We start from the raw sequence: 63,287 nt of genomic DNA, 5'->3' as shown, positions 1-63,287 counted from the left end.
TACCACAGCCTGGGCAGAATAGGGGATCAGTCCTTTGACAGGAGCTAAAGTCCTGTTTGATCTGGATTAGATGCTGATTTTGCTTACCAGACTAAAGACTGAGGGGGACTATGCAGCGCCTGTGTTTGCACAAACCTGCCTGGTTGCATTCCTCTTCCTCCACATGTCCAGTCATAAGGGTAAGCATGGGGCTGTGCACACAGCTTGAAATCCAAGCGGATAAACGGTCACTTTATCTGGAGACGTAAGAAAATGGAGGTGGGAGGACTGAGTCGGCAGCTCTGCGCTGTGCTGGAGAGCTGACTCAGGTTGCAGAACCACCCCACCCCCACCCACTGCCCCCCCGGGTGCAAGCAGGTCAGCACCCATCAGCTGAAATGGCCATGGGCATCCCTCAGTCTTCAGCAGACACCACATTCTCCTTGGAGGGCCCAGCTCAGCTTGCAGGCTGGAACTTACTTGTATATCCTGGGTCCCTAGTGAACTATCTCATGGTGGGACCAGGTAGGATGTGGGGACACCAAGACCTCCACCATGCCCTGCATCCAACAGATTGTGTTTTCTCCAAGGACTACCATCCCTGTTGTGTTCCTTCCCCATCCTCATCTCCTGACTCTTTTCCTGCCCTTTTCTCTCATCCCTCTGCCCAAAGGACAAGTGTTTTCTCTTCCCCTGTGCAGTCCTCAGCCCCTCTTGCATTGCCCTGCCCTACCTCCTTCCCCCAGCTCAGTCTCCTTCAAGCCCCCAGGAGCAACGCTGCATCCTCAACTGCCCTACAGCGCAGCACAGCCTGCCACACTCCTGCTTCTTCTGCAAGGTACCACAGCTGAACCAGGCTCCAGGAGAGATGGCAGGGGATACCAGCCAGCTCAGGCGCTTCGTGGACTGGAGCTGGGGGGAACAGCAATCCCCCATTACACATGCACATACTTGCAACGAAGCCAATTCATACCTCCCCCTGCAGCTGTGTTGGTGGACAAATGTCAGGACTCACCGCAAGGCAGTGAACCACGCTGCCAGTGGGAGCCCTCTAGGCCAGGCAGAGCAGGCAAGAGCTGGAGTTTGGTGTAAGCCCAGCACCTGCACCTCATGCCTTGCTGCAGGGAATGGGGAGAACACAAGCGGCCTCTGCCCCAGGCTGGCTTCACCCCACCTGCTCCAGGTTAAAAGCACCAGGAAAAACCTGGAGCAAAGTCTCTGGCTTTATTGGCCTTGCCTTTGCAGCAGGGCAAAGTGTGTCCCTTGCTTAGGCAGTCAGGCAGGGCACAGAGCCCTGCTGGGGAAGCATCTCCCACCAGGATGGTGTCCAGGTCACCCAGCAGTGGGACATCTGTCTACAATGGCAAGATGGAAGGATGTCAGTGGTGGTAATGTCACCATCACATGAACAGAAGCTTCCAGTTGGTCGCAGGGCACAGCAGAGAGGTGCCAAGCTGCCCAAGGACTGCTGCTTGATGCTGGGGTTCAGCAAAATCCAGCTCTGCAGGAGAGAGGTGCAGGACCTGTGAGGCCTTCGTGGGCGTTGATTTCCTGGCTAGTCCATTTAGGAAGCTGGAAAACTAAGTCTGCAGGAGGTGGGGAGGCTCACGGACATGCCACTGCTGGAGGTATCATTACCCAGAACCGATGGATCTTCAGAAAGAACAGGGTCAGCAAGTGAGATAAAATGCAGAAATTAATGACTGTAAAGGTCAAATGGGATGTACCCATCAAGGCCCCAGTCCTCGGCTCCTGGGGGTGAGCTTGGCTGACTTGCAGCCTGCCCATATCCACATCCCCCAAGTCAAGAGGGTGTCCCCACAGTGGCAAGGGTGGCTGAGGAGATGCAAAAACCCAGGGTCGCCTGGGGCTTTGCCAGGGCAAAATGATGCTGTGTTATGGCACGTGCAGGTAAGAGAGGGGGAGATTGTCCTGCTGTCTTGTTCTTGTCCATGGGGAACCCTCATGGCAGAAGGTGGCCTTGTGAAACACCCTGGCCACCATTCCTCTTCAACCAGGAGGATGAGAACAGGCAAGGCCAGAAAGCAGATGGCACCACTTGGCACATTGAGGAAAAGGAACTTAATAATTTGTCAGGTCTCATCCATACTTGCCCTGTTCTTGTACCCTTCCTGGGTTTAGTATAACTTGCTCTATGCACTTGTTGGTTCATGGGTTTTCCCACAATACACAGGCTAGCAGCTCCTCACCCCCACTAGGCCTGACCCAGGCTTGCTTGGGCTCAGGGAGAGCAGGCACAGGCTTGGGGCACAATGTCCATCCAGCCCGGCTGCAGAGGAAGCCAGCCCAAGGGTCTCAAAGGTTTAGGACACGGTGTCCAGCCAGGCCAGCTGCAAGAGAAGCTAGCCCAAGGGTCTCATAGGCAAGGTAGGAGAGGGCAGGGCATCCTTCCTGCCCCCTTAAGTGTCTCACCCTCCAGTCCTGGATCAGAGGCACAAGGCAAGGCTGTAGGACTGGCTGAGGGGGCAATAACAGGGCAGCCTGGTCTTGTGTTCCCGCTACCCATGGTATCATCTGGACACCTTCATGAGCACTACACCCACCTGCAGCATTTTGGTGGGGGGAGATATAACACCCTAGACTGATGCTTCACCAGGGCTGTCGGAACCAATGTCTGGCCAAGGGGGAGGCAGGTTCCAGGCTGTAAACCTCCCTAGCTTGGACTGGTACTTGTCACCTCTGCTAAGTTCCTGCCTAGCTGCTGTCATTCACCCATTGTCACCCATAGGATGAAGGCTAATGCCGTGCCAGCCACTCCCATCCCTGCCAGATAACACAGCGTCTTGCACTGAGTAGCCTCCTTCTGCTGTCACAGGCCAACATATTTCTCACAAATCCTGACTGCTCTGGCCTTAAAACATCTTGACGCAGTGCTGAAACCAGCCTTGGCACAGCAGCGAGTCCCTGTTTAAGTGGGAGCTACCGCAGCTTGGCATGGGCTTTGCAGCCAGGAGACACTGGCTGGAAGAGCAGAGTGGCCATAGCAGAGCTCATACTAGGGAACACCTACATGCTCATCCAGAATGATCAGGCATTTTTCTTGATTAAAAACAGGGAAACCACAGCTCAGCCAGGATAGACAGTCCTTGTTGCCCACAGCTCTGGGGTGCTGAAGATTGGGGTACTCTGCTGGGGCTGAAGGAGCTGGGGATGCAAGAGATGTCCTCCATGCAAGCAAAACCCCAAGCAGTCATTCACTCTACGAGGTGCAGGGATGCAAGCTGAGACCCCAGACCAAGATGGCATCCTCCAAGGAGGCAGCACCGCTGAGCTGCAAGCAGGGAGCCAGGTCCGGTGGCACACTGGTCCCCAGGGAAGGAGGACCTCGAGCAGTCTCTGTGCAGCCCCAGCTACAGAAACAACCTAGTGATGGCTGCAGCAAAGTCCCAAGCTTCCTGCAGAGCTGCAGCAGGGCTGCCAGCCAGGGCACTTGGCCAGATGAAGCCACAACTTTGCCTTGCTGGGGACCCAGCTCATCCCAGAATGGGCTGGCAGGATGCAGTAATGGGTGTCAGCTCCCACCTACAGGATCCTTTCCAAGGACGCTGCCGGGTAAACATTCTCCTGCCCTGGCTCAGGCACTGGGAGATCTCAGTGCATGGTGGTAGGTGAGGAAGTCTGCAAGTCCCAGAGGTGCAGTGATGTGGATGTCAAGCCTTTGGGTGATAAAGGATCTCCCATGGTTCCTCTTCCCTGAGAAAAGCCATTTTCAGACTTGCTCTGTATGGGCACAGCAGTGAGCACAGCATCCGAGAGTCATGTGGGACCCTTGTGCCCTGCCATCCCACACCTCAGCACAGGCAGTTTCTGGTGAAAGAAACCAACGCTCATTCCCAATGGAGAAGATACAAAGAGATGAGGGATCCTTAGCCTAAATTTTAAAACTGCAAAACTATTTGGAAGAAATTCAGTCAGGGATGAAAACTGGGCTGGAAAGCTCCCAAGAGGTATGTGACACAGGGAAGGTCACCTGGCCAGCTGCAGGGAGCTGAACTCAGGGAGTTTTATTTAGATTAATGCTCCCAAACGAGCTGGCCCAGCAGCCCCAGGCTCTAGCCTTGAAGATGGTCAGACAGCCTGAGCAAAGCCAGCTGTGTAGTGGTGAGCATCCCCCCTGGCTGCCCATGCCTGGGAAGGGACCACTACCCCTGGCATCAGTTGTGTCTGGCTGCAGTGAGGCTGCCAAACCCCCCCCAACCAAGCTGGCGTCAGCTCAGCACCAGGACATACTGTGGAGCATCCTTGGCCCACATGGCCCAGCCTTGCAGGAGTTGCTAGATGCCTCTAATGCCTGGCATGGGGGCTAGCCAGACCCTGTCTTAGCCCCACAGCCCCCCAGGCTGTGCAATGTCCCTACCAAGCAAGCCTGAGCAAATCCCAACCTACAACCACCCTCCTACCCTCAGGGTGAATCTCAGGGTCACCTAGAAGCAACCAGGACTTAATGCTCATGGCTGTTCTCATCCCACCACCCAGGATCTTGCAGCCCCCCCTCACCAAGACCTCAGTCCCTCGTTGTCCCACCAGTCCCCTCCCCGCTGCTCCAAGCCCCTGTGTGGACTGTGGCCGGCCCTGGCAGTGGGAGCAGGCTGCCAGCTGTGAGGTCACGCCTGGCCGGCGGCGCTCATGGGGAGCCCGCCATCCGGCTCAGCTGAAGCACATTTTGTTCAGCGCTTCCTGCATCCTGCCCCATCCCCGCGCCAGGGGGGTGGGTCAGCCCAGGGTCAGGCTGCTAATTGCAGCTGGGGGGACAGTGGGACGAGGGGGCCACCCGCCCAGCATGCCAGGCTGCAACCCAACACGGGAGAGGAGTGGGTTCTGCTGCAGAGAGGGATGGGTTACACCCCACAGCCGAGTCCGGCACCCCCCAAGGTGCTGGGATGCCCCTGCGGCAGGACAGGACATGTCTCTGGCACCAGCACAGAGGATGCAGCTCCTGCTGCCAGCTCTGCTGCAGCTCATCCTGGATTCAGGGCTGCAGATGCCATCATCTACCAGCCAGGCCAGCTCCACCATGCAAACCACTGCTGGCATTGCATCTGTGCCACTGCACCAGTCCCACACCAGGGTCCATCCTCTCCTGGCATTGCTTGCTGGCACCTTCCCATGCCACCAAGGCCAAGAGGGGATTCAAACACGTCTGTGCCCTCTGCAACAGCATGACCTAGGGCCAGAGGCAGGTTTTGTTGCCCTTCTGCTAACTCTGTTTAATGAGGATGTTAATTAAGAGTCACCCCAGGCCAGCCCTTGTGGTAGCACCCAAAGTGCTCCCTCAGTGCTGTGCCGAGCTCATTACCATCATCCTGTGCTCCCCATGCCACCCAGGTACTGGTGGCTGTCCTGGCATCCAGCCCTGGGGACAGCAGCCCTGGGTGCCACATCCTCACCAGTGGCTGAGCAGGCAGTGGGGACAGCCCAGCACAGGGGCAGTGCCTGATGGTGGCACTGCAGCTAAGCATGGTGGAGAGGATGGACTTCACCCTCAGGGGATGCCTGAGGTGCTGCCTGCCTGAGGTGCTGCCTGCCTGGGCAGGAGCTTGTTAGGCAAGGCTTGTTGGCGAGCACAGGGCCATCCAGCTACGCACACACCTGGAGGCGGGGATGCAGCCCACCATGGGGGTGAGCCAGAAGTGGAGCAGAGGGATCACTCCACAGCCCCAACACCCCATCTCCCACCTCCCCATCACCCCGCAACCCACCATCCCATCCCACTCATAGGCAGGGTTTGAATCCCACACTCTTTCTGGCCCTTTTCTTTCTCCCAAACATTTTCCCTCATCCTTCATGGAGAAGTCCCTGCTCTTCTCACACCCTGCTAATGCCCACATCCTCCCCACAAGCACCATGTGCCCTGCCGTTGCTCCCCTCCCTTGCCAGTGCCCACCTCCCCTGCTAACGCCCACAGCCCCTGCAAAAGCCCACAGTCCCTGCGAATGCCCATGGTGCCTGGCAGTGCCCACATGCCCTGCTGATGCCCTGGCCAGAGGAGCACACAGCTGCTGGCAGCACTGGGCTTGGCGTGGCAGTGAAGGCAGGGGCTCTGGCAGGACATTGCTCCTGGATCACCTGCCTGTACAGGCAGCAGCACCGTGCACAGCAGCTGCACCGTCCTCCTCCATGCTCCCTGCCCACAGGGGCTGGGTGCTGCCCCACGTCTTCTCTGCATTTGGGCTGCCACAATGCACCATGCTGGTGTGATGCCCATGGGGGTGATGGGGGACACATGCCCCGTGCCTTGTGGCTTCCTGGGGGGAAAGCAGAGTTGGGGACATTGCTGTCCCTGGGGGGAGCAAGCAGCAGAGAAGCAGCATGGCAAGCAGGGTCTGCAACTGCCCTGACAGCACTTCACCAAGCACCAGTTTGTGCCAACAGCAGGCCCCTGTGCTGCACACACAGCACCAGGCACAGCCCTGTTGTGGGTGACATGGCCAGACTGGGGGAAACAGCCCTGTGGGGCAGCCCCAGGAGACCCCAGCCCTGGCTGGTGGCAGGATGAAGGAGCAACCCCCCATGCAGTTCCCACAGGGCGTTGGGGCTGGAAAGCCCCAGGGAGGGGCTCTGTATACTGCTCCCCAGGATGCTCTCCCAGCATGGGGAGGCAGCTGGCTCCCCCCTCAGGTGCCAGGACTGTACATTCACAGAGCCACAGTCATTAGCCACAGTTGTAAAAAAACAGCCAGGCTCCTCTTTTCCCATAACACCCACCACCACCACATTCCTGCTAAATTATTTCGGCTGTTGCCCAAGCAGCATGAACCGGGAACCAGCTCCCCACAGCCCCTTGCCAATGCGACCCCAGCCAGTACATACGCTGAGCATGCCACGCACCAGAGCACTCCTGGGGCACAAGCAGGGTCCGTCTGTCCACACATGCCTTGAGTTTTGTCCCTTGCCATGCTGGCCCAGCTCCATCACTGTCACCATGAGCTCCAGTCGTTCCTGCACGCACGCCAGGGCTCGGCTGCTGGTGTGACTTGGGTGCCCAGCACTGGGCTCCAAACCCCAGGGAGCTGCTGTGGTGGCCGGGTGGAAGACTGCTGGAGAAGGCATTTGGGGTAGTTTTCCCCATGGACTTTCTGCTCAGTCCCAGCAAGTCATTGCCTGACAGGGATGGAGCCCACGCACTGCCCTCACCCCCCGCCTCATCCGGGCGCACATCTGGTCAACAGATGCTGGCCCAAAGGCTGGATGGAGCCAGGGACAAAGGCTCTGGCTACCTCCTCGTGGCAAGGCAGAGCCGGCACTGCCAGGTCCAGGAACATCTGCCTCTTCCCCCAGGCTGGGATGACCCTGCCTGCCTGGTCACGAGACCCTGCTGGGGGCTGGAAGGGGGCACGCAGCCCACCTGCCTGGTGCAATGCTGAGCACAGCACCCCAGGAACTGGCAGCAACCCCGCCAACCTGCCCACAGCAGAGCCCAGTCAATGCCCCCTCCATCCCGGACAGCTCCCACTGACCCAGTGCTGGCACGAGGCCAGCCTGGGAAAACCCTCCATTGGCTGCACCAGACACGCAGCCTTCTGAGCTTGCTCTCCTTTGGGAGCTCAATTTGGACTTGTCACGACAAAACAAGCTTCACCGTGGTTCTCCATTAATGACAATGTTTTACCAAAACAAACGGCATTGTGCTACCCAGTAAAACTCCAGGCAGGTCAAGCCAGGAAATATCCCCAGCAGGAGCTGGGGCTGGCTTAGCCCAGCCACTGCTGGGATTAACCGTGAGGATTTAGCAGCCGGGGCAACTCCAGCTCAACTCATTGCACCGTCCTGCCTGGGCCGGCCGCCGCTGCACTCCAGCATCGTCACCGGCGAGGTCCCCCCGGTAGCCAGCAGGACTGCATCTGGCAGCCGGCAGCAGCGGCAGGAACAGGGCACGTGGGCAGGCGAAGGCAGGGGGGGACCGGCTGCCATAGGCACTGCGGGGCCTGGACGGCTGGAAAGAGGGGTGGGAGAGAAATAACAAAGCTGTAAATCATGACACAAAACATGCATTCATTTTATTCACAAAAACAGCCTGGATCGCTAAAACATTACAAACAGCATTTCAATTTAATGATGTAGAGAGAGCTGGAGAGATGGGGATTTGAACAGAAGAGAAATATCACTTTTCGTAACTGCTTCAGCACAGGTCCTGCAATATTATTTTTATTTTGATTTTAACTTCAGTAAGTTTACAAAAATTACTTCTAGGAGTAAACCATTGCAATTAGGAGGTTTTTCTGTATGCAGTGTTTCTTGTTCTATATTAATAAACTAACAATTACTTTTTTTTTTTTCTTTTTCAAAGACCGCCAGTTGTGTAGCAATTGTTTTCTTCCACCTTTTATACCAAGCCTCTTGTGGGTTAAACTTACATAGGTGAATGGCTAGGAAAAGGGATACTACATCGCTTTAAACATATTCTCATTTATAAACATGAAGTTGAGGCATTCTAGAAACTATCCACTCTATTGTATGATGGGAAAGAATCAAATAAAAAGTATAAATGAGGGTGCAATTAAACAACTGTGCTAAATTACAGTAGTGCTTATTAGTAACTAGATTTTAAAAGGTTACTGTAAATTTACATTCCCTACACAAGTACTGCATCTTTCACACATAAACAACATCAACACCAAAACACAGAAAGAAACTGATTGTCCATACTCTGTCTATTAAGTCTTGGTACTTTACAGATCCATTGTTTTTTTCTTTTAATTATTTTTATTTGAAAAGCAGTTAAATGTCTGACTAGGACTCGAAGATGTTAAAATGAACTCAAAAAAAAAATTATAAAAACAGGAATGAGATTTGCGAGAAAATATTTTTGGTTCTAAAGAGACACAGGTGCATCCATTCATTTCAGCCAAAAATCCCTTGCCTGAGACAACACAAGCAAGCAGTGACATTGCACTTGGATGACAGAGCTTTGGGATTCCCGTTCCTACTGGAACCATCTGAACGCGGCTCCTGTAGGAAGCATCACCTTCTGGAAAGGAAGAGAGACAGGGAGAGGGGACAGAAGAAGAAGGAACAAGGTATTAGGTCGGGTCCAGCACAGCTGCACAGCACCAGGGTTGTGCGCCCACACCCCCCCGCCACCCCCATCCCCACATCCTGGTCACTGGCCTCAGTACGAATCCAGCCCAGGCTTGTCATCCCCTGGACGTGGGCACGCATCCCAAGGTTTCCAGCCCACTGGTAAATGCTGGGACGCCGGCTGGAGGGAGACAGGGGTCCCCCCGCTGCTGGCCCTCCCTCCCCGGCAGGGCACCTGGCACGGGACTTCAGCCATTGTTCCCCCGTCCCCACACCACTGCCGGCACAATGGCGTGGCCCCCGACTTCCCCTCCAGCCGATAGCGAGCACAATGGCCAGGCTGCGGTGAGCCGGCATGGCCCAGCACCCCCCTCGCTGCCAGCCCCCACCTCCCCTGCCACAGACGGATGAACACCCAGTAGACAGGAACCCAGCAAACTGATGGGTTTAGGAGGGCATTTCAGGGAAAACTGAGGCAGGGAGTACTGAGGCAGGGAGTGAGCTGGCCAGGCTTGGGGCCACCAGACCCAGGAGCTGCTTGGGACACAGGGGACATTACCCCACTGCCGCCTGGCCATGATGAGCAACCTTATCCCCAACAGAGCAGCCCCAGGCACCACCAGGGACCTCGCAGCATTTCCTGGGGAAGAGGGGTGAGTCCCACCTGGCTCAATCCCACACACAATAAAGCACCCAACAATGGATAAGACGTCTTTGAAGCCACCTCCAGGAAAGGTGGTGTGGGGCAATGGCCCCAGTGGCTCTGCGGTCCTCTGGAAGGAGAACCTGGCACATTTCCCAGATGGATGGGGTGGAAAGCCTATGCAACATTCATGAGACCATGGGCGGATTATGCAAGGGCCACAACTTCTCTCAATGTCAACAGCTACCAAGCAATGCCAAGCCATGCTAGCCAGCAGATAGGGCCACACAATCACTAAGAGGACATGCCTCAGAGGGCCCTTCAGTCCCTGCATCTCCAAACAAGCAAGGGACACCAATGGGAAACAAGCCACAGGCTGTGGTGATGAGGGCGGGACACAGACTGGGCTGCCATGGGGTGGGGGCAGGTACAGACAGCCCCAGCACCAGCTCATGGCATTAAGCCTGTGTGCAGGGCTAGGGCACCTCACGTGGTACCCAAGAGTCAAAAACATGCCACATTCAGGTTCTTATCCCTATCCAGGAGCCAGCTGGCTCTCATCGTGTCCTTCTCTTGGATCAAGACACCTGCCAAGCCTCAATGAGTAACCAGGGCAGCATCTCCCCCCACCCCTGAGAGAGGGACCCCGACGTGCTGATTTCCACGGGCAGTATGAGCCAAACATGGGGCTTGGGCAAGAGGAAAGGAGCGAAGGGCAAGAGACGGTGGTGCCCAGCTAGGCTGCTGACATTGCACCTTCTCCTGCTCCTGGCCTGTGTATGGTCCTCCGGGCAAACTGAGCTGGGGCAGTTAACGAGCAGAGAGCTGCAAGCATCACCACTTCCCCAGAGGTCTCTGCAATATGCAGTCAGGCATCTGGAGAAGACAAAAGTGCCTCTGGCCAGTGATGCACAGGGCTGTAGCACGGCACACCGTGATGCTGGATCCTGCCCAGTACAGGTGCCGGATGCGGAACCATTGGGGGCAAAGCATGGCGGACTCGCCAGCAAGGGCCACCTGGTCAGATACATCATCCCAGGAGAGAGGAATGAAGGAAGAGGGCACTCCTAATGGATCTGGAAGGAGATGTCTGATACAGGTCACCTTAAACACCTCTGCCCCTTCATTATTAAAGGAGGATGGACAACTAGTTCTAATGTGGATGCCCAAGATAGATCCCCCCTTGTCCCCATGATCATAGAATGCGGACAAGGTTTAGGTTTGGGTTTGGGTTGGAAGGGACCTTCACAGACCACCCAGTCCAACCTCCCTGCCATGTACAGGGAATTCTTCTACTAGATCAGGTTGCTCAAGCCCCATCCAACCTGATCTTGAACAATTCCAATGATGGGGCATCCACAACGACTCCAGATGACCTGTCCAGTTACTCCCCACCCTCATCATAAAACATCTCTTCCTTACGTCCAACCTAACCCTGCCCTCTTCCAGTTTAAAACCATTGCCCCTTGTCCTGTCACAACAGGCCTTGGTGAAAAGTCCCTCTCTATGCAACTCACATGAGGGTGGCAGTGACCCTTATACCAGCACTTACTAAGGCACCAAGGTACTTCACTAAGGCTTCTCCAGTAGAGGACAGGTCTGTTGAGTCAAATCCTGACTATTCATGGCCTTTGTGTGACAGCTCTGGAGACAAGCCCAGGGTGACCTGTCCAGAGTTGGCCACCAGCCCCCACAGCATTACCTGGGGTTGCTGGGGCTGGCAGAGCCTGGAGGAGCCTGGTCAGTGCAGGGACGAAGCTGCCTGCTTCGAGCATCCAACCTGCCTTGCCAGTCTTAGAGACTCAGCCAGTCATCACCACACTGGGACACCAGCAGCAACTGGTTATGCAGGTTCTGTAGGTGTGCAGATAAAGCTTAACAGTGGCAGAGGGATTTAGCCCATTTTTTAATGCTGCCATAAAGTTTAATTCTATTTTTTTTACTGCTTGATTTTAGATCAACGTTTAATCACAGCTGCGGCCCCTGTCCGGGCCCTCCAAGGATGCTCCTCTGGACACACAAGGCTGACAGACCAGAGTCACTGCGGCTGCTCTTCTCCTAGGCAATGGCACAGCTCTCCACAGGCAGGGACAATGCTTCACTAGGCCCTATTAATTTTTCAGCCCCATAAAGGGCCACTGAATGGCCCCTCCTGTCCCAGTATCAAGCACTACAGCGTGATGGCACCCCACCAGGACCAGAGGTCCGTGGAGCTGCCGAGCTGGCAGCAGCTCTGTATCCTGGCCACCACCACCTCCAGGTGGGTCTCCACCACAAGGCAGGTGCCTGTGGTTGCCCTAGGGTTGTCCCAGTGCAACACATTACCAACGCTGGTTGACGTAGGGTGAGATTTAACAAACCAGTTGTTGGTCCAGGTGACCTTTGGACATCAGCTGGGGTCCCAGCGTCCCTGCCCCAGCCACGTACAGCCACAATCTTGTTCAACCCTACCAAGGTCAACAAACGGTGCAAGTGGATATCCTGAGAGAGGGGAGGATCTGCTCTGAAAAAGGAATGGTGATGCCCTGGAACAACCCACATCTGCCCAGGCATCCACCCCACCAGCACAACAGTTCTTTTCACCCTCAACACACCTCTGGTCATGCCCAGGAGGGATGGGTACCTGTCTTTGGTGGGGCCCAACTCTATCACATGAAAAGCCCTATTTCAATGGCTCCGATTTCTCAGCCAGCCACATGGGGAAACCAGTCAAGGGTGTGAGCATTTCATGGGCTCCCAGTGCTATATATCATCCCTGGACCAGGCACAGCACTGGGAGAAGGGAGCAACTCCTCTGGCTGCTGCGAACTCTGAGTCTATTGACCCGCTTTAGGACTCTTTGGAAGAGATGAACTTTTTTTTTCCCTTTCTCCCTTTTTCCAGATCACTGACTCAGCAAATTAGAACACGAATATAATTTAGCAATACAGCGGTTTTTGAAAGACACAGTCCCCCTCTCCTCATCCTGACTGCCCAAATAGATTTTTTTTTCCCCTTCACTATTCATTCAGAGCTGATGCTAATTGAAAAACATAGAATGTGGCTAAGAAAATGGTGGGTTGTGTGTTTGGGATGACCAGAGGATGGGCAATGGTCTCATGCCAGGATTTGCGATCCAGCTGATGTCCGGGTGACTTTTTCACCTTTGCTGGCTCTGGGGATGTGCTCACCGGCAGGAAGAAGCATGCCGGCACAGCTGACAGTGGGACCAGCTCCCACAAAAATCAAACCCAGCTTAAGCAGAACAAATGGAGGACCCAGCAGATAGGTCTTGGCCACAGCATGGGTGTGCAGCAAGAGGTGGGCTCTGCCACAGTGGCATGCCCACACACCACCTGTGCACCTCATCCCAGCACCACAGGCACTCAGGCCTCACCCACGCCATGCCACACCATGCCATGTCACCAGTGCTGCCCATGGCCCCAGCGTTGCCCATGGCCCCAGCTGAATTTTAGACCCACACGATAACCTGAGTCACCAGACTTTTTCTACACTTTCCATGTAAATATCACACCTCCCAGCAGATTTGGTAAGGTGGCACCCCAACACAAGAGCGGCTTGCAGCAGCTTTCCTCCAAGGCCAAAGGCAACACCCATGGGTGGACCATGGTAGGCAGTGACAGCCCAAGTACTACCCCAAAGCCTCACACCAGGGGGATCTGGGCATCCCCATGCTCAGCAGGTGTGGCAGGAGCAGGGGTGCTCCCAGCTCAGCCAGGTGCCAAAGCAGGTGCGCCGCCTCCAGGGCCTGCAGCTCAACTTCCACTGCGAAATCTGGCTGGTGCCTTATGGGCTCATCCTGACTGCCCCAGATGGATGCTGGCCCAGGGAGACCTGGCATGGCCACAGAACAGAAAATGCTGCCCAGCGCTCGCTGCAGCTATTTACCACCCAAACCCAGGGAACGCCATGTTCCTGCTCAGCGCAACGTGAGAACTAAGGAGCTGGGTTCCAGCTGTACCATGGCCATGGTTTCACCATCACCAATCACCCCCGTGGTTTCACCATCACCAATCACCCCCAAGCTCTGTCCCAAAAAGCCACCTCCTGCCTCCCCATCCTCTGACCCGCTTGCTGGGTTAGAAGCCTTTCCCTGGCTCAGGGAGCTCCAGCCTGCCCAGGACTAGGGACACCGGCACTGAAACTCAAGCAGAGACCTGCTGCTGCCCATGCCTGCAAAAGGGAGAGCAAAATCCAGCGTGCCCAGGGACCCCAGGGAGAGACCCCAGCCCTCCTCCCCAAACTAGTCAACCCCAGTACATAAGGGAGGGCAGGGACTGGGGCACTGGGCAGAGTATAGATCCCACGGTGAGAACTGTTAATGGAAAAGGGAAAAATAAAAAAGTAAGAAGTACCAGGTGTTTTATTATCTAGGGCAAGATCCGAACCCAGGAGCGCAGCCCAAGGAGGGGTTAGGGTGCCTGACAGGGGCTGGTTACCTCCAGTGCTGCAGAAGGCTTCTTTTTGAGTTCTTCACATTTTCGGAATTTGCAAATCTGGTGGCCAGTTTTGCGATTCCTACAACTGCTGCACTGCTCGCAGTTTATCCGTCTTCGGCAGGGCGGGCACATGCCACATCTTTTTCGTTTCTTTTTCCCCGAATTGATGGCAGATGCCAACTCATTCTGCATGGGATACTCTGCCAAGCCAGCCATATGGAGCGCGCTCTCTGCCAGAAACACGCCGGCAGGGGTCATAATGAAAAGGCCAGGGTTGATGGGAAAAGCCCCCAGGTAAGGAAAATCAGAGGGGCCATTCATTGTCTCTGCAGCTGAGACTGCCTCCATGTCAGAGATACCAGTCCCGTGGTCGCTTGCTAGAGGAAGATGCTCCTGTACCACTCTTTTGAGCATTTCTGTCGACTGAGCAAACTGCTGTAGGGCGGTCTGTCCTTCTGAGGAGATCTCCGACACCCGGTCTAATTTGCTCAGCATACTAGAGATGTTTTTGTGCTTTGAGGTAGAATGACTTTTATCCACAGTCGCATCGTTGCCATTAGCTAAGGGGTTGCCTTTCTCTGAATGTTCGCTTACCGAGCTGCTGCTACCAAAGGTGGAATAGTGGGAGAGTGGACGGGACTTCTTAAGACTTTTGTTCAAAGGTTCACTTATTATTCCACTTTTGTTCCTCCTCTCGGAGTTGACAGGGGGTTGAGAGTCATCCTGGTTATTTTTTTCCGTCTCTGGCTTGTTCCCAGTGTCTTGATGGGAGCCCGAATTTGACATGGTGCCCAGAGAACAACAACAAAACCAAACCCAAAATAAAAATTAAAAAAAAAAAAAAAAAAAAAAGCGCCCACAACCAAAAACCCACCCCCAATGCCAAAGCAAAAGATCCCCAAAGCCCTTCTGGTAGCACCAGCCCGCCAGCCACCAGGGAAAGCTCAGACGGGAACGCTCATCAACAGGGAGTCTCCTCCAGCGTCAGCTGCAAAGGACTTCAGTCCAATCTCAGTGCAAAGACATACTCTGCGGCTTGGGTATACAACATGCGGCTCTGGAAGTCGAAAAGAAAAGAGAGTTAGCGCTGGCAAGAGCCAACAAGCTTTTCAAAGAGGCTCTTCCTCCCCCTGCCATGAAAGTCTCAGCACCGCAAACAAAGAAACTCCAGGGAACGGACCTCGGTGGAGATCCGTTCCACTGCTCTTTAAAAGGGTCGCCATCCAGACAGAAATGGGGGGTCACAGGGGAAGTCCTGGCCTGGTAGCAATGGCACTCTGACACTTAAAAGCTCTCTGTGCCTGGGTCTCTTCCCCCAGGGACTGCAGCCCCAGGGAAGTCATGGGGCTCATCTCCTGCTCCGCTTCAGCGGCATGCGACCCTCATGCAGGATGAGACCATAGGCACCCACAGGATGCCCCTGAGCCAGCAGCCAGAGCTCATGTAAGGGGTGCCCAGTCCCCACCCTGTGGCCACCCATGTCCCCCGGCCAGGTGCCACAGAGGTAGCAGATTGCAGGTTGCACCCTGGATCCCATGGACCCCCCAAATGATGCTGCTCACCCAGCTCAGCCTAGGCTGTGCCCCTCACCCACCTCCTCCTCTTCCTCCTCCTCCTCCTGGACCCTTGTCCCCAGGCCAGCACTGCACACCAGTGCTGGGCAGGAGAAGGAAGCCACAGGGGAGTTGTAGCGTCTACCTCCAAGCCCTACAGGGAGCCACAGCATCTACCTCCAAACCCTATAGAGAGCTGCAGCATCCACCTCCAAAGCCCATGGGCAGCCATGGTGTCCACTTCCACACCCTGTAGGGAGCTGCAGTTCCAAGCCCCATGAGGAGCCACAGTGTCCACCTCCAAGCCCCAGTGCTGACCTTCTGCCGTGCCAAATCATGCCCTGCCTGCACACCCACCGCAGGTGCCCAGCCATTCAGGCGGAGGTAGGGGCTCAGTGGCAACAGCGAGCCCCCTCTCAGTGCTGTTCCCCAGAGTAGGGGCAATGCTGCCGTCCCTGGCGCAGCTCCGGGGCAGCTGGGCCCCGTGTGGCTGCAAACACTTGTTGTGAAATTCCTCCTCCTCCCCTCCCGAGCACGCACGCACGCACGCACAGGCACCGCCGGAGTAATCAGGCTTTAGAGAAGAAAAGCTGCAGGGCTTAGCGGAGCAGGAACCCATGTCCCCACCCCAGCAGCAGCTGGGGGAGGGCAGCGCCGGGAGGAGGCCCTTTGCCTACCCAGTCCCTCCACCCTGGCTATCCCAGCAGCCTCCTCTCGGAGTCCAGGCAGGGATGTGGCCACATGTGAAAAGCTCTGCCAGGACCCTTGCTCCTGCCCAGGGGTGATGCACCAGAGCAAGGGGCATCCCTGCTCCCCACTCCTCCACATCCGTCACCCTTCATGTCCCCCTCATCACAGCTGAGCCACAATGCAACCCCAGCAACCCCGCTACAGCCCAGGACCCTTCCCCACAGACACAGCTCAGCAGCTGAGCTGCGGGCATCACTGTTAAAATGCTGACAGAGGGAAGGTCCCCACACCAACCACCACGGTACTGGCAGAGGAAGACATCCCGTCTCACCCCGGTGCCAGAGCTGGCTTGCCTGCGGAGAAACCCCCCCGCTTGCACGCTAAAAACCGCTTGCTTCAGCTGCTGCGGGATTTAAGATGCAGCACAGATCGATATAGGGCTCGGGTTCCAGCCTGGAGCTCGCCAGGCCACGTGGGGAGGGAGGGCTGCAGCAGCAGGACTGACTGCCCTTCCCCAAGCATTGTGCTCCATGCCAGGCAGGGGGATGCTGGGCAATGGTGAGGCTGGGGTGCACCCTAAACGGGTGCTGGGAGGGTGGGTGAACTGCTGCCATGCAGCTGGGTCACCCATCCCTGGCTACTGGGGAGGTGGGGGACCCACCTCTGGAGGCATTAGGACGGGTCACACCTTAATGCCAAAAGCAAAGGGTGCTGGGGCCAGAGTGGGGAGCACAGCAGGAAAAGCACCGGACAGGAGGATGTGAGATAAAGCCACCCGGCGGCGTTATCTCACACCCGCCTGCGGCTGCCTTTCCTGCGGCCCTGCGCCTCTTCCGCCCCGCAGCGCGGCAGACTCACTCAGCTGCTGAGCAGGGAGCCAAGCACTGGGCCAGATCAGCCCAGGATTTATCAGCCTGCTGGCTCGCCTTGTGGCATTGTAACCGCCAAGCCGCTGTGCTGCTGTAGCGTTAACTGGGGTCTCCAGCCACGACCAGGAGTGTGCCTCGCATTGGTCTGGCAAAGAGCTTGAGTCATGTCCACGTGGGGCTCACTGCCACAATGAGGGGTCCCCCCCATCCCCACGACACAGGACAGCAGGGTCTAGGTGCTGAAGTGGGGACGACACTGGCTGGAGGCACACCATGGTCGCCGTCTCCATCAGTTCACATCTTCCTCCACAGCCAGCTATATCGGCCAGCCTTCCCCAGATGGCTGTAGCAGGCAACTGCCCGCTGGTCCCACCCTGCCACGTTAATTGGGTGCCAGCAGCTCCAAGCCCCCACCAGTCACAGCCCTCTCTGTGACTGATGGCTGCAGAGCCTGGAGCATGGAACCCCTGAGCACCCACTGCGGCAGGTAGCAATGGGGGACGAGGCCATGCCAGCCCACCCAATGCAGCTCCCCTGTCACCCATGGGGACAAGAGGAACACCACCGTGTCTCCTCTCAGCCCCAGCAGTGCAAGGAGGTGTCCAGCTGCTGGCACAGGGTGCCGGGCCGAGCCGTGCCGAGCTGTGCTGAGCAGCACCACTGCACAATCCTGCCATTGTCCCAGCTGCTGCTCTGCCTCCGCCAGCTCCCACCATCTGCAACCACCCAGCGCTGCTCTCTGGCGCTGCCCTCCAGTCCCCCAGGGCCACACTCCTCCACAGTGGCAGGCACTGGGCACTGCTGTTATGCCAGGTGGGACAGGTCTGTCCCCTCCAGGAACCCTAGGACCTGGTTGTTGTGGGGTGCCTGGCTAATTTGCACAAAGGAGGTGTGTCCCCCACCCCGACACTGGGACCACCCAGCACAGCAGACAACTCAGCTGCTCCTCTCCAGCCCCTTCCCTGGCCACACTGCTAATTGCAGCGGGGGTAGGAATTAATGATCTTAATCCCTTCTTTATGATTGATCCAAGTAGACTGCAAGGGCCCCCCCGACCCATTTCTGCCCCTTTTCTGTCCCCCATGCCCTGGGGAAGGTGCCGGGCAGCGTCATCTGGGTCCCTGTCAGAAGGTGCTTAGTCCCGGCTGCGGCATTAAGGGGCACGTGATGGGCTCCCTCGCCTGGGTCTTTGCACCGGGCAGCTTAGCAGGCTGGAGGGACGCCAGGGTTCAAGGGCACACCACCAAGGTCGGGAGGCCCCAACCCACACCCAGGGGGTTCTCAGTTTTTGCTGGACCCTGGTCCCCCACTGCAACCCCCCTGCCAGGTACAGGCTGAGCCCAGAGGGTCTGAAAACCGGTTGCCCTGTGGGCTCCAGTGACCGGTGAGCTGCACCACCCCAGCGAGGTATCACTTGACTGTCACCCACTTAGCCTCCCCCGCTCCCACCAAGACCCATTCCCCAAAAACCTGCCGTCCACCAGCCAGCAATGCTCAGATGGGGCAAGGCAGCAGCTCTCTCCCATGATCCAGGAAGGAGGGAAAGGGAGCTCTCTTCCCCCCAGGGCTTCCCTCCAGAGCTCAGCCCAGCACCACCCCACACCCCCTCTTCACTCTGCCCCAGGGCTCCTTGCAACCCAGCACACAGGCTGACCTTGGGGACCAGGCTGCAACAGTCCTAACAACTCAAAACAAAAAAAGTTTGCAAAAGGATCTCTGGTGGTCCAGCACCTGGAGAAACCATGACCACCTGATGGACTAAGAGTCTCCCTGATTGCAGGCACCATTTACCGTCAGAGAGGAGCAGGAGAGAAGCTTCTCTTCTCATAAAAAAATGACAAGCTGTGATTTCCAGCCCGCTCCCCCTGTGTTATTTCACTGCATCACTGGAAAGCCATCAGCTCCTGCCGATGTAAAAAGTCTCGTTTTTGAGAAAGAACTTCTGCTTTCCTTTAATTTTAAATAAATCGACCTCCTCCCGGAAAAGCTGCCAGTTGGTCAGCCATGCACAGACACAGCTGTAAAGGGAGAAGAAAGCAGCAAAGCTGAAGCCGAGCTGCTCCCGGGCTCTGGAGACAAAGGAAGAAAATAAAAGTTCGGCTTTTTTTCTAATCCCTGGGCGCTGGGTGGGCACTGGGGGCGGCAGCTTTGTCCGCCTGGAGCAGACGAAGAACGAGGACGGAAGGGACCCCGGCGTCTTTTCAGCCTCGAGAAAGGCAGTAATTGTCCCCTCTGCCGGGTTTTTGTCCATGCTTCCTCCCCCTCGCCACGCGGCTGCCCGCCCACAGCAGCCCCCACCTCCCTAGCAAAGCCCTGGCAATGGATGGACAAACGGACAGATGGATGGACAGATACAGCCACACCACTAGCAGACCTAAGGAGGGCACCCACCACCTTGGCGGGCACCCTCTCCAAGGCATCCCAGGAAAGCTGTAGGTCGAGAGGGGCTGCAGCTGGAGGTACCACTGACAGCTCCAGAAAGGGGCCTGAGGTGGGCACCGTGATCCTCAACCGCCCTGGCCAACAGTCGTGGACAGGACATCGGGATGGCTGGGATTGCAGGGCCATGAGTAGTGGGAGTGATGCATGGGAGTCCCAAGACACCCTGGAGGCATTCTGGTGTCTGAAACACACCCTGGGATGAGAAAAGGCAGCAAATGGAACAGGACCACTGCCCTGTAGCACCATCATGGGTCGGAGAGTCCAGCTGCAACCCAGGTCAATGGCTCAGGAGAACAAGCACCACCAGAACAAGGTTCAAAACAGCTTCAACCCCAGTGCCACAACACCTGACTCAGCACCCAGGTACCCAATTTTCACAGCACAGTCAAACATGCTGCTTCTTTCACCGGCTGACACTGGTCAACCAAAAGCTGGTAGTGATGTCTCATCACAGCCTCATTGACCAGAACTCAAGCAGCAGGGGCCAGACTGAAGGGCTACTGGACCTCTCCAACCACACAGGGAAGCCCCATCAAGTCTTGAGCTGCTCAGGACTCAGCCAGGCAAGAGCCAGCCACCGGGACTGCTGGCAGGGCAGAGACTCATGGCACCATCACCTCTGGGCTGCTGCTTCTGCCAAAGCCATGTGAGGAAACAAGGTGAACCAAGAGAGGAATCAAGCTGCGCTCTCCCAAGGCTGAATATCCCTGCAGGACACCCATTCAGGGAGAACATAGTGCCTGAAAACCAGGCACGGCACCCCGAGGCAAAGACAAGGACCTGCTTCACCTACCTTGTTTACAAGCCACCACCTCTGTCAACCCAACAGCCCCCAAGCTCTGCTCTTTGCATTCATCCTGCCAAAAACTGGTCCAGCCAGAAGATCAACTCCTGGATGCACCATAGGAGTTACCATCATGCACTACATTTTCTCCAAACATCAAGAGAGGACGCCCAGGCCTGGGGGAGGTTTGGGCAGTGTCATAAATGCTAAGCCTCACCCTGGGCGTTTGCAGGTTAATGAGCCAGTGGTATGACGGGTCGCCAGATGGGCAACTCGAATGGAGATAGTTCATCTCCCATGCTCCAGAACATCCTTCGGACGGCCAGTTGTGGCAGACGCTCTGCTCATCTCTGCTGCCGAGGTGGCACTGAGGGACATTAAGAAGCCAACTCCTGAATTAAAAAGGCTATGGAAGATTAAACCCAGCATCTGGAGTTAGCCCTGGAAGCAGATGGCGAATCATCATGCTGCACAGAGTGGCTTTCACCCGTCTCCTCCTTGCAGGCAGCCACTCTGCTCTGGTGGTGCCTCCCAAGGGCAGCTCTGGATGCACAAGCAGCTTCACCAGAAAGGGCCAGAGACATGCCCTGCCAGGCAGGTGAGGCCATGCCACCACCCTGCAAATGCCAAGCTGAGCAGGCAGGATGACACCTCCCCATGTGAGCTCCCTATGCCAAGGTTCCAGCAAAGGCATATTTTTTCCCCACATAACTCCATAGCTGCTGCGGGCTTCCCAACCTGCGAGTGCACAGTGCCAATATGGCATAGCCAGACAGGGGTGCCTGACCAGGGCAAATGCACCCAACCAAGGCAGAGCCCATCACCAACATACCCATGACTTCCAAGGAGGTTACCACTGCGGAGAGGACAAGGGTGTCCCCAAGGACACCACCACCTCCATGCATATCCTTGAAGCTCACCCTGCAGCCGGCCCCACACACACCCTGCTGCCCTGGTGAGCTGCGTTGCCAGCACAGCTGGAGCCACCACTGCGGGGACCGACCTGCACCCTGGGCCGCTCCACGCCACCCGGCTGGGAAACGTGGCTGCATCCTGCCTCTGCGGGGTGGTGGTTAGGGATTAAGGAGTCTTAAATGTCAGACGACCAGGCGCTCCCTGGAAATCCACTTATCTCCGCTGCCACTCGGAGCGGCCAGAACCGGGCGGTTATGGAGATAACACGATTTGAAGCGTCCACCCGAGCATTGCAAGGCTGCGGGTGCCCTGCGGACAACGCCAGGCACCTCCTCCCCTCCTCCACTCACCCAGCTGCTGCCCAGAGGGCCGGGTGACGGCCGCGCTGCTCAGCCCTGTGGCTGCACCCACCTGCACGACCCCCCCTTCCCCAATTCGGGGGGACGAGGGAGGCTTGGCAGCCTCACCTCCCCGGCACTCATCCATCGCCCCCCCGTGCCAAAGCTGTGACAATTCGCTGCCCAAATCCTAAAACGACTGTAACTAAAACCTACCAGATTGAGCCTTGGGAAGGCCCCCCCTGCTTCTCCCCCCCCTCCAAATGGGATTGAACAGATCTGTGCTCACACAAGCCCAGCTCACAGCCAAGCAGCATCTGACATTCACGCGCCGTGGCACGGCTCTCTGCCGCTCGCCCACTCCCCCCAGCTTGGCATCGCCCTGCCTAACGCTGCCCCCCTGGAGATGAGGCATCACTCCCAGCGCAGCCGAACGCCCTGGCCCTCTCCAAATCTACCTCCCCAGACTCTCCTGGAGGGACCCCAGCTCTTCCGGCCAGCTAATCCCTACTGTCCCCCCCACCGAGGGAGGTCCCCAAGGTAACTTCAGGGATGCGATGTTCAGGACAGGTTGAATGACCCAAGGATGTTGGGGCGAGGTGGATGAGGGGCAGTCACTGCCCAGCAGCAGATGCCAGCTTCAATGGGCATCCCGGCAAGAGCCCTGAGAGCCAACCACAAAGGGCTGCAGGGGTCCCAGGCAAGGCTTTGCCCTGGGGACACCCGCTCGCAGGCTCACCAAGGCCAGGCTAAGACATGTGAGTTGCTCCTGTTAACAGATGGGGCGATTACAGTGTAAATTACTTGGGGTCTAACTGATAACCAGGTCACGGAGAGACCAATCAGCAGGCACAGAGCTCTGAGAAGTTAATTAAAAATAAGACAAAAAGTTGTAGGCACAGCCACATGGGAATATTTGATGGCGAGGAACCCCAAATCCATCAGTGCCTCCTCAAAGTGCCACCTCCAGTGGTGCCCAAATCCATCAGTGCCAGCTCCAAGTACCACTTCCAATGGTGCCCAAATCCATCAGTGCCACCTCCAAGAGCAGTCCCAGCCTGGAGAGGTCCTCTTGTGCTACCAGCTCTCTCAAAACCTCATCCCTCCACAACCCACCAGGCAGCTCCATGGTGTCAGAGCACTAACTGAGGGGCTGCTCCAGATCCCAAGAGAGCAGGTGGTGAGAAGGGCCGGCACACCTGTGCCAGCACCTGTGTCACTGTCACCACCAGTGAGCAAGAAGTGCGCCAGCCATGGGGGCATGTACTTGAGAGCACGAGGGCCAGCTCAGTTTGTGAGCTGTGTTGTCAGGTGGTGAGGACCTCATGGTCCTTAGTGATGAGACTCCCACCTCAAAGGTGGCAGGGCAAGGCTAGCACCTTGGTGCCTGCGCCCCATGGACAAAGTGAACACACACAAGTGAGGCAGGAGCCATTCAAGCAAGGGTGAGGTGAGCACACTGCCTAGCCGGCCACCCCACTGAGGGTGAAGAAGACATTGGCATCCAAGAGGCATCTCCACCGCTCACACCAAAAACAGCCCGGAAGGCTGGGACCCCGCTGCTTCTGTGCCAGTGGAATTAAGGTGTACCATCCCCTCCAGCCCCAAGCCCCCCGTGAGCACCTGCTCTCAAAGGCAACCACTTTGAGGAATTGCTTTTATGGCTGCAAAGGCAGCAGCACCGTCAGAAAGCTGCCGGGGTCCGCAAACAGCAGCTATTGACAGATGTCCAAGAGGACGGCAAATAATCCCATCTTCCTCTGGGAGGATTCGGGTCGCCCTCGCCCTCACCGGGGTTTATCCATTGTCTGGATCTGCCATCGGTTGTTATTTTTTGTCAGTACCACGTTTTGCTTGGCCTCACTGGCAGGAGGGAAATAGGAGGAAGAAGAGGAAGGGGAGGAAGGCTGCCTGGCCAGGGATGGGGGGAAGAAGACCGGCTCGGCTTTGGGAGGGGGCAGTGGGGCACCCTGCAGACCTCAGAGTTCCCGGGTCAGTCTCCTTGCAGCCCCACAGACTCATTGAGCACAGCCAAAGCTTGCCACAAAGATGCAACTGGACAGGCTGACAGTGAGGTCATGGTGTGGCCGACCAGCCCAGGCATCACAGCCTCCCCTGGTGCCCAGGGGAATTGCTCCCAGTAACCCCAGTAAACACAGTGGACCAGAGAGGGTTGAGTTTTTTGGGGGCAGGTTTCATTGCCCAGCTTCCAGCACCCTCTTGCGCACGCAGCAGTTGGGAGTTGCCTCCACCAGCAAAAGAAAGGGTAGGGGAGCTCTGGCAGGGACAGGCAAGCCCTGCCTGCTGCCAGTACCATCCCAAGCCCTGCCTGCAGACCCGCACATGCCTCGGGTCCATCCTGATAAGCCAAAAAGGCTAGAGAGCCTCATGAAGGCAGGTCCCCAACCTGCCCTGACCCCCCCAGGCTGTGGACCCCCATCCCTCCCGTTTCATCCCCAGCACCACAGCATCCCAAGGGGCAGGCAGGCCCCACTGGCAGGTCCCATCCTCCCCGATGGTTTGGATTCACTGACACCACAGGATGCTGCTCCCAGGGCTCAGCCAGCCACCAGGATCCACACCCGTCCCTCCAAGGCGGGTACAGTAGGAGGTGTGGGCAGAGCTGGGTTAAGAGGCACCCAAGAGCTCCTAGGGAGAAGACGCACAGCCATGGCCCAAGACTTTGCGCTTCTCCCCATCTACCCAGCAGCAACTCAGGGAGCATCCCTGCTTGCCGGTAGGGCAGGGCTCGCCATCCTTCTGTGCATCACCTTTCCACCGCCACCCAGTCTGCTTGCAAAGCGCAAAGACAATAAAAAGCTGCCTCCCCTCTCGACGGGCTTTCACTCCAGCAAGATATGGAGGGCATGCCACACAAAACCGCCTCTCCCAAGCTTTCCCCACGCTCAGCACCACTTGTCATTCAAGTAAACCCCATGGCCTTTAAGCTGCCAAGGTACCAGAGCTGCTCCGGAATCGGAGTTCGCTCGGCTCCTGCCCTGGAGCAAGGAATCTGAAAGGCTGCCACTGGAAACGAAACAGAGCATCCGTCATTTTACTTGCCAGGAATATATCCAGCCCCCAAAAAAAGAAATACTGCCTGCTAAAAAGCCAGCAACAAAAGCCCTCGATCTCACCAGCAAAGCAGAGCCCAGCACCAGGCATTTCCTCCCGGGTCCCAATTCTCTGCCGAATTCAAAATCACCCAAAATAAAACTAGTAGCAGAGCCGGGTCAGGGCTGAAGTGGCCAGAGCCACACCAGGGCCAGGAGGAGGGCACCAGGTCAGGATGGCTGGTGGGGACCAGCAGACCCTGCCCAGGGTGGTACAAGGAAAATCCATGGGTTTGGAAGAAAAATGAGGCAGGTGGCAGAGGCAGGGCTGGAGGGGACAAAAGCTCCTCTTGCTGCTGCCAAACCAGCACACCCAAGCACAGCCAGCCCCACTCTGGGGGGTGTCCTCGGGAAGCCAACCTACCCGTGGCTGCTGCCAGCATCCTGCCTGCAAGCCACCCCCAGCCAGGCAGGTCATCAGCCCCCGGCCATTTCCAGTCGCATCCCCAGGAAAAGGAGCCACGCATTCCCAGCCAGCCCAGCCCCCAGCCCAGGCACGCCAACCCAAATATCTGCAAAAGGCGCTCCCCTCCATGGGAACGGCAACTCCACACAGAGTTCACATGCCCCAGCAATGCCTGATTAAACTCCCAAACTCTAAGGGAATACCCCTGAGGCTGTCTGAAGATAAGCTAGGAGTTAGACTGCTCTCAGGAAATGCAGGAACTGGGAAAGAGCAATCACTTTTTTTCCTTTTAAATCCAGAATACTACAGAGAAACCCCGGTATGCTCTAGCTCAGATGCAAGTGCTCGCCTAAGCTTGCTGCTACGTGCCCCAGGAGTTTATCACTCCCCAGATCTTGCCAGAGGTGGTGGGGATGGAACTGGAGAGCCCAGGACAACTCAAGGCAGCACAGGTGAGCTGAGCATGACCTGCCAGGCTTAGCATGCCAGACTGGATGATGTTGAGCAAGAGGACAGTGCTGGAAACCTGGGCAGAGGGAAAGCTGGCACCACAAGGCCAGTGAGTACCAGAGAATGGGGACACTTGCTACCGACACCTCCAGGACCTGTGATGCTCTGCAGGTGCTCTGTCATTTCAGTTCACCCTGGGGAACACTGCAGACACTGGTTCCACCAGCTCTCAGGTCTCCTGCGACCCTCACCAACCTTCTCCTCCCCTTTGGCTTCTCCATGACATGTGGTCGTAGCACTAGACCCAGATCTCCCTAGTGATCTGCACACTCAAGGGCAAAGGCAGTCAACGAAACAATGTTGGTGCATTGCTGCTCAATGCAGCTCTGAGCTGGAACACCCCAGCATAAAGAAGAAGATGATGCTCTTCCCTTTCGTACCTGATGGAGCTCAGGGAGCAACCAGCATCCTGGGCAGGGTTCTCCAGGAGAGCAGAGCCACAGGGAGGGTTTGCACCGCATCCTGGGGATCAGTAAGGCCTGGTGCTGGGGCACCCCAAGGTGAGCAAGCAAGAACAGCCCCGTCCTGGCTGTTGGGGCTTCAATGGTGACCAACTGTGATGTCATAAGCAAGTTCTACCTTCAACCAGGACAACGGCCAGAAAGATTTGCACCAAATGCACACCATGCTTTTGGATAGGCAAATGTGTCCGAGGCCAGAGGGGCACAGGTATTGCACCTACCACACACCAAGCCCTCCTTCGGAGGAGATGTCTAACAGCTGTCTTGGTTCTTGACGCTTCTTCAAGAATCAGCCCAAGAGGAAAGGTGTCTTCCTTCCCTGTGGAAGGATGGAAGAACAGCAGTCCTGGGCAAGCTAATGGCAAGAGTCATTAGGAAGACAGTTTCCAGCAAACTGTTGGGACAAGAAGTTGTGCCTCAGGGATGTGGTGGCACAGTGGGGAGGGGTTGTACCAACAAGGCCCAGCTTCTGTCTCTGATTGGCTACCAGTTTGGCTGCAGAAAGCAATTGGACCACTACAAGACACTTAGATTTTCACTGGATGTCTCACACACAGCCACAAGACCTTTCCATATATGAAGTGGGCTTTTAAGAAAGATGGGGACAGACTTTTTACCATGGCCTGTCATGACAGGACAAGTGGCAACAGTTTTAAACTTAAGGAGGGCAGGGTTAGGTTGCACATAAGGAATAAATGTTTTACAGTGAGGGTGGTGAGACAGGTGAGACACTGGGACAGGTTGCCCAGAGAAGTTGGGGGTGCCCATCCTTGGAAGTGTTCAAGGTCAGGTTGGGCAGGGCTTTGAGCAACCTGATCTAGTGGAGGATGTCCTTGCCCATAGCATGGGGGTTGGACTGGATGAGCTTTGAAGATCCCTTCCAAACCAAACTATTCTGTGATTCTAATTTAATCACCAGCACCATGCCTTATCAAAAAAGCATAAGTGAGATGGGTGAAGCTGAAGAGCTCAAAGAATGAGCCACAAGACAATCAGAAAGCAGAGCTGGGGCCCTGGGAAAGAGGAAGGGGCCGCCGACACCACCAGCCATGACATCAGTCTGGACAGGGGGCCCTCAGATGAAAGAGCTGCAGGACACACAGTAAGAAACAGAGGGTTTCATCCTGCATGTGGCCTCAAGGAGAGCGGCTGTGAAATAATCCATCTCACAAGATGTCACAACATGGAAGAAGATGGGGAAGAGCTGCAAGACCGAGCCTTGAGCATGAAGGGAACATTACATGGTAGGAGCAAGAAAGAGCTTGATACGGTGACCTTATCACACTGGAGATGTGCTTTGAGGAGACTTAATTACAGGGTGTAAGCATCTATCTGGACTCACCGGTCATCTTGATCCCAAGCTCTGACAAGATACAACTAGAGTTAAATCTCAATGCTTCTGCCTCTTCTCACCTCCCCAAAAGCTGAGGAACAAGGTGGCAAGATGGAATGGCAGGATGTCACATGGTTGTCACATCCAGCACCTCCCTCATGGTGGTCCACCCCTTCCCCAGCCAGCCCAGGGTGGGTTCAGAGCCCCCAGCCTCTTCCCAGAGACCTGATGCTCAATTGGTGACCTTCGGCAAGAGAATAGTCTTCCTTCACCTGTGCAGAAGGGTTTGACCCCATGCTCTCCTGAAACCCAACACCCACATCCCTATCTCTGGACTGGTCCTCCTGCCACAGCACTGGCAAGCCCCCAAGATGGGAGGAACAGGGCCTCTAGAGCACTGGGCACCAACCCAAAGTGTTGACATCCCCACTGCCCGCTCTCAGCTTCCACGATGGACATCCTCCTCCTTCTGCTGCTTTCTCCAGCCTGCTCCATCTCCTCCTCCTCCCTCTTCCCCACACTGGCACCAGCACAACACAGACTCACACGCCTTGCCCCTGGTGACTTGCTCCATGATGGCAGAGCCCAGGGGAGCCTGGGGCACAATCAGGGGCTGCGGGTGCAACCTGGGCAGGGAGCCCCAGCAGCCTCCATCCACCAGTGAACAGGATCAGTCTTGCACGTGGTGGATCAGGCAGAAAGAAACTTGTCCTAGCTAGGATGAGCCACTGGTATTTTAAGGGATGTCCACGACACCTTCCTTGGTCCTCTGGCAGGTGGTCAGCAAATCCAAGGCATGACTGAGGGGAGGGTGGGAGGAACGCTGTGCTTATGAAATGGAGGAAGGCACATTATCATCCCAAGGGCTTCAAAAAGACCCATCCTTGGGTTCTTTTCCTCCTCTGGTAGCTTTTGACACATTTGACATGGGGCACATCCAGGTTAAGAATAGGAAAAAAATTCCCAGCACTTCTTGACCAGGTTAGCTTCTCCATCCTCCTGTAGCCTGGATGGGCCCATGTGGCCTCCCCACACCTTTCTCATACATGATGGGAAGCTGAACCTCAGTACTGGGAGGGAGAACATCCTCCTTACGGATTTTGCAGATAAAAAGGTATTTCTTTACCCCAATGATGCATTTTAATGATGCATCAAAGCCAAAACCCTGCACCAGGGTGCTCCCAGGGTTGCAGCCCTCACCATCCCTCATGGCCCAGGGAAGCAGCCAGCACCCACGGGGGATTCAGGACGGGCATCTCCAGAGAATGGCTGCAGATGTCCTTGTGTCCCTGCAGTGGGCGGCCCCACTGTGGCTCAAGGGGTTTAAGCTGAACTAGTGCAAGTCCCTCCTACAGCCCCCCAAGGCGTATGGGTCCCATAGCACTTAATGGGCTTACAGAGCTGCTGGGACCAGAGTGGCTCCCCAGCACAGGGGCTGGGGGAACTTAAAGGCACCACCAGCCGGCAGCCCCGCAGGGCACCACAACTGCCGGCTGTCCCTGGCATGGCAGGAGCCACCCACCAGTCCCATCCCAGTGTTGAGCGCTCAGCCCACTCCTGCCCTATCCCAAATCCCATACACCCTCCTCCAGGCAGGCATCCTCCCCCTTGCTTGGCCTCAAGGACAAAGGCAGATGTGAGTATCCCCCAGCTTCCCCGGCCCTACAGCAGACCTAATTCCCCCACCCCATGCCACCAGCCCCTGGCACCCTCGGGGGAAAGCACCCCTGGCACCCACAAGTACTGGGGAAGAGAACAGCCCAGGTAAAGAGCGGGACGCAGGCAGTCCAGTGGCAGAGCATGCCTGCTCCAGCCTGCACTGGCACCCACACCCCCATGCCGGTATCTGCACCCTGCATGAGCACCCCACACCTGCGCCCTACGCCTGCACCTCGCAGCCTATACTTCACCCAATGCCTGTGCTTCATGCCTGCACCTGCACCTTGCACCCTATACTTCACCCCATGCTGTGCCCCATGCCTGCACCCTGCACCAGCACCCCATGCCTGTGGTCCATGTCTGTGCCTTGTACCTGCACCCCATGCCTGCACCTGTACCCTGTGCCCCACACCTGCACCCCACACTGGCAACCCACACCAGCCCCCCATGCTCACCCCATGCCTACGCCCCCATGCCAACACCACACATTTCACTCCCCATCTCACCCCACTGCATCACCCAGCGCCATGCAGAGCCTACACAGCAGGACCACAGGATACCTGACATTGGGGCAGGACCAGCTGCTGGTTACCCCCTCTCCAGGGGCTCAGACCCCCTCAAATTCAGGCTTGAGGTAACAAGAGCATGTGCCACCCAGCACCCTGCCTGGTGAGGATGGAGGGGCCAGCACACCATCCCGTGCCATTCTGGGGAAATCCTGTTTTTCCAGGCTTGGATCAAGCACAGGGGACCAGGACAATGGCCAGCAGGAGTGGGGCCATCCATGGAAAATCCTGCTGGGAAGCAGCAAAACCCCATCCCTCCCACTGCCAAGGCAGCCCCTCGCCAGCCTGCCGCACTCCAGCAGGGACAGCTCTACCTTCCTGCTTCATCATACTTTCAGGGCTTGGACTCCAGCATGTAGGTTTGTGCCTTCGGGTATTTTCAGAGGGGAAATATATTAAAAGAAAAGCAAAAAAAGCCCCAAAACCTAGGCATGCATCTGAGCTCCTGTGATTTCCATATCAGCTGCTCTACATGCACACGGCATGGAAAAATCCATAGGAAATTTCTGCTAAAAAAAAAAATAAAAAATAAAGGAAAACCCACAGAAGGCTGAGCTCGCCGGACACAGCACGCTAGGAGGGGCTGACAGAGCTGTTACGGTCTATTGGGCCAATAATCCACAAACTAAGACGGATTTATTGTACATGGCAGATCGTAACAGCTCCAAAGAAACCATCACTGTCTCCCGGTGCTTAAAATTCACTTTCTTGGGGGAAAAAAAAGGGCCAAAATATGGCTTTACGAGATAAGATGCGTGGTTGTACCATTCTGTGACAGACAGAAGCCTGTGCAAACACATATATGGGGTTTTTTCTTGATATATAAATAAATAAAATATCTCCTCTTCCAAGGCAAGCACGACTGCATTACCCAGCTTGGAGCACTGTCGTTACCACCGGATTACCCGGCTTGGTTTCACCTCCATTAGCAAGATGGATTTGCAGGGATGTTGTTTCTGCCCCAATATTACACCTGAACACAGAGGAAGATAAAAATTAAATTAATTAAAGCCAGCTTGAGCCCCTGTACCCATCTGGCTTGCTGGGATGGGTAGATTTGGGTCGCCTCTCCTTGGAAGGTGCAAGCCCCTGAGAAACAAGATGCTAGAGCAGAGAGCAGACTCTTCCCACTAGCACGACACCGTGACAGCAAGCCCGGGATGGGGGGATATTTTAAAATAAAAATAGAAATGACAATAACAACAATAATAAAAAAAAATAATAATAAATAATCATAATAAAGGGCAGAGCCAGTGCTTTCCTTCGCATCTTTGTTTCTGGGTGGACATGAGCTCCAACCAGCACAGAGGAGCAGGACCAAGAGTGGGACCAGCCTGACCCCAGAGGTAATTGCGGCGTCTGTTCGAATCGCTGCAATGCTGGAAATCACACTGGGCCTGGCTGAGAGCTTACCGGCCGGACAATCATATCAGATGGGGATCAAAGAGGCTCAGCTAACGGGTTTAGTGCGCAGCTTGTCCCAGCCAGAACTGGCACCAAGGGGGGAGACTGGGCTCCCGCTGACCCAGGGGGGCTGCACGCCCAGGATGTTCGCAGGAAGCCTGGATGGTGCGCATGGGAGCGAGCATCCCTCGGCAGGCCGATGCCCAGGGGGATGCCTGGTGAGGCAGCCAACCCTGAAGCCCCCTGGCATCATGCCTGGACAATGGGTCAGGCAATTCCATGTGCTCACCCTGACTGTACCCACCAGCCCCTCGGCTGCACCCCAAAACCATCCCAGGGGGGTGCAAGTGGTGGGATGCAGGAGTAGATGACCATGAGAGCAGCTTTCGGCTAAAATGCCTGCGGGCAGGGGCAGGTGCAGGCACCGGGTTTGCACAAGGTGCTCCAGCTCCAGCCCCCCCAGCCCGGCCGTGGGAAGCGATGTGCCGGGACTGGCTGGGCGGCTCCGGGTAGAGAGTGGAGCCGAGTAATTAGAGCAGGAGGCTGTGAGTCAGCAAATGATGCGTAACCTCACCGAGGTTGACAATGAGGCAAAAGATGGCAGTTTCGACCGAGAGCGCCCGCTGAAAGGGCACATTTAGATATGCAAGAAGCAGCAACTCCCAACAATTGCAGGGCTAGCAACCTGCTCTGCAAACCACGCTGCTCTGCCGTCACCATCCAGCTGCCAAATATTTGACGCCTTTCTCCAAAATCATTACAAATAGAGACGCAGTCGATCACAGCCCAAAGCCTATGGGAGCAGGGTACCAGGGACCGCTTCCAAAAAAGCAGTGTTCGGCAGGGAGACACCAGCCAGCCTCTCCTTCAGCACCCCAGGCTGCCTGGGGAGCAGGATACAGCCAGGCTCTGCAGCTGACCTTGCTCTGCATGCCCTCGAGAGAAGAGCAGCCGGCAGTGGCGATTCTCCCGGCACCACCGCTGTACTCCAGGACAGACATTAAGGGTGAGGCTTGGCTTAGAAGCAAACACCAGCTCCAGCCACAGGCTCGTCCTCCCTTTTCTGGGGGAACCAGGGCTGCAGGCAGGTTGGGCCCTGCCACACAGCAGCCCTCAGTGAGGAGAGTTTAATTAACCCCAGAAAGCAATCGTTAAACGGCCAGCCTGGGTAATCGATGCAGAAGGGGCAGCTTGCTGCCAAGGGACCATCTGCTCCAGGGAGGGATAGCGGTTCATTGTCATCCCACCCCTCGCCGCCCTTCGCCCCGTGCCTGCCAGGAAGCCACCAAGGGGCAGCTGGTTTGGGGGCCCAACCCTGAGCATAACACCAGCCGAGCTGCCCCCAGACGGGATGGGAGATGCCCAGCGCAGTCCCCTCGACCCCTCACCTCGACCCTTGCTTCCCGTAAAGCCCCAGGTCCCCAAGCCACGTGATTTCCTATGCGTTGCAGCCTCCCCCCAGCACAAAACACAGCTGGGGGCCCCCACTGGAGGGTCCCCCCAGAGCAAGGCAGCCCCCATAGCCAGGATACAGCTGAAGGACAGCTGGGCAAGGATGTGGCCAAGCACACCCCTCACCCACCCTGCAGCTATTTTCACCAGTGAGATGAGTTTGGGGCAGTCTCAGCCCTGAGGGCACAAGGGGTTTGTACCTTTTCGAGCACCCAGCCCTCCACACACACATACAGCCAAGCTCACAGGAAAGCTCTCGGCATCCCGGTATTGCCCAGGGTACCAGCTGTCCTGCTGCAGGGCACTGTTTTCCTTCCCATCCCTGCCTGCCCTACCTGCCTGGGCAGGGATGCCCCACAGCAGCCTGGTGGGAGACAGCCGGGCAACCAAACCCCTTGAGGCAGGAGGTAGCAGGGAGACCTCTGCAACAGCTCCACCCCTGGAGAGAAACTGAGGCAGGGAAGGGCTGGAATGCGCCCATGCTAAGGGACCCAGATTCATGTTTTTGTGCCACTCCCCATCCCATGGCCACCCCAGTACGAGTGCGCATGGTGGGAGACAGGGAGAAAAGAGGTTTTGCTGCACCCAGCAAAAAAAGCCAGCTGCGTTGTGCAGTGTCTGCCTGCACTCTGGCAACAGCCTCTGCCCCCCTGGCACCCACCCACTCCTTCAAACTCTGCAGGCAGCCCTGGGCCCTTCTCCAACCCCATACTTCCAAGTTTCTCCTTATTTTCACCCAGTAAATGAATGATGCCTGGTGCTCAGGGGCAGCAGGGCCATGTGGAGGGCACCCACTCCTGAGGGACCCAGAAGCTGCTCCCCACTCTGGGGCACTGACTCCAGCTCCAGGATGGGGCCCCTGAGAAATTGTGGGATGGGCGCAGGGACACCCCTGGTGCCTCACCCCATGGTCACCTGCCGGGAGAGCTTTTGGGGTCAGCTGGGATGCAGCTGGCAGCAGTGTCCCAGGGCAAAGGCAGCCAGGGGAGGGGAAGAGCAGGATTTTGCCCTCCAGGATGGGACTCACTGAGACCGGCATCCCCAGCAGCATCACTCCTCCCTCTCCTGTGAGGGGACCTTCTACCATCATCACACCCTGCCTAGCTCCCAGTGCCATCATGTCGCAGAAAGCCCATGGGGACATGGCACTGGCATGAATCCTGCTGGGGGACACAGAGAGACCCTGGTCCCATGGTGGGGAGTGCTGGTGATGCAGACACTGGGGCATGGAGCTGCAGGCATCCTCCTCCTGGTCTGGATCTGTCCCCCACCCCTCGGGAGGAGACAGAGCATCCCCAAGGAGGAGGATGCCTGCACCCCATGGAAAGAAAGGAAACAATGCAAGGAGCCCGACGGTGCTACCAGAGCAGGCACTGGAGCAGGGACAGCATGAGGGACAAGCCCTGGGACAGAGCACAGCCCTGGAACCACAAAAAATCTCTGCCCTCGTCCCCTGGCCTCCCCCAGGGCAGAGAGGAAGGTGCAGCTGCTGTCATCCCAGGCACAGGCAGGGTGACAGATGAGTCTGCAAGACAGCTGGGACTGGCAGGTTTCAAGGTGACCAGCAAAGGAAAAAAAGTGGGTTTGTGCCCTTCCTTGCCCCAGAGCCAGGAGACACCTTGGGCTCCTCCTAACCACCCCAGACCTGCTGAACCCCAGAGAATGGGACGACATGGTCCTCCCCTGGCAGCAGCAGCTCAGCAGGAAGGGGACAGTGCTCCCTGCACCTACGCACACACCCCCTCGCACACCAGCACCATGGGGCAGGCATGGGTACTAGCTTGAGGAGCACCTCTGCTCCAGGAGAAGGTCCTGGTGGATTCAATTCCTGGCTGCTGATGGCAGCATCGGGACAGCAGGTGCAAGCTTGGGCTCCAGCATGGCTCAGGCTTGGGCTCAGGCTTGCCAGCACACCCCACCACACCAGATCTCCCAGGGGAATACTCAGAGGGATGCTCTTGGTACCTCATCATCACGCAGGGTATCGGCCAACCTGCTGCAGGGTGTGAAGATTTGGCGTTCCTTCCCATCCCTGCCTGCCCTGTCCATCTGGGCTGGGATGTCCCATGGCAGCCTGGCGGGAGAGCAGCCAGACAACTCAACCCCCATGGCAGGAAGCAGCGGGGAGGCCTCTGAAAGACCTCTGCTGCAGCAGGGAAACTGAGGTAAGCAAGGAAGGGCTGGGATGCGCCCACCCACTTGGTGCCAGCAAAGGGACCCAGATGCAGATTTTCATGCTACTCCCCATCCCATGGCTACCACGGTACAAGCATGCATGGAGAAGGACAGGGAGCAAAAAGGGAGCAGGAACAATCCCAGCCCCAGCACTGCCAGCCCCCAGCCTTGCAGCAGGGGGTGTGAGGCAGGAAGACATCCTCAGCAGGATGCCTCCACCCCAGCATGCTCACGAAGAATCCAGTCCCCATCTGCCTGTTGGTCTTCACCACTGCTGGATCCAACCCTGCAGGCTGTGACACACCTAAGCGAGCAGTGGTCAGACCTGCCCACATCACCCCAGTGTAGTATTTGCCTACCCAGCTGCGAGGCTGGTGCTCAACCCCTTGAGCCAGTGTTTGACCCCAGAGCTGGTGCTCAGCCCCTCAAACTGGGGCTTGACCCCAGAACCAGCGCTTCGCTCCCCCCAAACTGTTGCTCAACCCCAAACCAGTGCTCAGCCCCCTAAAATGATGTTCAGCCCCCCATACTAGTGCTTGATGCACAAACTGGTGCTCAGCTTCCCCAAATGGCACTCAACCCCCAAGCCAGTGCTTAGCCCCCCCCAGGCTGGTGCTGAATGTGTGCTCAGCCCCCTGGACCAGTGCTTGTCCCCCCCAAGATGGCACTGAGTGGGTGCTCAGCCCCCTGGACCAGTGCTTGACCCCTGAGATGGTGCTTAGCCCCCCAAGATAGTGCTCAACCCCCAAACCCGCACTCATCCCTTGAGCCGGTCTCAGCTCCCTGAACCAGCACTCAACCACTGAGCAGCTGCTCAGCCCCAAATTGGCTCAAGCCCTGAGCCAATGCTCAGGCCCCCAAAACAGCGCTTGATCTCCAAGCTGGTACTCAGCCCCCTAAAATGGTGTTCGACCCCCATGCTGGTCCTCAGGCCTCCAAAATGGTGCTTGACCACCAAGCCGGTGCTCAGCCCATCAAAATGGTGCTCAAAACCCCAAAACGCTGCTTGATCCCCAAGCCAGTCTTCAGTCCCTCAAAATGGTCCTCAACCCCCAAGCTGGTTCATAGCCCCCTAAAATGACAGCTGTCCCCAAAGCCAGTACTCAACCCCCACACTGGTGCTTAGCCCCACAAAATTATGCTTGTCCCCCAAGCTGGTGCTCAGCCCCCCAAAACACTGTTTGACCACTCAGCCAGTGCTCAGCCCCACAAAAAAGCTCAGTCCCAATGGAGCGGGCCAACCCTGCCAGGAGGTGCCCAATGCACAGCCAGCTCTGCTTCACTCCCTGTGGCACCCATGGATCCAAGGCAGAGGTCCAGGCTGCCAGGAGAGGAATTGCCCCAGGGCCAGCCCCGCCTTGGGCAGACAGGGGGGAGAAGGGACAAGGTCATGGCTGCACCAGGATCACCACTACCCATTCTCCCCAGAGATGGCCACTCCAGTTTCCTCCCAGTACACATACTGGTCACATGGTCATTCAGAAAGGCCAGACAGCCCAGAGGGGGTCTCCCCAATTTCTTCTATCTCTGGTCACAGTATCTCCCCGCTCCATTGCCAAAGGGACATGGGAATACCACGGCAGGGAAGTCAGTCCCCTCCCAACGGCCTCTCTTGGCTGCAGGAAGGGAGATGCCCCAGAGCAGTAGGAATCCTCCATGTCCTGGAGAGGACCCCCTTGTCACCCCTTCCTGGCACTTCCCAGGGGAGCATTGCCACCAGGGAAGCTGAGATTGCCAGGGCTCTGCCGGGAGCCCCCCAGGCCCCACAGCCACTGAGGGAGGGGGGCCCAGCCAAAAGCAAGGAGCTTTGTTGCCTGAATATTTGGCACCAGGTCCCCGGTTATCCTTGGAGGAGGCCGCATGATGGGATGGTTCACAGGATGAGGCCCAGGGATTTTGGGTGGGACAAGAGCACGTCTCACCTCCAATGGGGGGGAGTTGCAGGCCAGGATGGGGACTTATTCCCCACTGTCAGGGGTGTTTCCCAGCCCTATCGGTTGAGCCATTGGCCTTTGGGACAAGCTGCTGAAGCCACCACTCTGCAGCCCAGTGCTGGTTATTTCCAGGATTAGGCTGGCAGTGGTTATCAGTGTTACCCCATGCTCAAAAAATCCCCTCCCCATCACCCACTGCCAGTTGTGGCTGCCTGCAGCCAGCACCAGCCACAGGCAGCCTGGTCACTGGGGACCCCCGGGGACCTGCCACTGGCACCCAGGTCCCCATTCATCCCCAGCTCTAGCATCTCCAGACCCACAGACACAGCTGCCATCACAGCCCTGTCTCCCCAACCCTCCCTTCCACCCACCCACCCCTAAACAAACTGCCAGCCACAGCACGAATTCATTCCACTTTAATCTTTACGGTGCATCAACATGGGGGGGGGGGGGGGGGGAAGCACCCTTTACTTTTTTTTTTGGGTCTTAATCATTACCTGGGGTCATATTTACTAATCCTCTCACTAATCCCCCAATGCCTTCGCAAAGGAAAAAAAGCCCCATCCTCCACTGGCCCAAGATGCAGCGACCGCTGGCTGCTCCCAGCCCGGAGCAGGGCCAGGGAGCACCCAGAGCCTGGCGAGCGTGCACCAAGGCCCCTGGGTGCCACAGGTTTAGCACTCAAGGTGACACTGGTTTTTCCCAGCAAGGTGGCCAATACATGTTTTTGAAGGCTTTTTTGTTTAAGGAACCCGAACATGAGGATGGGGAAAAGGCAATGCGGCGGCAGGGAAATGCAGGCACACTGAGCAACGGAGGCAAAGCCTGCTGGTCTCGGCTCCACTAACAGGCCCAAACATTTAGGAAATATTTAGGGAAAGCATGCGAAACTGCCTCTTAGAAGGGATTTGATGGAAAACCATCTGCTGCCTTTTTGCGCACCCCCACAGCTGAGGTGAATGAGGACCCCCAGGAGCAGCCCCTGCTGCTGGCCCCCAGCCTGCCAGGCGCACAAGACCCTGAGGCACAGCGGTGATGGGGGCACAAGTAGCAGTACTGCCGTTCCCTGCCTCTGTTTCCCCATGTGTAGACATGACAGGTTGTCCCCTCTCCCCAGGGATTCAAACAGCACAGGCTACCCTTGAACTGCCTCCAGGTCATCACTGGTGTTGGGAAGCCTGGCTCAGGAATCACCCCAGGCTTCTGCTGATGGCAGGGACAGAGACTCTGCAGACAGGGGGACAAGGAATCCTGTGGATGGCAGACACACAGGGCTCTACAGCAGTGGGGACAGGGGGAGCAGGTGATTTTGCACATGGGAGCCTCTGCAGATGAGGGGACAGGGGGATCTGCAGATGGTGGGGACACAGGGCTCTGAAGACAGAGGGATAGGGTTCCCCACAGAAGGGGGGGGCAGGGACGCCTGAAAACGGGGGGAGCATGGTGCTCTGAGGATGGGGGGACAGGACCCAGTAGATGGGCAGACAGGGGTCTCTGCAGACCAAGGAGACAGGGGTCCCTGGAGAAGGGGGAACAGGGGTCCCTATATATGAGGGAGCAGGGAGCTCTGTAGAAGGGGGGATAGGGGCTTTGCAGACAAGGGGCAGGCAAGGGGGACAGGGTTTCCTGCAGAAGGAGGGGACAGGGGTCCTTGAAGATGGTGGGACAGAGGTCCCTGCAGAAGGGTGGGAAAGCAGTCCTTGCAGACAGAAGGGGACAGGGGTCCCTGCAGATGCGGGGAGAACAAAGGTCCCTACAGAACTGCCCTTCTCAGGCCAACCTCCTGCTGTGCCACCACCATACCGGGGCTGCCCCCCACCTCTGCTGCAGCCGGGCTGTGCAGAGCCCCCCCCGGCACGGCGGGAGGCAGGGGCTGCCTGCAGCCCTGCCCTGGCCCCCAGCCCCCGCCGGCCCACGCACCCTGCCGGCGAGCTAACCGGTTATGGCAGCGCGGCCCTCTCGCCCGCCAGACAGCGCACGCTCGACCGCGGCCGGCACCTTGCCGCGCCAGGCTGGAATTTGCAAGCTGTCCTGATGCATTAAAGTGCAAATGCCTGGCGTCCGGCTCCAGCCCTGCTGGGGCGGCGCTGGGCCGTGCCGGGCCATGGCATCTCCTCCCCAGGGACACCGACGCTGGGCCAGCTGTCCCCAAGGGCGGCTGGAGCCACCCTCATCATCTTCATCTTCTACATTTATTTTTCTCCCCCCGACCCCAGCTTTAAATAGCTCCTTCAACAGGGAGACGTTGCCAGGCTCCTGCTGCTGCTACGGCAAGGCAGGGGACGCTGGGGACATCGAAAGTGGAGGGTCCCTGCCAGCGCTGGTGCTGTGGGCAGGCATCCCGGCCAGGCAGAAGCATGGCAGCGTTATCAGCAATGGGGCCCCTTCCGGCTGGCAGTCCAGTGTGCCGATTCAGTGATGTACACTGGGACACAACAGGGATGGGGAGGCACAGACAGGGACAGGTGGACAGATGGACGGGATGCTCTGCTCGCCATCCCAGGGTGGGTAGGTCAGACAGAGGCACAGGACTCCGAGGTGGATGCCACAGCACTCTCACAGGCACAGCACCACCAGAACCACCCCAGAGAGGCAGCCAGAGATGGGCTACAGTCCCCTTGGGGAGCACCCATTCCTTGGGGATCCCAGGGACCCCCTCCCCTGCAGTCCAGAGACACACTGAAGCCCCCTCAGGTCCACTCCCCATGCTGGGTGCTTCCCACCGGGGCCAGCATCCATCATCTCATGTCCCCCACCCCAGCGCCTTTTAGCGAGATCCCTGGGACACACCCCCCAAAGCCACCCATCGCATGTGCCCTGGGCTACCCCTCCAGGTGTTTCCAGAGGGCTGGGCACTCTGCGGGAGGCTTAGGCACCCACCAAAGCTGCAGGCAGAGGGGACATCGTGCTCCCCAGCATCAGCACACATTCACCCCTTGCCCATGTGCCCAGCAATGCTCTCAAATCACCACAGGACCCAACGCCCACCCATGGCAGCCAGGAGCCAACCTGCAAAGGGACACATCCATCCTGTGGCCAGGCAGGATGGGCTCAACTGGCCATGCTGATCCCAGCTGGCATGGGGCAAATGGCAGCAGGATGCCCATGGGAGGAGGGAACGGCAACAACCGGCTGGAATAGGAGTGTGAAGAAACGCCTCTTGCATGCTCTGTCCAGAGCCAGCTAACGAGGCCATATTTGAAATGCTTCGCATACCTCCGGTCATCAGATTAGCGAGATGCAGAAGGTAAAGCAGAGGGCAACAGGAGCGCTCCCCAAGCAGCAATCCTTGGCCACTCGCTCCCACGGGCTGCAGGAACTGGGGGAAAAGTCGCTGGCAGGCAACAGGGCACAAGGGCAGAGAGCAGTCGCAGGGACCCTGGGAGCCATGGTTGCCTGGGATCTACCTCCCTGCTGTGATCCCAGCCGAGCAGGGCATGGATGCAGGATATGAAGGTGGGGAAGAACAACCCAGCCAGCACTCACAGACCCAGGTTCGACCTCCCTGGCTGTCCACAAGCCTACTGCCACATCCCGGTTACCAGCCACTCGCACCGCTCACCTCCCCAGTCAAGACCTGGACCTGCTGAAAGACCTTTCAACCTATAAAGGGGACTTATAGGAAAGATGGAGGAAGACTTTCTATCAAGGCCTGTAGTGACAGGACAAGGGACGATGGTTTTAAACCGAAAGAGGGCAGGGTTAGGTTAGACAAAAGGAAGAAATGTTTTACAATGAGGGTAATGAGGGTGATGAGACACTGGAACATGTTGCCCAGTGAAGTTCTGGATATGCCATCACTGGAAGGGTTCTAAGTCAGGCTGGATGAGGCTTTGAGCAGCCTGATCTAGTGAAAGATGTCCCTAGATCTTCGGGGGGGGGGGGGGGGGCGGTCAGACTAGATGATCTGGGAAGGTCCCTTCCAACCCAAACCATTCTATGAGCCTTTGAAAGGAGGCAAAACCCCACCACACAGTCTCCAAGCAACATCTGTGGGCACAGTTCATTTGCCCTCCCTTGACTTGGACGCAAACCCAAAGACAGTCTCCTGCAAAGCAGAGGGCAGAGTGCTGGTCTGCACCTCCCATGGGTGTAGACCTCCCTCCATCAGGCTTTGCACCAGCATCTCAGGGTCTTGAGCAATCCCCAAGACATTCAATGCTCTTTAGGCACAAATGGTCCTCCCCAGCCACACTCCAGCTCCTGGAGAGACTGGGGAACAGGAACTTGCCTCCAAGCAGCAAGAAGGTGCAGCATGGAAGAGCCTACACGGCACGGAGGCAGCAGAGCTGAAAGCACCTGGGTCTGCATATGCTTGGGAGCTTTCAGGGTGGGGATATTCAAGTGATAACCCCTCAGCCATCAGGATGTTCAAGTGAGAGACTTGGGACTCAGACCTAGACCCCAAACTACTTTTGTCAGCCAGCCTCTGAGGAAGAGAAAGAGGCAACAAAGCCACATGGGAAATTCCCAGCAAAAATAAGTGAGAACTGGTGACCCCAGGACCCCTGGGGACACCAAGACACCCAGGGTCTGAGTGGATGGAGCTGTGTTGCTCATTTGGCCACAGCCGAAAACTCTCACAAGGAAGACAGTGGGAGATGGATATTGCCCAGATATCCCTATGGAGAGCAGGAGCAGAGGCATGAACTTAAGCCAGGTTTGCAAAGCCAAAAATGAGACATGCATCAAGCCACAGCCACAGCCGAGGTTGTCTTCCAACAGCAGGCAACCATCAGCAAACCAAGAGATGACCAAAGGCAGCAGCACCAGAGGACACTGGAGACAACCATGCCCCATCTCATCATAACAAAGCACAAACCCAACCTTCACTCAAGCCTGGGCCATCCCCAGAAAGCCCAACAAGTGCTGAGCAAATGTACACCAGGGTCAGCTGGGGCCACAAGGGCAGCAGCAGCAACCCAGAACCCACTGAAGTAACCCAAAAGCACCTCACAACCGACGGGGCCAGAACAGCACCATTCCCCAGCCCTGCCACCACCCAGCGTCCAGTGCCACAAAGGTGACAATCAGACCTTTGGGATGAAGCCCATCTTAGAAGGGCTGACCCAGAAATGACAGGCTAGTTCTCACACTGTGGCGCAGGTCCCATCCATCACCCACATCTTGGCCCCACTGAAGAAGTGTGTTGCAGTGTTGACATGGGGCAGAGCCAGTGACCTAAGCCCTTTTCCAGCTCCCACCTCTCTAAGCTGGGAGAGTGGAGATGGAAAAGCACATCCCACTTGGAAAATCAGAAAATGGCATTTTCTTTCTTTGCCACCAGTTCCAGCATCGAGGCCCACACATACCTTCCAACACCTGGGCCTCCACACCATAGGTATCACTCTGTGGAGATGATGGATCCTCATCCTCCCAGCACAAAGGATGTCCAAGTTCAGGTGATGGAAGATGCTTTAGAACAAGCAACACTGTCTGAGTACAAGAACACTGAGCCAGACCCACAAATCCCAAGGGAATATCACAGCCTGCAAGCCAAGCCTCCACAAGGTGGACACAGCAGGGCCATTATTCAAGTCCCTTTTCCACGCCATAACGATGGATGAGTAGAAACCAGAGACACCAACACAGCTTCTTGAAAACCTTGTGACCTTAAAAATCCTTTTATTCACATAATAACAGGCTGCCACCTGTGTGCAGCAAGGGCTATCACCTCAGGCTGTCAATGCCCTCCACCTGCTTGCAAGCCAGGATGAAATCACTCCAAAGACATTATCAATGCACCCCCCAGCCCTGCAGGTGCCCCAGAAAGAGAGAATATTGGGCAAGGAGAGGACCTGCTCCATGGCACGTTTGCATCACCAGCGCTGAGATGTTGATGGACCCAGAAACATCTTTCAACCCTGGCCTCCAGGCACTCAAGGGCCACTGGCCAGGGTAAAACATGCCGTTTGGACTCCCTCAAAGGTGATGGGACCCACAGGTCACCCTCAGCCACTCACTGGGGTCACACTGTCCTGCCGCCTGGCTCTTCCTGGAGCTCTCCTATAGCTCCAACACTGTAAGCATCCCAAGTAACATGGGGCATGGATGAGGATGCAGGCTGCTCCTTGCCCCCATGCCCTGATGATCACCTGGTGGCTTCCCCAGCACAAGGAGTCTCAGCCCACCTCGCTACCAGGGCAGGTCCCTCTGGTGAAGGCAAAGTCTGCTGCAGGCTTGATCCTGCCCCGCTCTCCATGGCACAGCCACTCCTGAGCAGGATCAAACCCACGCATTTCCTCCCCACTGGTCTGGGCCCAGGCTTTTCTGTCTGGTTCCTCCCAGAGGTGGTTCCTTCTCCAGCCACCCTTTTGCTCTTCCCTCCTGCCTGTCCTACGCCACTGTCCCCCTTCATCAAATGACAGAATGGTTTGGGTTGGAAGGATCCTCCCAAGACCATCCAGTCCAACCCCCCTAGCCATGGGCAGGGACATCTTCTACTAGATCAGGCTGCTCAAAGCCTCATCCAACCTGACCTTGAACCCTTCCAATGATGGGGCATCCACAACTCCTCTGGGCAGCCTGTTCCAATGTCTCACCTCCCTCATCATAAAACATTTCTTCCCTATGTCCAACCTAAACCTACCCTCTTTCAGTTTAAAACCATGGTCCCTTGCCCTGTCACTACAGGCCCTAGAGAAAAGTCTCTGTCTTTCATATAAGCCACTTTTCAGTATTGAAGGGCTGCAATAAGGTCACCCCAGAGCCTTCTCTTCTTCAGGCTGAACAACCCCAACTCTCTCACCCTCTCTCCACAGCAGAGGTCTTACAGCCTCAGACCATTTCAGTGGCCTCCTCTGAATCTGCTCTCAGATCCTTGTCTGTCTTGTGCTGGGGACCCCAGAGCTGGACACAGTGCCCCAGGGGGGTCTCACCAGAGTGGAGCAGAGAGGGAGCATTCCCTCCTCACCCTGCTGGGCTTCCTGGGCTGCGAGCACAGTGATGGCTCATGTTCCATTTGTCACCTACCAGTATCCCCCAGTCCTTCTCCGCAGGGCGGCTCCCAACCCACCTGTCCCTGGGCTGTGCTGGGACTGGGGGTTGCCCCCACCCAACTGCAGGGCCTTGGCACTTGGCGTGGCTGAACCTCTCACCGTTCCTCCTGCCCCACTGCCGGCCTGGCAGGAAAACAGCCGATCCCACACACCAGCTACCACCAGCAACTCCATCCCATTCCCAGCCACCGCAGCTCGTCCCCATGTCCCCACCAGGGCAGGGGGCCACCATTCCCCTGTGATGGCAGTTCCCATCCTCCCTCCAGCCTGGATGCACTTCAAGAGCCCCATTCACTGGGGTGACACCAGGCCAGGGGAGCCCCCCCAACCACCCTGCCCGGGCTCTTCACAGAGGGGTGGCTGCAAGGACAACTGGGGTCCCCCCCCCAAGGCAGGGAAGCCCTGCAAGACCCCCCACACTCCCAGGAGTCAAAGTCAAGTCAGGGGAAAAGGAGGGGGAAAGAAAAAACCCAACCCTTTTGAGTGCAATATTTTAGTTGAGCAACAGAGCATGAGTAAAGGAGGGAGCTTTTCGTGGTCTGGTGAGTTTAAGCTATGAGCTGAAAGTTTAACTATTAATACACTTAATCAAGAGGTTGTTCCTACAGCCGGGGTTTAGGAAAACAAACGCGCCGGCGGGGTGAGGAGAGGCAGGGGAGCGGCAGCACCCACTCCTGCCACTCTGGGGAATGTCCCTGCCTGGGGGGGTGGTTGGAGGTGGAGGGTCTGGGACCACCTGGGGCCAGATCCAGCCTCAGCTGAGCCTTGAACAGCAGGAGGTGCCGGGGGGATGCCAACTGCGAGGGCCAAGCACCCAGGATCCGACCCTTCTCCCAGCCCCCTATGCAGGAGATTTGGCAGAGGAGACAATTTTGGGGAGGGGATGCCACCCCAAGTCCTGCAGTGTCCCCAGATCCCAGGCAAGCAGCACCTGCACCGCCAACACCTGCCTGTCCAAGGCTTGGAATGGCCTTGGTGACAGCAGGGGATGCCAGTGGGTGAGGGACCCCCAGGGTGGGGGATCCCCAAGGCACCCCCTGCTGTGCCCCCACTGCATCTCCCCCACCACCTGCCTTTGCCAAGGAGGAGGAAGAGGAGGGATAGGCTGAATTTTGGGGCACAGCGCCCAGGCCCCTCTCCCCTGCCCGCCTACCTCGTGCCATGGGCAGGAGGTGCAGGCAGGCGTCTGGCAGCGTGGCACTGGCTGCCCACATCTCCGCCAAAAAATCCATGTCAAGGACGAGTCAGCCACCTCCTGCCTTCTTCCCACCAAGGCGGAGAGGGAGGGAGGCATATGCAGCGCCTGGCACAAACACCCACTCCCAAACCCCTGTCTGCACCCCCCCGGCCAGCAAACAGGCAAAACCCCAACTTGCCCATGAGGCCACCAAATCCCCTGACGGCGCCGGACAGCCGCGGCGGGGGGCCGGGACAAACTTCTGAGCGCCGCTGGCGGGTCCTTTGTTACTTTGCTTTTGTTGTCACACGCCGGCGCGTCCCCATCCCCATCATCCCATCATCGTGTGTCTCCCCACACACACCCCGACGCTGGCCCCGAGGTCAGGGCGCAACATCTGCCAGCTCGCTGGGTGGCATCGTCAGGGCGACACCAATACCAGCATCCTGGGTTTGCTGGGCCTTCGCTGGCTGTCACCAGGAGACAGAGCCACCACGAGTGGTGACACTTTCTGGGTTCGAGGCTCAGCCCACGTGATGCCGCGACCGATTTGAATCTGATGCGGTGGCAAGAGCCGCCGGCACTGCCAGGGAGGCGAGAGCTGGCGTCCCTGCCAGGTTCGGATGCTGGGAACGGGGAGTGCTGCTAGAGAAGATGGTTCTGCAAAGCTTTTCCACATAGAAATGTTAAGAAGAAACAGGCGGACAGACAGACAGAGAAGGTTTTCCATGCCTTCCAGCACTCCCACTGAGTGGTACCTTTGGGGGGTCACCACCTCGCCCCCCCGCCTTCCCATCTAACCCTTTCTCATCTCAACCCCACTGCCCTCCTGGGGAGGGGGATGCAACTCAGCTCCCCGGGGAGCAGCGAGGGGACAGGGAGCAGAGGAGAGGGTCTGTCCCTCCACAGCCCCAGGTGCGGCCCCACCGCTGGGCGAGGGGGCCGGGGGGGGGAACGGACAAAGCGGCACAAAGGGGCTGCTGACACAGCAAGGGCCCGTTTCCAGAGAAACAAAACTTCCGCCGGCTCCGGCCCCGCGCCCCAGGTAGCTGAGCTTGTGCATCTCCCCCCTTCCCCAAATCCTGCCTCAAACCCCCCCATCCCCACAGCACGTCAGCTCCTCCCCCCCCCCCCCCAATCTTTCCCCCCTCCGTTCCCGGTGTCGCTTGCAGGGAGTGGGCGGCGGGGGGTAAAGGTTGCCCGGCCGGGGTCAGGGGCGACGGCGCGGCGCACACATGTGATCCGTTATCGCAGGATGTGTGCGCAGCTTTGTTTATGCGTGGGACGCGGAGCGGGGCGGGCAGCGGCGCTTTACCCCCCCTCCCCCCCCCCCCCCCCCAATCAATCATCCCAGCAAAGAATAAACGGACCCAAAGCAAACGCAGGCCAGCAAGAAGGACATCGCTGGTTGCGGGATGCAGTGAAAAAAAAAATAGTAATAATAAAAATAAAATAAGAAGGGAAAAAAACACCAACACCGTGGGGCCTGGGGGGGAGCAATTCAGTGGAGTTTGGCGCCACAGTCCCAGGGTTGGGGCACAATTGACAAAACCCACGATGGCTTCGGGGCTGGCAGCACCCTTGCCAGGCTTGTACGAGGGATATTACGCGGCGGACGCAGCGATCCGGCTGGATCTTTGCGTGCCGGGGTGTGCTGGGTGCCCTCCCCACCGGGGGTGGGGGGGGAGCAGGAGATTTGGGAATCCCATCTGACGGCGAAGCGGGGGAAGGATTGCTTGGGGGAGGGGGGGTAATAAAGTTGGGTTAGTTGTTGCACATGGCTGGGCGATGGCGAGCGGCGCCGCTCCCACGGCCACCCCGCTGCCGGTCACCGGTGGAGGAGCCCAACTGCCGCTGAAGCCTGGCGCACCCCCCGGGGAGGCGAGAGCAAAGCCACGCGGGCAACCCGAGCGCGGAGGGGCCGCCTAAAGCCACAGGCGCCGGGTGGGGGCTCCCCCCTCAGCCTCCCCCCACCCCACCACGCGTGATCCGCCGCGGGTGGCAGTGGCCGGCCCCGCTGCCCGGGGCGCGCCACCTCCCTCCGGCGCCGCGGCGTTGCCGCCCCCGCCGCCCCCCGGCCCCGCCGCCACCATTGTCACCCGGGAAACCACCGGGCGATGCCGCGGCGGCCCGGGGCGGCCGGGGGGGGGGGCTCGCCCCCATCCCTACCCCCCACCCCCGCCGCCTCCCAGCGCATCCCCGCCGGGGTGTGGGGTACCGGGAAAGGGGACGGGGACCGGGGCAGGCGGTGGGGTTCAGCCGCACGGAGAAAAACTTTGCTCGTTACCCCGGCGCCCTCACCGGGAAGCGGCGGGGCCGCTCGGACGCCGCGCAGGCAGCACCGGCCGGGCCCCGGCGCGGGCAGGCGGGCAGGCGGCCAGCTCCGCGCCCCGTCGCCGCCGCGGGCAGCCCGGTAACGGCGCCGGGCGGAGCGGGGCGAGCCGCAGCCGCCCCCCGCCAAACTTTTTCTTCTACCCCCTCCCCCTTTCTCCACCACCCCCCCCACACGCACACCCCCAACTCGGACGCCCGCCGGAGCGGCCCCGGGGGCCGGCACCTACCGGCGGTCCGGGAGCCGCCGCTGCGGGCAGCGCTGCCGGGTGCGGCGGGGGCTGCCCGGGAGCTGGGGACGGGGGGGGTAAAGGGCGAAGGGGGTGGGGGGGATCAGCACCTGCCCGACGCCGGGGAGGGGGGGCCCGGCCAGAGGGGAGCCGAGGCGGGCACGGTGCCTCGCCGCCGCCGCACACCCACCTCCACATCGCCGCTCGCTCTGGGAGTGCACAGCCCCCGAATCGCGCTGCACGGCGCTGCCGCCGCCGCCGCCGCTGCTGCCCGCGGCTGCCGGCAAAACCCGGACCGGACCGAACCGCCCCGCTCGCCCAGCCACGCCACGCCACGCCGCGTCGCGCGCGCCCCCCGCCGCCCCACGCGCGCGCCGCCCGCCTCACACCCTCACACCCAACCAGCCACCCCACGGGTGGCCCGAACCCCATCGCCGTGTCACACACACCCCTCGTGCCCTAGTCGCCCCCACGGGTGTCACCCCGCTGTGCCCCGCCATGTGCCATCCGCCCCCCATGGGTGTTACCGGAGTGTTCCCCCCACCGATCTCACCCTGCTGTGACTCCCGTGTCTTATCTGCCCCCCCCGCGTGTCACTGTGGTGTGCCCCACCTCCCCCCGTGTCCCAGCCGCCCCCACGGGTGTCACCATGGTGTACCCCTCGTGTCCCACCTGCCCGCACGGGTGCCACCCCACTGTGTCCCGCATGGGCTGGCCATCCCCCACGGGTGTTCCTGTGGTGTTCCCTCCCCCAGGTCCTAGCCACCCCCAGGAGTGTCATCACAGTGTGTCCCACTCCATGTCCCATCTGCTCCCACGGTGTCACCCTGCTGTGCACGCTACCTCCCACCCACCCCCACCTTTGGGCTACCTTTGCGGTGTGCCCCCCCATGTCCCATCCACCCCAGGGGGTGTCACTGTGGTGTGCTCTCCATGACCCACTCAATCCCACGGGGGTCACCCCCCTGTACACCACATGTCCCACCTATCCACCACAGGTTTCACCCCACTGTTCACCCCATGTCCCAGTCACACCCATGGGTGTCACCATTGTGTCCCCCCATGTGACATCCACACCCATGGGAGTCACCCCCTGTACACCCTGTGCTCCCCCATCTCCATGGGTTTCACCCTGCTGTGCCCCACCCATGTCCCACCCACCCCCACAGGAGTCACCCGACTGTGTACCTCCATGTCTCATCTGCCCCCTTGGGGTGTCACCCCAGTGTGCCCCCCACCCATCCTCAGTAGCGTGTCACTCTGGTGCATGTCCCCCCCATCCACACTGTGGGGTGTCACCCTGCTGTGCCTTCCCCTGCCCCCTCTATCCCAAGGGGTGACACCCCTGTGTGCATCCCCGTGCCCCTCCCCCGCCCCACCCACCTCATAGCCTGTCCCCATGCAGCCTCAGGAGTGTCATTCTGGTCTGTGCCCCACCATCTGGGTGCCTCGTGGGGTGTCACCCCAGGGTGCCCCTCCAGCCCCCAGCCACCCCATGAAGCTTCATCACGGCAGCTGGCCCCCATCCCTCCATCACCCACTGTAGGGTGACCCCAGAGTGTTCCCCATCCCTCCGTCCCTTCTGTGGGGTGCCCATCCTTAGCCCTCCCCTACGAGATGCTTCCCAGCATGCGCCCCATCCTCTGTCTTGCCAGTGGGGTGCCCTATACCTCTGAATCTCCCGTGGGGTGCCTCCTGGCAAGTGCCCCATCTCTCTGTCCCCCCTGTGGGGTCCCCTCCCACCTGTACCCCATGCCTCTGCCCCCCAATGGGGAGGCCCTGGCATGTGTCCACATCCCTCTGTCACCCCCATGGGGTGTAGCTGGTAGCAGGGTGCAGAAGCAAGGGTTACCCCTGAGTTCCTGGGGTGCAGAAGGGGGGGCCTTTGGAGTGCAGAGCCCCCCCATCCCACCACTGCATCTGGGTCCACAGGGAGCATTGCTTTGGTCTGGGGGTGAGGAACCCCAACCACAGAGCCCCTGAGCCCTGAGCCTGCCACTGCCACCAGGAGGGAGCTTGCCGGTCCCCAACACGCAGCATCAGTTGAAAGCCCCCTGCACAGCAAATAATTGATGCTACCAATAAGTGACCCAGAAGGAGAGGACAAATCTCCCCAAGGTTTGGCCCCTTCAGGGGCAACACGCTTGGCCCAGAAGTTTTCTGCTCAACTTTTTGGCAGGAATTTTTTTGCTGCTGGGGGGGAGAATTTTCTTCCCCTTTGTGGGGTGGGCACTGAAAAATTGGAAGTTTAAAAAATTCATTAAATCCCCACTCCTCAGCCAAGAGCAGCTTTCCAGGGACAAACGGCCCAAAAAAAACCCACCACCACCCCCAATTCCTGCAGCCTTTTCAGTTGCCAGCAAAATACCCAAAACCTCCCGAAAGCAGAAACCCTGACAAAAATGAAACTGGGTTTGTGTTGCCGTTGATTTTTTTTTTTTCACAGGAATGCAAAATCGCTTCCCACCCCGCTCCTGCCTTGAAATGAAACAAAAAAATCTAAGATGGGGGGTTGAGGAGTGCGGACGCACTTTTTGTATTTGATCCACATCTTGTTAATTATGTGCCTTTCACATATTTAGTGACTGGGATTTTCAAACACAGGCAATGTGATGATGCTACCTTCCGGGTGGCAGCAATGGCAGTGTCCTCCTGGGCACCCCTTGTGCCTGGTCCCCAGCTGGCATCACCACCAGCCCCGGCTCATCACCCTCAGCTCCTCTGCTCAACCTCCCCAGCGCACTCCTTGCTTGCCTGCCATCTGCCCTTCAGCCTCTTGCCCCCAAAAAAACAGGCAGTATTCTACTGCCAGGCGCACAGGATGCGGGTGGCACTGGTGATGCGGGAGAAGGGACAGCATCCTACCAGCACCGCACGCAGCCACCACAGCCCAGCCACAGTGACACCAGCAATGCTACCCAGCATATGACACACTCTCACCTGGGTGGGCTTCACCCATGGAGTTTTATTTGCCCCTTTTTTTGCTATTTTTAAGGGTCTGAGCACACCCTGATCCCCTGACACCACCATGAGATGCAGGGTGCTGATGTCCTCCCTGCAAAGGCAGGGCCTGCAGCAATTGCACCTGGAGTTTGCAGCCCACCAAAGGTGGACAACCACAGAGGGATTTCACTGCTCAGCATATGTGGAAAACTCATGTGAATGAAAATTGCCTTCAGCCTGAGGGCTGAAGTCCTCTAAGAGAGGGGAAACTGAGGCATGGAGCCAAGTAGGGACTCGCTCACAGTGTCAGCAGCAAAGCTGTGGCTCCAGCCCAGCACTCCCCAGCAAACCCCAGGCTCCCCAGCATCCCTGAGCTGGTACGCACTGCGGGGCACACAGTGCTCCAGCACTGGGGAGGATGGTGTCCCCCAGTGCCCTCAAACTGGCACATCCCCACAGCCTGGGGACAAGACATGGGACACATCCCATGAACCCCCATCCTGCTTCTGGACTTTGATCCCTTGGTGTGCTGGGGGCTGTGGGGGTCAGAGGGACAGGGCTGGAGGGCAAAGGGAACAGGGCTGGAGGGCAAGGGGTGCAAGGATGGAGGATGAAAAGGACAAGGACAGAGATGGAGATTGAGGGGGCCAGGGGTAGAGGGCGAGGGGGACAGGTATGGAGGATGATGGGGGTGGGGGTGGAAGGCAAGGGGGACAGGGTTGGAGGGCAAAGGGAATGGGGATGGAGGGAAAGTGGGACAGGGAAGGAAGGCAGGGGTGGCAGAATAGAGGGCAAGGTGGATGGGGGATGGAGGCAACTGGGGACAGGGATGGAAGGCACAGGGGACAGGGATAGATGACAAGAGGACAGCGTGGAAAGCCTATCTGCAAACAGCAGTGCTGCCTCCGGTCTCTGCCTGCCAGAACCAGTGCCAAAATCTTCACCACGCTGGGCCCAACGCTCCCACAGCACTGCCTCCTTCCTGGCCGGGGAGTGAATCCAGGACCCCTGCCCAGAGGCATGGGGCTGGGAATAATGTGGGGGACCGCCAAAGGACATGACGGTGATGCTAGGCAGCCTGACCCTGCCGCGGTGAAGGGGGGGGTCACACAGGTCCGTGGCCCCCCCGCATGGCAGCAGGGCACTATGGGATAGCAGCTGGAGGGCTGCCAAGGCTGTGTGAGCAGGAGACGCGTCCCAACAGCCTCTGGAGCACAAACACTCTCCAAAATGCCCAACCCCAACCCAAAACCCCTGAGCTCAGCTGCTGCCATCCAAGTGGGTTACAGAGTGACACTTGCTTGTCACCTCCTCTGCACTGGGTGTGGGGTGTCTTCTGGTGGAGAGGACCCAAATTCAGGAGCCCCATACCTTGGTGACATCCCTGATTCTAGGGAGGAATTTTTTCAGCCACCGGGATGGGGGAACCTGGTGGGACCCAGCACTGGCAAGCTGGACAAGCTCCTCTGGATGCTCTGCTGGGAGACCCCCCGCCCCAGCAAGCTGGGGTCAGGCTGGCACAAGCTCCTTATTTTTTTTAGAAGCCAATTTGCTCCCCTTAACCCTGATGGTGCCAAAAAACAGAGCTGGAGCAGCTGGCATTTTTTGGGTGCCAACCTCCAAGGGCATGCCCACCGCACCAGGGGTTAGAATAACCCACCATCATGCTCAGGTGGCTGCCATGGGCTGCCCCAGGGGCATGGCACTCTGCCTGTGTCCAGCCAAGTCCAGGGGCCATGGCACCCCCTTGTCTCCCAGCTGGGGGGCCACAGGAGTCCCCACCTTCCTGGCTGCAAAAGCCTTAAGTCCCAGGAAGAGGGTGCCCCAAGAAGCACATAGCCCTCCACCAGCCCCTGCCTCCCATTAACTGAGGCTCTGTCTGTGTTAATTTTTAACCCCAGCTGTCTCCCACATGGCGGCCGCGGGCCGCAGAGGCTCATGCTGGCCCCGCTTACCAGGGACGTGCCGCAGCCACTCGGCAGTGCGGGGACCAGCCACCTCTTCTTGGAAAGGGCTTGGGGAGGGGGGTTGGAAATGAGTTCCCACTGCCTACCAGGTTGCTGGATGGTTCGTGCCCCTCCTGGGAGCTCAGCCTGGGTCCCAGGGGGCTTGAGGAGGGAGATGTGGGTGCAGGGCAGGCATGCAGCTCTGGCCTTTGCAGCTGGGGGGGCCACAGTCCAGGCTGTCCCCCTGGCTCCTCTGTGAACGGCAGCAGCCGCTGCCCGGGAATGTCCTGGCAGGAGGGACCCGGGCCTCAAAGCAAACAGACGCCACGCCGGCGGTTGGGAGAAGGGCAGGAAGCCGTTTTCCCTCTGCCCTCTCCCACCACAGTGTGGCCGAGTGCAGGGGGGAGCACGGCATGGAGAGCGCAGGGGCCAGCAAGCATCCCCCTCCAGTCCGCAAGCAGGGAGGCAAGGCAAGACACACACACACATACCCCCCCCCACCCCAAATCATCCCTTTCTGGGTGTTGAGTAGCTGCTCACACCGGTGCCAAAGGACGCCACAGCCATCCGGGTGCCCTGGACACTCAGCCTTTGCTGGGAGAAGGGCGAGTGGGCACAATGGCTCTCTGCCGCAGGGCCATGTGGGCTGCTGGGCGAGCAGGCATAGCTGCAGGCACGCCTACGTGCCAGGCGGCAGGAGAGCCACGAGGACATTTGAGCTGCAGCGTTTCCACCTCCGGGGACCCTGGCAGGCGTTGGGGTTTTTTTTATGAGCCAGGGATTCGCCTGGAATTCAGACGCCCACGTGGTCCAAAATAGCCTCGCTCCAACATCCGGAGCGCCCTGCAAAAGCCATCTGCCTGCACAGGCAGGGCAGGCAGCCGCGGGGCTGGGGCACGTCGGCACGGCTCGGATCACTTCCTGGTGGCTCCTGCTGTCTATGTCTGCTGCTGAGGGTTTACGGAAGCATTGCCCAAGCCCTGCCATCAAGAGAAGGACAGGCAAGCACTGTGATGCACAGCCAGGCAGGGGACACTCGTCCTGGGTCCCATTGACATGGGAGCTTTCCTAGTGCCTGCAGATTTTTGGCTCATGCCAAGCTGCTGCTCAGCAGCCAGGTTTGGGAAGACACCAGTGGCATGAAAACACCCATTCTCAGGCCAGGTTGGTTGCTGTTCAGGTGGGAGCTGAAATGCAGAGCAAGCCCAACTCGGGGAAAATTATTCTGATCCATTTGTACCTTCCCATGTTTTGTCTCCTGGACAGCCCTGTGTCACCATCTCGAATCCAGCATCAGTCCTGTGGTGGGACAGGATCCTTCAGACCCAGCACCTGGAATGAGAGGACACCTTCTCAGCACAGTCCCTCCTTTTAAGCCCCCACCACGGGTACTGTGGATCCAGGTGGGGCTTTCCAAACCGCTTCCGCCAGCAGCAGCCATCCACCCAAACAAGCACACTTAGAGGGGTCAGGTCAACTGCCATTTCAGAAAAAGACGTGCAAGTTAAATGGTTTCCCTGGGAAATGTCAAAAGTTACTTATGGCAAGACCTAATCTGGGCACACTTGAGTAAGGAACTGTGGAGAAACAACCATGAAAACTGTGCTGGCCTCCTCCTCACCAGTACAGCAGCTAGGACATCACCTTCTGCCCAGCACACCAACCCCCACACTGCCTGTACCCCCGGCCTTGCCCATATACCTTCTTGGCAGGCAGCCTCAGCAGGCAGCAGGAATCTGGGTTCCTGAGGATGATGGTGAGTCTCATCTGAGCACATCTGTGTTTTGTTGAAGGCCATGGAGAAGCAATGGCCTTGTACTTGTAGGGTAAGACCTGGTTCAGGGCAGCATCCCTCTGGATGTGTTGGTGTACATGCGCCTGCAGCCAGCAATGTCCATGGGCACAGGAGAAGGCGATGATCTCTGGGTTGCCTAAGCAGGGGACCATCCGCATTTTACAGGGAACCCTTTGCACCATGGCAGGGCCCAGTTTGGGGGAGCTGGCCCAGCCCTGGGGCCAGAGACCCTTGCCAGCGAGGACTGCAACCTGAGGAGAAGCGCTGAATAAGGGAATCTCTCGGTAGTCCCAGAAGCACGGTAATCTCAGAGCAGAGTTTAACCCTAAAGGTTATGAGGCTCCCCATGAAAACCCCCATTATCCATTGAACCCCTGTGGAGGCAAGTTGGGTCACCCCGCTGAGTGCCCATGCTGCACCCCATTTGGCAGCAAGAAAGTCTGAGTGAGGCTGAGACGTTCTGGCAGACAATGGATGCTCTGTCACCTCCCATGGTGAAGAGGCTGCTGAGAAAAAGCACGTGGTAGGTCCCTGCACTGAGATCCCACCCGGACACATTTCCTCCCACTTCACATCCCCTCTTCCCAGCAGTGCCGCTGCAGCTGAGCCTTGACTGAGACACTGTTGACAGGGGAGCTGGGGATGTGAGCCATGCACACAATTCCTTGCAGAAAGGACTCTTAAACGCTGCCTTCTCTGCTTGGGTTTTGTCTCCTTTGACCAGCTCCACCATCTTAGACCTGAGGAGCCATCATCCCCTGACTCTTAGATGCTGGAGCAGTGCCCCAAACCCACCACACTCCTCTCTGCTTCCATTTACTGCCCATAAAAGATGTCAGCAGCAACGTGTGATCAATGCTATTGAAAGAAGCTGACAGATCTGACTCTATGGGTATAGGAAGCTGTCCCCTCCTTGATCACCTAAACACCATCCATCATCCAGGCTGATGCCACCTCTGCACTGATCTGCAGCCTGTAATGGACTGGAAGATGTGAAAAGGACCTGTTACATCCAGATGACTCTTCTTTCAGAAAGGAAGCTTAGGAGCTGAGCAATAACTGCATGTCTCTCACATCACATCCTTAACCACCTAAGAAAGTTTGAAGATACCTCTCCTCGCTTCATCTTCATGGGACCCTTCAAGATCAGACTTCAACTATAAGGGCAGCACCAAATTCTCAGGCAGAGATGTGCAAGGGTCCCATCAAGATCTTCTGGGAGACACCTTGTGCAGTCACCTAAAATGCAGGAGCATTGGGGTGTGCTCACCCACTGCTCCTGCTGTTGGAGAAGCCACCTCTTCACCATGAAGCCCTCTGTGACCTGGCTGGGAACATGGGTCCTTACTGGGGACTGGCCAGCAATGCCGCCCCACTGTGCCATCCCACCTTGCTGCTCTCCTCCACTGAAGGCTTCCCTGCACTCACCTGCTCCCCACACTCAGGGGAGACCCCTGCGGCATCCCAGGGACACCTGGCATTGAAAGCCCTGGCAGGTGGAGAAGACCTAGGCCTGAAGCTCTGACTTGTAGCTCCATTTCTTCCGGGGCAAACACAGCACAAGAAATTGCGGCAAAGAGCCAGCCTAGAGTTGGATGGAAACAGACCACCATCTACTTACCTAGGAAGACCAACTGGACTTGTCAAGAGGAAAGAAATTCATCTACATCTCACACATATGGTCTCATCCTAATGGATATGTATGAGCATAAGGGAAGAAGAATAACCTTCTGGTTAGGCTAAGGGCTTGGCAGTTGAGATTTCACGATGCTATTCTCAGCGCTGTCCACACCTTGCTCCAAAGACTTGGAAAACTCTTTATCCATCCTCAGGCCTCACATTTCCATCTGGAAATGCGGCTGATACCTATTTTGCACTCACCGCAAAGAAGAGAGGAGGGACATTTGAGATGCGTCTCCCTCCTCGGACGACTCTTGCTTTGAGCTAAAGAGAGCAGGCAGGAGAGACAGGAAGAATGAAGAGCCACAAGGCTCTGCCAGGAAAGCTCCAGCACTCCTTCAGGCTGCCTGGAAAACTCAAACCCCAGTGGAAAGAGGGAAGATGTTCTTCCCTAGCAGTCTGGGGGAGCACAACTCATCACCTCTGATAGCCTAGAGCAAGCTGGAGCTATCAGAGCATGTTTTCATCCTCATGATCCAGACCCAGATGCTTCCTGGGCTCGATGTCTTCCAGGAGGGATGCACAGATGTGTGCACCACCCAAGCCAGGGGGAGCGCCCAGGACCACCTGCCAGGCTGCCAGCCAGGCAGGAGGCAACAGGCTGGTGGTGGAAACCTATTGTTTGTCAGAAAACGTGCACCTAGAAGTGTGCTGTTGCCTGCTTGAGGAGGATGGTGCTAGGCACTGGGGCCCACAGCAGCCAGTGGCCTTGCCTGAGGTGATCCAGGGGACAAGGTGCTCCAGGTGTCCCAAGGTGCTCCAGGGGCCTGTGGCACATGGCTGGGCTGGAGCTGGGAGATGTCACCGGCTTTCCGAAGGCAGACAAGGTGTCTCCCCACCACTTCCCCATTGTTGGGAGATTCTGTGTCTAGCTATGTCCATGCTGGGCAGCATCACCTACCTCCAGCCCGGCATGGGGGTCCCACACCTGCCCTGGTGCTCGCAGCCCCATGGTCACCATGAGGGCAGACCAAGCATGTCCCTCCACATCCTGCCTTCTTTAACCCCCATGCACCCCTGATCTGGTGCTGGCTAGGACCCTGTTCCCAGGATGGATGCCAGCATAGGCTCCCACCTCCATCTCCTGCTCCTCCGCCTCCTCCTCCTGCAGGGCACTTCTGCAGGAACCCCAGCCCTGCAAGGAGAACACAGAGCAGCCATAGCAGCCATAAATCCTTCCCTGCAGTCCAGGGCCCTGCCAAACTCTCCCTTCCACCCAAATTTATGGAAAAGTGGGTCCCTGCCAGCAAAGCACAGTACAATCGCAAGGTAGAACAGGCGGTACTTGCTGGCTGCAGAAAGGGCTCCTGCAGCCTCTTCCACTGACAGCCGTTCTCTTTCTCTTCCTCAGGCTGTCACTCTGTGTGGCCTGGGGAGAGACACACCCCTGCACAGCTGAAGCACCCATGGCACAGCTTGCCTCCCCCAGTCCTGCTTCCCCAGGTACCCCAGCCCTCCACAGCACCCCAAGCCACAGGTATGAACATGGGGTCTGAAAGCAAAGGAGGCTTTCCGTGCATGGGCACAGATGAGCCCAAATACCATCTTGTGCCACCCAGGTGGGTGAGCCCAAACATGGGTGGGGGAAGATGAAGGATTTGGGGAGGGAGGCAAGATCCAGAAGCTGAGCATCACCAGGGATTTCATCACGGTAGCAAAGGTCAGCCACATGCCAGCCCCTTCCTCCGCTGCCACAGCAGAGGTAGAGCTGACAGTAGACCCGAGTATTTGCATTTCCTGATGGCTGCGTGCTGAAATTTGCAGTCTTAATGGTGCATTAATGCTGGCTCCTGCATTTCATTACTTCTGAGAGCGAGAAAAGGCACAGAGTGAAAATAAAAATTCCCCTTAACTCAGCTAGGTGAGCCTGGTCACCAAGAGCCTGCTACTGCCAGTCGCCCATGCACATGGTTGCAAGCCAGCCCCGGCCACAAGGCACAAGTCTGCAGAAATCCTATCGCAAAACATTACCTCCTTCCTTCATTTATCCTTAAAGCCAGGATGCCACTTCCCAGGTACCGTGGAGACCAGAGCACATACACCCCCCACCCAGTGGCTGTCCCAGCTGGGGTCATCTGTGAACCCCCTGCAAATGCAGGGATGCTTTGGAGAGGCAACTCCTTGGCCGCCTTCCTGTTTCACATCCTGTGCTGCACAGGTCAGGGAATTCAATATACTTTTTGCCCAAATCAAACTTGGCTGCTGCTTCTTTGCCCCAGCCTGGACATGAATTTCTGGGCCTGAGCTTAAGTGTAAAGCACTTAGAAACCTCTCTGGCCTGAAAGCACAGGGACAAGGGGCAACAGAGTCTTGCACAGGGGAGCAGGAGGGAGCAAGCGCAAGTGATGGAGGTACCTGAAAACGGGGATCAGGCAGGAAAAACCTCCTGGATGCTCAGCATGGGCCAGAGCAAAGCTCACCTGCTGGCCATGCTCTGCAACATGCTTTTTGGGGTGAGTTTTGGGGTCTCCAGCATGCTAATGGCCAGCACCCTCTGTGTGCCTCAGGTTGTTGCCTATTGCATATGTACAAGCCTGACCCAAGGGGACACTGATAAAGTCAAATAGACCAGGGCACACAGAGGTGAGCACCTGGGCAGCATCACAGCATCTCCTGTGGCCTTCAGATCTGCAAACCTCTTGTCTCTACCCGCTTCAACTTTTGAGATCCACCAACTGCAGGGTGTGGTACCTCTCCATCGTCTCTCTTGTTTGAGACTTACGAAGGTCTCAGCCATCACCACTGGGCAAGGGTGGGAAAATTAGGCTGGCTGAATGTGACTACACAATGCCCAAAAAGCCAACCCCATCCAGAGGCTCTCCAGGCCTTCCATAACCCTACTTGAAAACGACTGGCCAGACCTGACCCCAGCACCTCCATCTGAGCAGTTTCATACTGGTCCACAAGCCAGGGAGGACCATTCATCACCTCCAGGGCATCTGGGTTGCACTGATGGGGTGGGGGGGTACCTTCCTGCATCCACCCCCACTGCCAGGTGACTTTCCCAATGCCCAGCCTGAAATTCCCACTTGCTCTCCCAAACCTGGTTTCCGTCTGCTCAGCCAGCCAGCAGCCCCCTCCTGCCCAGGCAGGCCTGCACTGCCTTTCCTGGCCGTAAAAGCAACAGGGCAGTGGAAATATTTCGGAAACACCTTTTACAGTTCTCCAGACAGTGTTGCCGTTAACCCCTGAAGGAGCTGGCTGCCATCAGGAAAAACAATTTCATTCTAGCCAAATTATTTCACAGGAAAAAACTGATTTTGGTGCCATTTTTAATGTGGATGACTTCAGCATCATTCCCTTGGACTTTGCCATCTTTTCCTGATCTTACGTAGAGCAACAACCCAGTGCTCTGGGATTATCTGGATCAAACATTTTCCTTTGCTCCACATTCAGCAATTTCAGTTCCTCGGGACTTCTCTGTCAAACTGCCCTGTTTTGCTGGACTGCGGTGTTGCTCTGTCACAGCTCAGGTTTGGGAGCCCTGCTGAAACCCAGCCCCTGCAACTGCCCCCCAGCTATTTTCAAAGGCACCTACAGAGCATTAGGTCACAGCAACTAAAATAGCAGATTCCGGTCCAAATCGGGGTGATGAGCACATTTTGCCCAGCCCTTGCCCAGGTCCCCAGCCCCCTGGCCAGGAGCACTGTCACAGCTCAGAACAGGGACACCAGCCACCCTGTGGGTGCCAGTGCCACCCAACCATGAGGTTGCTCATGAAAGCTCTTGCTTTCATGAGTGCGTCCTCCCCACTTCAGACCCACTTGAAGAGTCCAGCACCGGGTCAGGATGCAAGCCTCCACAGCCAGCTGTTGGCCTCCACTGGAGTCCAGGCACAGTAAGACAGGAGGGACACAGGCCTCCACAGTGGGGCAAACAAGAAGGTTTGGGGTTCAGAAACCCCTGGGGAAGTCCTGGGGTCTTTTTGCTCAGCACAAACCACATAAACAATGTCTGAGAGGGGTCAAACCAGTAAGCTCAGCCCATAGCAGCTCCTCACGCTGCTCGGGCGCCAGCGGCACTGACCTCCAGTGCGGTCCCAGCCCCCTCAGTGCTCCTGGAGACAGCAGGGCCAGGACGTGACATTCCCTTCATTTTATCTTCACACATGAGCAGTTCTCAACAAGTGCTTCGCTCTGCCCACAGCAAACGCCAAACTCTTGCACCACCTGGCACATAAGCTGGGATGGGGCAAAGCCAGGCTGAGTGAGCACATGTCCCTCAAGCAGCCAGGAAAGGGGACTCCCCAACCCCAGCACCCAGCTATAGCCCACCAGCAAGGTCCCAAGGAAGACACAAACGCTGCCAGGAGGTAGAAACCAGGTTCCTTCTACAACGCCCCAGCTGCGGGGTCAGATTTATGGGTCAGCAGCAGGGTCCTCACCCCAGGAGCAGTGCTTTGGTGCTGCTTTGGCCACTGCATGCTCCTGGGCCAGCCTGGTGATGGGCACAGGGACTGTCCCAGCAAGGACTCCATCTACACGTGGCACCAGCAGGTTGTACAAGCTGCCCTGAGATCTCCAGGCATGAATGACCTCCTGGAAGGGGACCGCCATGTGTCCTAGCAGATGCTCCATAGAGATCTGGCTGCTGACACATGCTCCAGTTGATGGATGATCCCAAACACTTGTCTCCAATATGGTCCTGAGCACATCACCTCTGTCCTCTGCTTCCCCCCAGCTGGACCATCTCCCTGTGCTTGGGTTGGTGCCCTGGAAGACTTTCGTCTAACTGGTCTCTCCTTCCTGAGGGCTCAGCATCCTCAACAGGTGCTTCAGAGGCAATCAAGATTGCTATTTTTTGCCTCTGGGAAAATCTGGCAGCAATTCAGACAAGAACTTGGGATTTGGGCCATCTGCATTTGACATCAGTTACCACCCATGTCACATATGGCTTGACTGAGTCCTTAGATCATCCCATGCCTCAGTTTCCCCCTTCGTAAAACAAAAAGGCCATTCCTTTAGATGTCCCACTCTTTATCCTCCCTTTGCAAACCCTCTGGGGCAGAGGCTGCCTCTCGTCGTGGGGACTGGCAACATCCTGGCTGCAGAAATTAAACCTTCGGGCATCCCGTTGTAGTGAGGCAATCTGTCTGCACATAAGAAGTGGTCCTACCCTCGCCCATTTTAAAAATGCATAGACTGTGGGTTTCCAGCAGCTAAGGGGTTGCCTAATGCTCTGATTTGGGAAAGGGTCTCAGAGAGGAGGGGAAGGATGGAAGGATGGAAAGGGTGTCCCTCAGGGCTCGTCTGTCCCAGGAAGGAGAAGAAAAAGTACCAACAGTCAGGCTGGGGCTGCAGGAATGGCAGGTCTCTGGGGGGACTGGTGACCTTTGGAGGGGGGGTGTTATTCACCAGCATCCCAGTTGCTCCTGGAACCAGGAGAGGGTTTGCAAGGCACTGAGTCACTCCAGCCCTTCAAAAAACCAGTATTTCCCTCACTGCATCTGTGCCTTTATAAACAGCAGGACCAGATGATGTGAGGACAGTCTCTGTGGCCTTCATGAATGCTGCTTCCAGTTTCATTTCCCTCCATTTCCTCTCCAGACTTGGCTGGAAACCATCTCCTCCCACCTTGCCTGTGGCCACTTCCAGTGACTGCAGCTCGTGGATCCTGGACTCGCAGTCCCTCAGAGATCCCCTATAGCAAGAGCAGAGCAAGACCATGAGTGCTCAGCGTTCATGGGACCTGGCTGAGGGTGCTCACCCTGCTCAGTTTCCCAAGGGACACCAAACATGCAAGGACCTCCATGCACAAGGGAGCATCTCCCATCTCTTCCCCTGCACCTGTACAAGGCGAGGGGGAGATGCCAGGGTGCCTCATTGCTGCCAGCAACCCCCATCAGGAGCCCCAGAGGAGGATGCCCAAATGAGCAGCGTGGACTTTGCACCCTGTAGCCAGGCTCACTGCAAGCTCCAGGCTCAGGAGCCTTGGCCCCATCCGTGTTGGACCTCAGGTCACCTCCTGAAAACTGACCCTGCCTCCAGAAAGGGCAAAGGTGTTAACTCTGGCTGAGGCATAGGGAGGTTTAGTGTGTCCTGATGAGATGTGTCTGGGAAGATGGGAAACAATCTGCCTCCCTGAAGTTGGGAGCAAAGTGGGGAACCGCCCCTTAAATGTGTTGAAGCCCAGATCTCACCTCCCATTGCTGATGGTCTGGGACCTGGAGCCCCCACAGGGAGGGATCAGCAGGCTTTGATGGCAAGGGGCTTCCCTGCAGCAAAACCTTCCTTTCCCAGAAGCAGAGTTCCCAGGGCACTGGTGGCATGTCCCCACCATGGGGACATCCTGGCTGAGTGGGGGGAGGCAGAGGCAGAGCCCCCTGTCCCCCATGGAACAGGGATGGAGGAACCGGCAGAGTTGCCATGGAGATTTTCTCCCTAGCAGATGCTCTGGGCAGGTGCAAGAAGAGGCTCTGCCCCCCTCGCTGTGCGGCACAATGCCAGCCCGATCCTGTAGAAACAGGAAGCCTCTGCAACCGCCCGCCTGCCTGCCAGCCCAACGGCCACCACCACTGCCACCACCACCACCACCGCCTCCAGCCTCCCAGCAAGCAGGCGGGGGCAGACGGCGTCCCCTGCCAGCATCAGTGCAGGGAAACTGAGTCACCTCCCAAAGCTACCCTGGGGTCCTGGCTTCACCTCCCCTTGCCCCAGCCACATGTGGCAATAACATATCTGGGGTGCTCCAGCCCACCCTTGGGACCCACCAGCCCCCACCTCTGCCTGCTTCGGCTGGCACCCATTGCTTTCTCGCTGGGAAGACTGGTTCCATGCAGCACTTACCCCAATACACTATATGATCTACGTGGGCCCTACACACTGCCAGGGTGCTGGCATAGTCCTGCATGGGCAGCCAACCTGAGCCAGCCTCTCCAGCCTGCCCCCAGGAGTAGAGGGGCACTCCTGGCCTCAGGGAGCAGCACGGGGCATCCCAGCAGGAGACAGGTGAAGCCAGCCCAGAGCTGAGATCCATTGGTGGGACAGGTGCCCCATGGCTCTGAATGCATCCCGAGAACCCCCAGCTTCCCACCTTTCACGCTGCTCCCAACACTTGTCCCCCTCCCAGTCCATCCAGCTACTCACTGCTCCTTAGAAACATCCTCTGAAGTTCTCAGTGCCATGGCACTAGATACTTAAAAATCCCCTTTTCCTGGCTTTTTCACAAAGGATGCCTCAACAAACACATCACCAGTGTTCTTAACATATGGCTGAAGAGCAGCTCCTCTGGCAGGACCTTTATTAGGAGTTTATTTCAAATCAGGCTCTGGACAGTCTTGTTTTTCTACTGTTTGAGTTACCAGTTGTAAAGCAGTTGAAGCAAGCAGTGGATGAGTTTCGAAAGCATTACCCACACAATCAAAAGCTGCTCTATTAAGTCGGTGGTGAGCATTTCCGTGGTAAGTAAAAGTTGCTGGTTTGTGTACCTAGCGCAAAGGCTGCATTTCAAAACATGCTGGGGTCGCTCTCCTGCTTATGCTGAG

General features: G+C 57.5%; 1 protein-coding gene across 10 annotated transcripts; it reads right to left on the bottom strand.

The window, feature by feature from the left end:
- Positions 1-7,593: 7,593 nt before the first annotated feature.
- Positions 7,594-52,592, bottom strand: CXXC5 (CXXC finger protein 5). Of its 10 annotated transcripts, none has more exons than XM_075102361.1 (3): positions 47,631-47,752; positions 14,101-15,157; positions 7,594-7,933 (listed from the first exon to the last, which is right to left on the bottom strand). In XM_075102361.1, exons 2-3 carry the CDS (start codon positions 14,884-14,886, stop codon positions 7,727-7,729), a joined length of 993 nt encoding a protein of 330 aa, XP_074958462.1. In that variant the 5' UTR covers positions 14,887-15,157; positions 47,631-47,752; the 3' UTR covers positions 7,594-7,726. The 10 variants fall into 10 exon arrangements, with proteins under 10 accessions (XP_074958462.1, XP_074958467.1, XP_074958466.1 ...); XM_075102366.1 differs by lacking the exon at positions 47,631-47,752 and adding an exon at positions 52,437-52,592 and having other exon boundaries at positions 7,607-7,933; XM_075102365.1 differs by lacking the exon at positions 47,631-47,752 and adding an exon at positions 52,339-52,428 and having other exon boundaries at positions 7,607-7,933.
- Positions 52,593-63,287: the final 10,695 nt, after the last annotated feature.

The sequence above is a fragment of the Phalacrocorax aristotelis genome, chromosome 8, assembly GCF_949628215.1.
Source record: "Phalacrocorax aristotelis chromosome 8, bGulAri2.1, whole genome shotgun sequence".
Classification (NCBI taxonomy): Eukaryota; Metazoa; Chordata; class Aves; order Suliformes; family Phalacrocoracidae; genus Phalacrocorax; species Phalacrocorax aristotelis.
This window is presented reverse-complemented; position numbering and strand designations above follow the sequence as displayed.

Bases quoted from the DNA above. Each gene is read 5' to 3' on its own strand.
- CXXC5 (XM_075102366.1), bottom strand. From the start codon at position 14,886: ATGTCAAATTCGGGCTCCCATCAAGACACTGGGAACAAGCCAGAGACG. The intron at 7,934-14,100 runs GTAACCAGCCCC...CCCTCTTTCCAG, and splicing joins AGCCTTCTGCAGCACTGGAG to CCGTCCAGGCCCCGCAGTGC.